Raw genomic sequence first — 72,089 nt, 5'->3', positions numbered from 1 at the left:
TTTACTGACAAGTCTAATGCAATTTTCTGTTGCCTTCAATAATGCCCCTTTTAAGTAGTCCCATTTCTCCTGGACTCCATGTAATCCGTTCCAGTCTGATAAGGACTCATTTATGACTAATTTCATTTTTGAAAAGTCTGTTTTTCTAAAATCTAAAACTTTTGTTTTTGTGTGGTGGGACTCTTTCACAGTTCTTATATTAAACCACACTGACTGGTGATCACTAGATCCCAAGGTTTCGCCTACAATGACATCATATACCGAATCCCCGTTTGTGAATACCAAATCCAAAATGGCCTCCCTCCGGGTTGGCTCCTCAACCACTTGTTGTAGAGATAACCCCAGTAGGGAATTTAGAATATCTGTACTCCTGGTAGAACTTGCTATTTTGGTTTTCCAGTTTATATCTGGAAGATTGAAATCTCCCATAATGATAACTTCTCCTTTCATTGTCATTTTAGCTATTTCTTCAACTAGTAGATCATCTAGTTCTTTAACTTGACCAGGTGGTCTATATATCACACCTACACGAGTTACTGCATGGTTAGCAAACTGCAACGTAACCCAAACTGACTCTATGTTGGCCTCACCAACTTGTATTAGGTTAGATTTAATGCTATCTTTCACATACAGGGCCACTCCTCCTCCTTTCTTGCCTTCTCTGTCTCTTCTGTATAAAGAGTACCCTGGTATGGTTATGTCCCAGTCATTTCTTTCATTAAACCATGTCTCCGTAACAGCCACTAAATCTACATTCTCAGATGCCATTATTGACCCAAGTTCATTGATTTTTTTACCTAAACTGCGAGCATTTGTAGACAGGACTCTGAGCTTATCATTTCTTAACCTCTGTGCTTCTGACCTGTTCTGGCATTGTTTCGGGGGGCAATTGGACTCTTTTATTTTCACTCTTTTGCCCCCCCTTCCTAGTTTAAATACTCTTTCGCAAATTCTTGGAGTTGTTCACTAAGTACATTTGTTCCTTTGAGAGAAAGATGCAAACCATCTTTTTTGTACAGTTCCTTTCTATTCCAAGTAGAGCTATCATGAGAAACAAAGCCAAATCCTTGCTCTTGACACCATTTACCAAGCCATATGTTGAACTCCTTTATGCGCCTCTGCCTATCATTCTGAACATTATGCACAGGCAGAACTTCAGAAAATGAAATGGTGGATGCAAAATCCTGTACGTCATTACCAAGTGTGATAAAAGATTTTTTCACCTCTGACACTTCATTGCAAGCCAGGTCATTTGTCCCTAGATGGACAAGAACATCCACGTCCCCTTCCTGCTTTGCTTGCTTAACAATATTAATAATACGTCTTCTATCTCTTCTAGCAGTAGCCCCAGGGAGACATCTCACAAAACCATTTTCTTTAAGCTCCACACTTCTTATGATTGAATCACCCAGCAACAGCTGCTTCCTTTGAGACTTCACTTTATCTTTTTTGTTGCATACATTAGACATAGGAGTCGATGGTTTCTCACCCTCTGTGCTTGAGTCCATATCCATGTTGTCCTTACATTCTGAGAGTGCTGCAAATGAATTATGGAGAACCACCGACTGTGGGACATGTCTTCTATCCACCACTCTAAGACTTCCAGAACCTACAGTAACCCATCTGCCATTTCTGGGGGTCCTCTGTGGCAGTGGCATTGCAGCAGTCCTAGCTGGAGTTTGTTTAACAGATAATTTAAATATTTCAGCTTTCAAAAATGCAATTTCCTGCTGCAGTAAGGAGAACTGTCTACAGATCTGAATCTCCGAATCTCCAAAGAGTGTAACATGAAATAAATGCACAACAATTCCTGCGCTGAACCAAGTTTGTCATTTTAAAGAGGAGAAAAAAAAATAAAAATAAAAAAAAAATTTGTAACTTTAAATCAAACAAATCAAACAAATCTTACCTTTTTTTTTGTATTGTTTCCACCTTCCAGCCTACCTCCTGACTATCTCCTGCAATATCTCTTTACTAGTACTTAATGTAGCACTTGAAGCTAGTACTTGCAGCTAATGAATTAGGCCAGCTAATGAGTCTGTCTCTATATATACACACGCTGCTTCCCAAACTCCTCCCCCAGCAACAAATGTAACACCTTAGTGAGCTAGGCTCATTAGCAAACGCACAATAGCAAACAGCTGACCGAATTCCTTACCTCTTCTCAAGCTTCTATACCGGCGTCTGCCTTTCTGCCTCTATTTCTTCCGACCTCTTGTCCTCTTCCATGTTAATCCTGGGGGCATAGAGGTTTAAAAGCAAAATTAGGCTGAAGCAGGGAACAGCACCTCTCCTTAGAGAGTTCCACATGTTCCCTGGGAGCCGACTGTGCCAGAAACCATCGCACTTAGGTCCTCACCAGTAGCCGATCCGGAATCTGAGCTCTGCTTGCCTGCGCTGGAAAAGAAGCAATCCGGTCTCCCAGAGTGGTTAAGGGATAGCAGCCAATCTTAACCTAATGCAGCCAATGGTGCCCCCAACTCTGAGAACGCCGACTCTCCCATGTTGCTTTTATTTCCGGTCACCTGACCGGAACTCGGCCGGTGGAACGCACGTCTCACCTGTGACGTCATTCCTGCGACTTCCGTTTTCCGGCGCGCTCCACTGCTCCTGCGGATCAGTATGCAGCCTCCATGTGCACGCCCCGGAACACTGCCCTCTGGCATGTTCCTCCAGCGGCCGCCATCCTGTGTCCTGCGGCCCCCACGCGGTCTCACTCCTCTGAGGGACCCGTGCAATCAGCCCTGAAGATTGAGGAACGGCCCGGACCATCCCCCGATCCTCTTAAAGTTGAAAGACCCGGCACTCGGTCTCTTGGGCTGGTAAGACCACATGACCCTCTAGGCTTTCCTAGGATTTCCTAGTCATGGGTCCCTAGAAGAAAAACTACAAGTCTCCTGCTCCAGGGACAGGAAACCTCACTGAGGTGGGAGAGTGGCTCCACCTTTTTTATGCTACAGGTTTCCTGTCCATGGAGGCGGAGCCATCTCTCAATGGTGCTGTCGTGGGGAGGGGAAAATTTGCCCCTCACAGTAGTTATACTAGATATGTGCCCCCTCACAGTAGTTATGCCCAGATATGTGCCCCTCACAGTAGTTATGCCCAGATATGTGCCCTTCACTGTAGTTATACCAGATATGTGCCCCTCACAGTAGTTATACCAGATATGTGCCCCTCACAGTAGTTATACCAGATATGTGCCCCTCACAGTAGTTATACCAGATATGTGTCCCTCACAGTAGTTATATCAAGATATGTGCCCCCTCACAGTATTTATATCCAGATATGTGCCCCCTCACAGTAGTTATATCCAGATATGTGCCCCTCAGAGTAATTATGGCCAGATATGTGCCCCTCACAGTAGTTATGGCCAGATATGTGCCCCTCACAGTAGTTATGCCCAGATATGTGCCCCCTCACAGTAGTTATACCAGATATGTGCCCCCTCACAGTAGTTATACCAGATATGTGCCCCTCACAGTAGTTATGGCCAGATATGTGCCTCCTCACAGTAGTTATGCCCAGATATGTGCCCCTCACTGTAGTTATACCAGATATGTGCCCCCTCACAGTAGTTATGGCCAGATATGTGCCCCCTCACAGTAGTTATGGCCAGATATGTGCCCCCTCACAGTAGTTATGGCCAGATATGTGCCCCCTCACAGTAGTTATACCAGATATGTGCCCCTCACAGTAGTTATGCCCAGATATGTGCACTTCACAGTAGTTATGGCCAGATATGTGCCCCCTCACAGTAGTTATGTCAGATATGTGCCCCTGACAGTAGTTATACCAGATATGTGCCCCTCACAGTACAAACCGGATTCCAAAAAAGTTGGGACACTAAACTAATTGTGAATAAAAACTGAATGCAATGATGTGGAGATGGCAAATGTCAATATTTTATTTGTAATAGAACGTAGATGACAGATCAAACGTTTAATCCGAGTAAATGTATCATTTTAAAGGAAAAATACGTTGATTCCAATTTTCACGGTGTCAACAAATCCCAAAAAAGTTGGGACAAGTAGCAATAAGAGGCTGGAAAAAGTAAATTTGAGCCTAACGAAGAGCTGGAAGACCAATTAACACTAATTAGGTCAATTGGCAACATGATTGGGTATAAAAAGAGCTTCTCAGAGTGGCAGTGTCTCTCAGAAGCCAAGATGGGTAGAGGATCACCAATTCCCACAATGTTGCGCAGAAAGATAGTGGAGCAATATCAGAAAGGTGTTACCCAGCGACACATTGCAAAGACTTTGCATCTATCATCATCAACTGTGCATAACATCATCCGAAGATTCAGAGAATCTGGAACAATCTCTGTGCGTAAGGGTCAAGGCGGTAAAACCATACTGGATGCCCGTGATCTCCGGGCCCTTAAACGACACTGCACCACAAACAGGAATGCTACTGTAAAGGAGATCACAGAATGGGCTCAGGAATACTTCCAGAAACCATGGTCAGTGAACACAATCCACCGGGCCATCCGCCGTTGCCAGCTGAAACTCTACAGTGCAAAGAAGAAGCCATTTCTAAGCAAGATCCACAAGCTCAGGCGTTTTCACTGGGCCAGGGATCATTTAACATGGAGTGTGGCAAAATGGAAGACTGTTCTGTGGTCAGACGAGAAACGATTCGAAGTTCTTTTTGGAAATCTGGGACGCCATGTCATCCGGACCAAAGAGGAGAAGGACAACCCAAGTTGTTATCAACGCTCAGTTCAGAAGCCTGCATCTCTGATGGTATGGGGTTGCATGAATGCGGGTGGCATGGGCAGCTTGCATGTCTGGAAAGGCACCATGAATGCAGAAAAATATATTCAGGTTCTAGAACAACATCTGCTCCCATCCAGACGTCATCTCTTTCAGGGAAGACCCTGCATTTCTCAACAAGATAATGCCAGACCACATTCTGCATCAATCCCAACATCATGGCTGCGTAGGAGAAGGATCCGGGCACTGAAATGGCCAGTCTGCAGTCCAGATCTTTCACCTATAGAGAACATTTGGCGCATCATAAAGAGGAAGGTTCAACAAAGAAGGCCCAAGACGATGGAACAGTTAGAGGCCTGGATTAGACAAGAATGGGAGAGCATTCCTATTTCTAAACTTGAGAAACTGGTCTTCTCGGTCCCCAGACGTCTGTTGAGTGTTGTAAGAAGAAGGGGAGATGCCACACAGTGGTGAAAATGGCCTTGTCCCAACTTTTTGGGGATTTGTTGACACCATGAAATTCTGATTCAACATATTTTTCCCTTAAAATGGTACATTTTCTCAGTTTAAACTTTTGTTCCGTGATTTATGTTCTATTCTGAATAAAATATAAGAAGTTGGCACCTCCACATCATTGCATTCAGTTTTTATTCACGATTTGTATAGTGTCCCAACTTTTTTGGAATCCGGTTTGTAGTTATACCAGATATGTGCCCCTCACAGTAGTTATACCAGATATGTGCACTGTCACGGATGTAGTAGGGGAGAACACCAAAAGACAACAAGACGGAAGGGAAAAGACACTAGGCCTCACCGCTAGGGAAGGAAAAGGGTCACCACCTATGAAACCCTGCTCCTGGCCCTAACTCCTATCCGTATGGGCACCTCTTGATGGTAGAGATGCCCATACACAGGAACCTAGAAAACCCTGGTGGCCCTCAGATGGCCTAGACTTAATGATACGGAAGAGACAACCCGCTCCTTCCCTGGTGAAGGAACCAGCGTCTCACTGAGGCCTAGTAAACAACAGAGAGGGGGGGGGGATACAAAACACAAGCGGAACACTTAACTTCTAAGGATGAAGCTATCCAGAGCAAGGAGTGATGGGTGAAGTCAAACTAAATAGGGGGAGGTAAGGGTCACATGATCCACACCTGAACAGGAGGTGTGGACATACCAGCAACACACAAAGTGAAACCAAAAGATGCTGTCAGATCCCTAATGAGCAGATAAGCTTTCAGACCTTCTAAGATCTGTCACAGGAGTGACAGTACCCCCCTTCTACGGGTGACCTCCGGGCACCCAGGACCGACCTTATCAGGATGAGCTCTGTGGAATGCTCTCACCAGACGACTAGCATTAACATCGGTCGCTGGAACCCACATCCTCTTCTCTGGTCCGTACCCTCTCCAATGAACGAGATACTGGAGGGATCTCCGGAGAACTCGGGAGTCCACAATCCTGCTGATCTGAAATTCCAAATTGCCGTCCACCATGACAGGAGCGGGAGGCAAGGAGGACGACTCAACATTTCTTTAACAATGATTTATGAAATACGTTATGGATTTTTAATGCCTGAGGAAGTTCAAGACGGAAGGCTACAGGGTTAACAATGGCAGAGATCTTATATGGACCAATAAATCTTGGTCCCAACTTCCAAGAAGGTACCTTAAGTTTAATGTTTCTTGTAGACAGCCACACAGAATCACCCACTCTCAGGTCCAGACCACTCATACGTCTCCTGTCAGCCGCACGCTTATACCTGTTGCCCATCTTTTCCAGGTTATTTTGTATTTTCCGCCAAATAGAAGACAAAGAAGAGGAAAATCGTTCCTCCTCAGGAATGCCGGAATTATGAGCACCAGAAAATGTACCAAACTGTGGATGGAACCCATATGCCCCAAAAAACGGCGACTTATCAGTGGATTCCTGTCTACGGTTATTTATAGCAAACTCAGCCAACGACAAAAATGAAGACCACTCTTCCTGATTCTCTGAAACAAAACATCTCAAGTAAGTCTCCAGATTCTGATTGGTGCGCTCCGTCTGTCCGTTCGACTGAGGATGAAAAGCCGAAGAGAAGGACAATTGTACACCCAGACGAGTATAGAACGCTCTCCAGAATCTGGAAACAAACTGAGTCCCTCTATCGGACACCACATCAGAGGGAATGCCATGTAGTTTCACGATGCTGTCGACAAACACCTGCGCAAGAGTTTTAGCATTGGGTAGACTAGTGTAACGGTCGCGTACACACACACAGAGGGGGGAGGGAAGTGACCACTGCGCTCCACCCTTACCCCTGCCTACTTGCCTCGCGAGTCCTAATGACAGGGGACAACTGGACGGCAATCCCTAGCTTGGAATAAGTGCAGGGATGACAGACAGACAAACAACAGGACGTGAACGGACCGAGTCAATACCAGGAAAGCTACAAAGTACAAATGGAGCAAGCAGAGAATTGTCAGGAGAAGCCGGGGTCATAAATACCAGGAGAGACATGTAGTACCAAAGGAGTCAGCAGCCTGCTGGCCACAGGTTGCCTGTTAATTTAGGTTCCACCTTCGGAACCCCGTTACAGTACCCCCCCCCCCCCCCCCTTTTACGAGGGGCCACCGGACCCAAGACTTCAGGCGATGGCCTTTCAGGGTGTTCTAAATGAAATTTTCGAACAAGTCTAGTAGGGATCGACCGATATTGATTTTTTAGGGCCGATACAGATACAGATAATTTGTGAACTTTAAGGCCGATAGCCGATAATTTATACCGATATTCTGGGAATTTTCATTTTTGAGAAAAAAAAAATTCCTACACAAATCTGCTGAAATTTAATGTTTATTGTTAATGTGTATTTTTTTTGTTTATTGTTAATGTGTATTTATTTTTGTTTTTTTAAATCTTTTTCATTTATACTTAATATTTTTGTGTTTTTTTTTTTTTACTAACTTTTAGCCCCCTTAGGGACTAGAACCCTTGTCCTATTCCCCCTGATAGATCTCTATCAGGGTGAATAGGAGCTCACACTGTCCCTGCTGCTCGGTGCATAGTGCACACAGCAGCATGGAGCTTACCATGGCAGCCAGGGCTTCAATAGCGTCCTGGCTGCCATGGTAACCGATTAGAGCCCCAGGCTTACACAGCTGGGGCTCCGATCGGAGGAGCAGGGGAGAGGGGATCCTGTGGCCACTGCCACCAATGATTAATACTGGGGGGGGGGGCGCACTGCGCCACCAATGTTTTTACTATTGGGATGGGGGTGGGGGGCGCACTGCGCCACCAATGATTAATACTGGGGGGCTTGGGGGGGGGGGGCGCACTGCGCCACCAATGATTAATACTGGGGGGCTTGGGGTGGGGGCGCACTGCGCCACCAATGAAGATAAGTCTCTCAATCATATACAGGAGGCAGGAGCTGGCTGCAGAATCACATAGCCGGCTCCCGACCTCTATGAGCGGTAGCTGCGATCTGCGGCACCTGAGGAGTTAACTACCGCGGACCGCAGCTATTGCTAATAGAGGTCGGGAGCCGGCTATGTGATTCTGCAGCCAGCTCCCGCCTCCTGTATATGAATAAATGAGAGACTTATCTTCATTGGTGGCGCAGCGGCCACAGCCCCTCCCCTCCTCTTATGTTCTATCCCCTCATTGGCGGCAGCAGCAGCAGCACAGGGGGAGGAGACACGGCTTCCTTCTCCCCTGTGCTGCGGAGGGAACACAGAGAGCGCTGAGAGCAGCGCGTTCTGTGTTCCCAATACGTTATCGGAATATCGGCAAAATAGATGCCGATACCGATAACGTTCAAAATCCTGAATATCGGCCGATAATATCGGCCAAACCGATAATCGGTCGATCCCTAAAGTCTAGGAGCATGAACCTCCCTGGCAGGTACCCAAGATCTCTCTTCAGGTCCATACCCCTTCCAGTGAATCAGGTACTGCAAGGAATTACGCACCTTCCTGACATCCACTATTTTAGACACCACATACTCGACAGCATCATTAACAAGAACCGGCGGAGGCGAGGCTTTTGATGGTACTACCGGTTCAAAATATTTTTTAAGTAGAGATTTATGGAACACATTATGAATGTGGAATGACTCAGGCAGCTCTAACCTAAATGATACCGGGTTAATCACCTCCGTGATCTTATATGGTCCAATAAAACGAGGAACAAACTTTTTAGAATCTACCTTAAAGGGGTTGTCCGGGATCAAATATTATTTTTTTTTTTAAGTGTACTCACTATTAGCAGCTCATTCAAGGTCTTCCCATATGTTTTTAGGTATTTTCGCCATTTTTACAGTGCTCCGACGGTCCCCCACGCACTGTTTACTTCTATGTTTATGTTTGCCTAACTTCCTGCCGCACTGCGCATCACATGGTTTCAGATGACTATCATCTCCGCCCCTTCATTAATATTCCGCCTCCTGACGCACATCGCCACCTCCTCCGTGCATCCGCCCCTCCCCCCCGAATCATATCCCGCCTCCTGCCGCACATATTGCCTCCTAAATTGAGAAGAAAACGCCCTGCCTAGAGGGGTGTGGCTTAGCGCAATCTGTTGCCGCCTGGTTACCGACCCTCCGAGCGCTCTGCATAATCACTGTGGCTGATGGTGACGTCACCGGGCTCCCTGCGAAGCGGAAGAAGCTGCTTTGCTCTGCAGAAAGGGACCCGGTACATCACTGAATCTAATAAAAGACTCACTTCCGGCTGAGAATTTGTGCAATGTATATGGGGCATCAGAAAAGTCTGGCAAATGTAGGATAGTCATGTATGTAATATTTATGTGCTTGTTAAACAATTACACAAATGTCCCTAATCCTGGGCAACCCCTTTAAGAGAGAGATTCTTGGAGGACAACCATACCTTATCCCCAACCTGAAAATTCACCCCCCTTGAACGTCTCCTATCGGCCTTGAGTTTCTGAGAACTTTGAGCCTTTTCTAAGTTCGATTGAACCCGGGCCCAAACTGTGCACAGTTCAGAGGAGAGCCTATCCGCCTCAGGGTTAGAGGAGGAGATGGATGACCCAGAATGAAAACGGGGATGAAACCATGGTTACAAAAGAAAGGTGAAACCCCAGCAGAAGAATTGACACGGTTATTCAAAGCAAATTCAGCCAATGGGAGAAATTCCACCCATAATTGCTGGTCATCAGCAACATACAACCTCAAGAATTGTTCCACAGACTGATTAAGGCGTTCAGTCTGCCCATTACTCTCAGGATGGTAGGCAGAGGAAAAAGACAATGAAATTTTACATTTTTGACAGAAGGCCCTTTCAGAATTTGGACACAAACTGCACACCCCTGTCAGAAACAATATTTTCCGGGATACCATGCAATCGAACAATTTCTTTCACAAAAATAGACGCCAGGGTTTTGGCATTCGGGGGTTTAGACAGGGGAATGAAATGGACCATCTTGCTAAACCTATCGACCACTACCCAAACTACAGTCTTACCCTCCGCCAGCGGTAGGTCAGTAATAAAGTCCATCGAGATATGGGACCAGGGTCTACTGGGAATGGGTAGGGGTCGTAGGTTACCAGCTGGGTGAGTCCTAGGTGTCTTGGACCTGGCACAAACTTCACAGGCTGACACGTAGGACTTGACATCCCTAGTTAGAGTGAGCCACCAATAAGATCTAGAAACCAGATCCTTAGTGCCCTCAACACCCGGATGTCCACAAAAGGCAGAATCATGACACTCACCCAACAGCTGTAGACGAAATTGTACGGGAACAAACAACTTATCTGTTGGGGTGAATACCGGTGCCAGATGTTGTTCAGACCTAATGCGAGCCGAGATATCCTGGGTAAGAGGTGCTATGAAGATTTTAGCTGGTAGGATGGATTCAGGTAGTACCTCAGTAGGTTGAAAAGCATGGAAGCTCCGAGATAATGCGTCCGCCTTCACATTTTTACTTCCCGGCCTGAACGTAATGGAAAAATCAAAACGAGTAAAAAACAGAGCCCATCTGGCTTGACGGGGATTCAACCTCTTAGCAGACTCGAGAAACATAAGGTTTTTATGGTCAGTGACAACAGTTACACAATGCCTTGCCCCCTCCAGAAAATGCCTCCACTCCTCAAATGCCCATTTAATGGCCAGCAGCTCCCTATTCCCTATGTCGTAGTTTCTCTCTGTGGGAGAGAATTTCCTGGAGAAGAAGGCACATGGTCTCAGGTTAGTGAGGCTAGCAGGACCTTGTGAAAGGACTGCTCCTGCGCCGTCCTCGGACGCATCCACCTCCACAATAAAAGGTTTCTCCTGATCAGGCTGGATCAGAATGGGAGCGCTACTGAATGCCTTTTTTAATTTTTCAAATGAAGAAATGGCCTCAGTAGACCAATTCTCCAAATCTGCCCCTTTCTTAGTAAGGTCGGTCAACGGTTTAGCAATTACGGAAAAATTCATAATAAATTTGCGATAGTAATTGGCGAAATCTAGGAACCGTTGTAAGGCCTTTAAGGATGAAGGTCTTACCCATTCCTTAATTGCTAGTACCTTACCAGGATCCATCTTGAAGGCGTGAGGAGTCAGAACATGCCCTAGAAACAGAATCTCCTGTACACCAAAGACACATTTCTCTTGCTTAGCGGATAGCTGGTTCTCCCTCAACACCTCTAATACTTGTCTAACATGAGACACATGGGATTCGAAGTCAGGAGAGAATATCAAAATGTCGTCAAGATAGACAATAACAAATTTACCTAAGAACTCCCTAAGAATGTCATTCATGAAGTTTTGGAACACAGCTGGGGCATTGCTGAGTCCAAAAGGCATCACCTGATATTCAAAGTGTCCTACTGGAGTATTGAACGCCGTCTTCCATTTGTCTCCCTCCTTGATTCGGATTAGATTGTATGCCCCTTTCAGGTCAATTTTGGAAAACCAGGTTGCCCCCAGAACCTGGTTAAATAAATCCGGAATCAATGGGAGGGAGTATCTATTCTGGACAGTGATTTTATTTAATCTCCGGTAATCGATACATGGCCTAAGACCACCATCTTTTTTCTTAACGAAGAAAAACCCCGCCCCCATAGGAGAGACGGAAGGTCTAATATGCCCTTTACCAAGGCTCTCCTTAATATAATCTTCCATGGCCTTGCGTTCGGGTTTAGAAAGATTATAAATTCGCCCCTTAGGAAACTTGGCCCCCTCTTCTAGCTCTATAGTACAATCATAAAGTCTATGGGGGGGTAGAACCTCCGGAGTTGGTGACGAGAATACATCAGAATATTCCCTAACAACAGTGGGTAAGGTATCAGACTTTACTGAGACCCCAGCCTGTACCACGGACAAACACGAATCACACTTAGGACCCCATCTCACCAACTCCCCATTGGACCAATCTATAGTGGGGTTATGTAGTCGGAGCCAAGGCAACCCTAGTACCACCTCAGCCGGTAGGTTCTCCAGGACTAAAAGGGAACATCTTTCTGAGTGGCACACACCCACAGTTAGAGAAATTTCCGAGGTACATGAGCTCACCGTACCACCAATAAGAGGAGTAGCATCAATAGCCATGACATGGATAGGAGTTGGTAAGGCAAACATAGGAATACCCAATCTTACAGCATACTCTAAGTCAATAAAGCTAGCCGCTGAGCCAGAATCAATAAAGGCCTTACCCGGCCATTTATCTACTCCCAGAGAAATCGTAATGGGTACCAAAAACTTACATTTAGAAAATTCAGGGTGTACCTGGTCTTTAGGTTGCCTTGCCTTAGGAGACTTGAGAGAGAGGGCCTTCTTGGTCAAGATCTCCACAGTAAAATCATTCTCCACGTCTGCGGCGAAGATTCCCTCGTGTCATGCCAACCTGCATGGGTTCCTCGGTGGAGACCTCAGCATTGTCTCTGGGATAGGCCTCTGGCTGGACCACCATCTGGGAAGAGAACTGTTGTCGTCTCTCTCTAACCCGTCGGTCAAGTCGGACAACAAGGGTCATCATCTCCTCTAAGGTCTCTGGAAGTTGATAACTGACCAGAAGATCCTTTAAATTATCAGACAGACCTGACCTGACTCCTCAGGGCTGGTTCATTCCATCCTGAGGGGACACACCACCTTCTTAATTGGGTGCAATAATCCTCCGCAGGTAGATTGCCCTGAACCAGTGCCTTTAGAGCCGTCTCGGCTACTAGAGCCCTGTCTGGTTCATCATAGAGGGTACCCAGGGCCTGAAAGAACCCCTCCACAGAATATAAACAACTGGCGCCAGCAGGTAAAGAGAACGCCCAGTCCTGGGGATCACCCTGTAGTCGGGAAATGATAATGCCCACGCGTTGACTCTCAGGGCCAGAGGACACGGGGCGTAAACGGAAGTAAAGTTTGCAATTCTCCTTAAAAGAGAGAAACTTCTTCTGGTCTCCAGAAAAGGGTTCTGGGAGCTTAATCTGGGGCTCAAAATGCGGACTGGAGGCCTGAGGAGTGGAAGAACCTTGCCCTAACTCAAAAGAACTGAGTTTTTCCCCTAACTCCTGCACCATCTGCGTCAGATTAGAGACATGGTCAGTCAGGGTCACCAGAGGATTCATTATACAGTGGTTATTGGGCCTGTTAATCTGTAACGGTCGCGTACACACACACACAGGGGGGAGGGAAGTGACCACTGCGCTCCACCCTTACCTCTGGCCCTGCCTACTTGCCTCGCAAGTCCTAATGACAGCGGACAACTGGACGGCAATCCCTAGCTTAGAATAAGTGCAGGGATGACAGACAGATAAACAACAGAACGTGAACGGACCGAGTCAATACCAGGAAAGCTACAAAGTACAAATGGAGCAAGCAGAGAATAGTCAGGAGAAGCCGGGGTCATAAATACCAGGAGAGTCGTGCAGTACCAAAGGAGTCAGCAGAGGATCGTCAGGAGGAGGCCGGGGTCAGAATACCAGGAGAGCAGCAAAGTACACAAGGAGCAGGCAGAGGATCGTCAGGAATTCAGCAGGAGGTAAGTACGCCAGGAAAGACAAAATCACAGGTGGAACCTAAATTAACAGGCAACCTGTGGCCAGCAGGCTGCCTGTATTTATAGTGGGGAGTGAGGGTCACGTGACGTGGCCAGCGTCACATGACCGACAGACCAACCAGTCGAGCACCGAGTGATGAGCTCGGCGCTCAAGGCAGACTTAGGAGCAGGGAGCCACCCAGCTACTAAAGCCGCCCTGGGAACGAGGTCAAACACAGATCCTCGCTCCCAAAGCTAAGCAGCAGGTCTGCGGCTAATGGGGGACCGAGTGCACCTTCGGAACCCCGTTAGAACTAGGTAATGCAATAAAGTGTGCCATTTTACTAAAACGATCTACAACCACCAGAATCACGGTCTTTCCTGAAGAATTCGGTAGATACGTGATAAAATCCATGGACAAATGGGTCCAAGGTCTGGATGGGATGGGCAATGGAAGCAGAGATCCAGAAGGCCGAGTATGTGTCACCTTAGCACGTGCACAGGTACCACAGGCTGACACAAAGTCCTCAATACACTTACGCAACCCCGGCCACCAGAATCTGCGAGAGATGAGATCGACAATCGATCTGCTCCCAGGGTGCCCAGCAAGCACCGTACAGTGATGTTCCTCGAACACCTTGTGAAGTAATTTGGGGGGAACAATTTCCCCTGAGGACAACAGTCCGGAGCATCCTCCTGTGCCTCCAACACCCTGGCCTCGAGATCAGGATAAAGAGCGGAAATAACTGCCCCTTTAGATAAAATGGGACTAGGGTCATTAGACTCACCCCCCCCCCCCCCCCAGGAAAGCTACGTGACAAAGCATCCGCCTTGACGTTCTTAACCCCAGGGCGGTAAGTGACGATGAAGTTAAATCTGGTGAAAAACAATGACCATCTGGCCTGCCTTGGGTTCAGTCGCTTAGCCAACTCCAAGTAGGCCAGATTCTTGTGATCCGTAATTACCGTAATAGGATAAATTGCTCCTTCCAACCAATGCCGCCATTCCTCGAATGCCAACTTAATGGCCAGCAATTCCCTATTCCCCACATCATAATACCTTTCAGCAGTCGAAAGTTTTTTTAGAGAAAAATGCACATGGGCGCCATTTACTGGGTGAAGGACCCTGCGACAATATTACTCCTACCCCAACCTCTGATGCGTCAACCTCAACTATAAATGGCTGAGACACGTCCGGTTGCACCAGAATAGGAGCCGAAGCAAAACATTCTTTCACAGCAGAAAAGGCCTGTAATGCCGCATCAGACCAGACAGAAATATCCGCACCCTTCCTAGTCATGTCTGTTAAAGGTTTAACCACCGATGAATAGTTCAAGATAAATTTACGGTAGTAGTTGGTAAACCCCAAAAACCGCATAAGCGCTTTCAGATTTTTGGGTCGATCCCAGTCCAACACGGCACGGACCTTCTCGGGATCCATACGAAAACCTGAGGATGAGAGCAGGTAACCCAGAAATTGCACTTCCTGTACAGCAAATACACACTTTTCTATCTTAGCATACAACTTATTCTCTCTTAGGATCTGTAACACCTGTCACACATGTTCCTGATAAGTCTCTATTTCAGGCGAATAAATGAGTATGTCATCAAGGTATACAACGACGAACCTCCCCACCAGATGATGAAAGATGTCATTGACAAAGTGTTGAAAAACCGCAGGAGCATTGGTTAACCCAAAGGGCATGACCAGGTTTTCAAAATGACCCTCAGGGGTATTAAATGCGGTCTTCCACTCATCCCCCTCCTTGATCCTTACCAGATTATATTCCCCCCTCAGATCAAATTTAGAGAACACCTTGGCACCAACAATCTGACTAAACAAATCCGGAATCAAAGGAAGAGGGTAAGGATCACGGACGGTAATACGATTGAGCTCACGGAAATCCAGACATGGTCTCAGGGTACCATCTTTTTTCTTTACAAAGAAAAATCCAGCCGCCACTGGGGACTTGGATGGTCTAATATGTCTCTTCGCCAAACTCTCAGTCATACACTCTCGCATAGCCTTTCTTTCGGGTTCCGAAAGATTATATAACCGAGATTTGGGCAATTTAGCTCCGGGAATAAGATTGGCGGGACAGTCATACTCCTGGTGCGGAGGCAACTCCTGATTACCACTCAGAGAAAACATCAGAAAATTCTGAAATTAATGAGGATACAGTTTTAGTGGTCACCATAGAGAACGATGCATTGAGACAGTTGTCCATGCAAAAATCACTCCACTCGAGAATCTGTCTCGCCTGACAATCAATGTTAGGGTTATGTTTGCTTAACCATGGTATACCCAACACCAACGGAGCAGGCAGACCCTCCAACACATAACAGGAGATAGATTCCTGATGCAAATCACCCACTCTTAAATGAATGTCATTCACTACCTGCGACAGGCAATTTTGGGCGAGAGGTGCTGAGTCAATTGCAAAGACAGAAATACTATTCTCTAATGCATTAGTAGTCAACCCGTGAATGCGTACAAACTCTCCATCAATCAAGTTAACTCCTGCCCCACTGTTGATAAATGCTTCGATTTTCACAGTTTTGGACTCTAGCGCCACCTCGGCTGACAGGAGAAAACGGGTACTACCAGTAAAAGACAAAAGCAGGTTTTCTTGCTGCCCACCCACACTACCAATAGTAATTTGGGGATTAAACTTTTTTTTCCTTTGGTTTACACCTTGATGCTGCAAGTACGGACAAATATTCACATGTCCCTTCTTGCCACAACAAAAGCAGACTCCTTTCACATGACCCAGGCTTTTGCCAGTAGTTCCAGGAGTAGCTCCTCCTAACTGCATAGGCTCATCACAAGGCACAACTGTAACATCCCAGAGTATGTCACTAAACTCTTTCGCCCTGCTGCAACATGTCAGGTGCATATGTATTGCATCTTGTGCGATCTAACAATGCATTTTCCATTATGTATATTTTCCCGACCTGCTTGATATGTCATGCTGTAATTCTCCATGTACACCAGCAAGTGGCAGCAATATGTTCAGCAGACCTTAGCCAGTTTAGCATATCTAGACTTGAATAGTTCATTCCAGTCTAGCTCCCCCCTCTTTGAGGAAGAGTGGAATGTTCCCACATCCTACCTCATGGGGAGGAGAGGAAGTTAGTTAGAGTGTGTACCAGCCCCCTGCTTGGGGAAGGCTGTGTTTGTAGGAGCTCCCAGAAACAGGGATCCCAACCTAGGATCCAGCCTCGGCTGAGGCCAAGGATCACTCTTCCCAGCCTGAGTCATCTACTTCAGCTGGTGACAAAGCAAGCAGCTACCTCCAGATCTCCAGATCTCCAGGAAAAAGCCATCCCCTGCGAGCAGTCCTGAGAGTACTTATCCAGAAACCAGGAGAAGCCAAATACCTCCTCAGCTAGTCAAGCCCAAACCAAGCAGAAGACAGAGCAGAAGATAGATACCTGCCAGATTCTTTAGGCATATGAATAGAAGCAGAATACATATTGATTCCTGCCACATATTGCCAATACCTGCTGGGACCCAAGACCTATGCTGTAACTCGGATGGATTAAAGCTGCAACCAGTAAAGACAAGTTGGATTATATTACCAATCTGGATCTCATTTACTGCTACCAAAGTTCCTCAATTACTCCTACTAACAACACTCATTTTATTGCATGTGAGCCAGGATCCAGGAGTCCAGCCGTACCAAGGTAGGAGAGACCGTTGACACAATACCTACTACACAGAGACATTATCCCCCTCTGGCATTCCTCACCTGGTACGTTAGTTATTACATCTTAAAGGGCCCTGTTACAGTACCTGCGCAAGCTGCAATTGCCGTCACGAACTAAAAACTATAAATTTTGTGCCAGTGTGCAATTGTCCCAATCCGGCTTACTGCACAACCACCCGAGTCCCTCCACCATAAGTGTCAAAGGAAGCAGTGCCCTTATTGGACAGTACGTTCTGAAGGTGAGGACCCCTAGATCTCTCCCTCAGGCGTCTATCTAGACGTAGAGCAAGGGACATAGCTGCTTCCAATGACTTCCTTCCAAGGATTTTCATGAAAGGCCAACGCATCCTGCAGTCTCTCAGAGAGACCCTGACAGAATTGGCTGCGGAGAGCAGGATCGTTCCACTCTGTATCCGTAGCCCAACTCCTAAATTCAGAGCAAAAGGTCTCCGCAGAACGTTCTCCCTGCCGCAAACCTCGTAACTTGGTCTCGGCCTGAGAGATCCGATCCGGGTCATCATAGATTAGACCCAAGACTCTAAAGAATTCATCTACCGACCGGAGGGACGGTGATCCGGTCGGCAGAGAAAAAGCCCAAGATTGAATATAATCATACCCACACGTTGACACTCATCCCCAGAAGAGTATGGACGAAACCTAAAGTATAATTTACATGACTCCCTGAACCGGATGAATTTGTAACTACCCCCGGAAAACCTGTCCGGGAGAGCTACCTTCGGTTCAGGACAGGCCTGGAACCCACCACCGGAACCAGCAGCCTGTGGACTCTGAATCTGCAAAACCATCGCACGGAGGTCTGCTACCTCCAAAGTTAGATTCTGCAGCTGTTCGACCAGTGCAGTCATAGCATCCATAGCTGCACAGATCAGAACAAAAAATGGCGGTATTGGCTCTGGATAATGTCACGGATGTAGTAGGGGAGAACACCAAAGGACAACAAGACGGAAGGGAAAAGACACTAGGCCTCACCGTTAGGGAAGGAAAAGGGTCACCACTAGAGTTGAGCGAACACCTGGATGTTCGGGTTCGAGAAGTTCGGCCGAACTTCCCGGAAATGTTCGGGTTCGGGATCCGAACCCGACCCGAACTTCGTCCCGAACCCCATTGAAGTCAATGGGGACCCGAACTTTTCGGCACTAAAAAGGCTGTAAAACAGCCCAGGAACGAGCTAGAGGGCTGCAAAAGGCAGCAACATGTAGGTAAATCCCCTGCAAACAAATGTGGATAGGGAAATGAATTAAAATAAAAATAAAATAAATAAAAATTAACCAATATCAATTGGAGAGAGGTCCCATAGCAGAGAATCTGGCTTCACGTCAGCAGAGAATCAGTCTCTTCATGCCATAGCAGAAAATCATGCTTTACGTCACCCAACACTGGAACAGTCCATTGTCAGATATTTAGGCCCAGGCACCCAGGCAGAGGAGAGAGGTCCCGTAACAGAGAATCTGGCTTCATGTCAGCAGAGAATCAGTCTGCATGTCCTAGCAGAGAATCAGGCTTTACGTCACCCACCACTGGAACAGTCCATTGTCAAATATTTAGGCCCAGGCAGAGGAGAGAGGTCCCATAACAGAGATTCAGGCTTCATGTCACCCACCACTGGAACAGGCCACTGTCACATATTTAGGCCCCGGCACCCAGGCAGAGGAGAGAGGTCCCATAACAGAGATTCAGGCTTCATGTCAGCAGAGAATCAGTCTTCATGTCATAGCAGAGAATCAGGCTTCACGTCACCCACCACTGGAACAGGCCACTGTCACATATTTAGGCCCAGGCACCCAGGCAGAGGAGAGAGGTCCCATAGCAGAGAATCTGGCTTCATTTCAGCACAGAATCTGTATTCATGTCATAGCAGAGAATCAGGCTTCACGTCACCCACCACTGGAACAGGCCACTGTCACATATTTTTAGGCCCCAGCACCCAGACAGAGGAGAGGTTCATTCAACTTTGGGTTGCCCCGCAATATAATGGTAAAATGAAATTAAAAATAGTATTGAATGAGGAAGTGCCCTGGAGTAGAATAATATATTGTTAAGGGGAGGTAGTTAATGTCTAATCTGCACAAGGGATGGACAGGTCCTGTGGGATCCATGCCTGGTTCATTTTTATGAACGTCAGCTTGTCCACATTGGCTGTAGACAGGCGGCTACGTTTGTCTGTAATGACGCCCCCTGCCGTACTGAATACACGTTCAGACAAAACGCTGGCCGCCGGGCAGGCCAGCACCTCCAAGGCATAAAAGGCTAGCTCTGGCCACGTGGACAATTTGGAGACCCAGAAGTTGAATGGGGCCGAACCATCAGTCAGTACGTGGAGGGGTGTGCACAGGTACTGTTCCACCATGTTAGTGAAATGTTGCCTCCTGCTAACACGTTCCGTATCAGGTGGTGGTGCAGTTAGCTGTGGCGTGGTGACAAAGCTTTTCCACATCTCTGCCATGCTAACCCTGCCCTCAGAGGAGCTGGGCGTGACACAGCTGCGTTGGCGACCTCTTGCTCCTCCTCTGCCTTCGCCTTGGGCGTCCACTGGTTCCCCTGTGACATTTGGGAATGCTCTCAGTAGCGCGTCTACCAACGTGCGCTTGTACTCGCGCATCTTCCTATCACGCTCCAGTGTAGGAAGTAAGGTGGGCACATTGTCTTTGTACCGGGGATCCAGCAGGGTGGCAACCCAGTAGTCTTCACACGTTAAAATGTGGGCAACTCTGCTGTCGTTGCGCAGGCACTGCAGCATGTAGTCGCTCATGTGTGCCAGGCTGCCCAGAGGTAAGGACAAGCTGTCCTCTGTGGGAGGCGTATCGTCATCGTCCTGTGTTTCCCCCCAGCCACGCACCAGTGATGGGCCCGAGCTGCTTTGGGTGCCACCCCGCTGTGAACATGCTTCATCCTCATCCTCCTCCACCTCCTCCTCATCCTCCTCGTCCTCCAGTAGTGGGCCCTGTCTGGCCACATTTGTACCTGGCCTCTGCTGTTGCAAAAAACCTCCCTCTGAGTCACTTCGAAGAGACTGGCCTGAAAGTGCTAAAAATGACCCCTCTTCCTCCTCCTCCTCCTGGGCCACCTCCTCTTCCATCATCGCCCTAAGTGTTTTCTCAAGGAGACATAGAAGTGGTATTGTAACGCTGATAACGGCGTCATCGCCACTGGCCATGTTGGTGGAGTACTCGAAACAACGCAACAGGGCACACAGGTCTCGCATGGAGGCCCAGTCATTGGTGGTGAAGTGGGGCTGATCCGCAGTGCGACTGACCCGTGCGTGCTGCAGCTGAAACTCCACTATGGCCTGCTGCTGCTCGCACAGTCTGTCCAGCATGTGCAAGGTGGAGTTCCACCTGGTGGGCACGTCGCATATGAGGCGGTGAGCGGGAAGGCCGAAGTTACGCTGTAGCGTCCCCCAAACATATGAGTTTCAGAATGGCCTGCTGACGTTTACCCCGGGCTGTGCTGAAGTTGGTGGTGAAGGTGTGTGGCTGACTGGATGAGCAGGTGGAAGAAGAGGAGGAGGAAGCTGAGTAGGAGGAGGAGGAGACAGGAGGCAAAGAATGTTGCCCTGCGATCCTTGGCGGTGGAAGGACGTGCGCCAAACAGCTCTCCGCCTGGGGCCCAGCTGCCACTACATTTACCCAGTGTGCAGTTAGGGAGATATAGCGTCCCTGGCCGTGCTTACTGGTCCACGTATCTGTGGTTAGGTTGACCTTGCCACAGATGGCGTTGCGCAGTGCACACTTGATTTTATCGGACACTTGGTTGTGCAGGGAAGGCACGGCTCTCTTGGAGAAGTAGTGCCGGCTGGAAACAACATACTGTGGGACAGCAAGTGACATGAGCTGTTTGAAGCTGTGTGTGTCCACCAGCCTAAATGACAGCATTTCATAGGCCAGTAGTTTAGAAATGCTGGCATTCAGGGCCAGGGATCGAGGGTGGCTAGGTGGGAATTTACGCTTTCTCTCAAATGTTTGTGAGATGGAGAGCTGAACGCTGCCGTGTGACATGGTTGAGATACTTGGTGACGCAGGTGGTGGTGTTGGTGGTACATCCCATGTTTGCTGGGCGGCAGGTGCCAACGTTCCTCCAGAGGCGGAGAAAGAGGCCGAGGCGGCGGCAGCAGCAGAAGAGGCCGAGGCGGCAGCAGCAGAAGAGGTAGCAGGGGGAGCCTGAGTGACTTCCTTGTTTTTAAGGTGTTTACTCCACTGCAGTTCATGCTTTGCATGCAGGTGCCTGGTCATGCAGGTTGTGCTAAGGTTCAGAACGTTAATGCCTCGCTTTAGGCTCTGATGGCACAGCGTGCAAACCACTCGGGTCTTGTCGTCAGCACATTGTTTGAAGAAGGGCCATGCCAGGGAACTCCTTGAAGCTGCCTTTGGGGTGCTCGGTCCCAGATGGCGGCGGTCAGTAGCAGGCGGAGTCTCTTGGCGGCGGGTGTTCTGATTTTGCCCACTGCTCCCTCTTTTGCTACGCTGTTGGCTCGGTCTCACCACTGCCTCTTCCTCCGAACTCTGAAAGTCAGTGGCAAGACCTTCATTCCATGTGGGGTCTAGGACCTCATCGTCCCCTGCATCGTCTTCCACCCAGTCTTGATCCCTGACCTCCTGTTCAGTCTGCACACTGCAGAAAGACGCAGCAGTTGGCACCTGTGTTTCGTCATCATCAGAGACGTGCTGAGGTGGTATTCCCATGTCCTCATCATCAGGAAACATAAGTGGTTGTGCGTTAGTGCATTCTATCTCTTCCACCCCTGGGGAAGGGCTAGGTGGATGCCCTTGGGAAACCCTGCCAGCAGAGTCTTCAAACAGCATAAGAGACTGCTGCATAACTTGAGGCTCAGACAGTTTCCCTGATATGCATGGGGGTGATGTGACAGACTGATGGGCTTGGTTTTCATGTGCCATCTGTGCGCTTTCTGCAGAAGACTGGGTGGGAGATAATGTGAACGTGCTGGATCCACTGTCGGCCACCCAATTGACTAATGCCTGCACCTGCTCAGGCCTTACCATCCTTAGAACGGCATTGGGCCCCACCAAATATCCCTGTAAATTCTGGCGGCTACTGGGACCTGAAGTAGTAGGTTCAGTAGGACGTGTGGCTGTGGCAGAACGGCCACGTCCTCTCCCAGCACCAGAGGGTCCACTAACACCACCACGACCATGTCCACGTCCGCGTCCCTTACTAGATGTTTTCCTCATTGTTACCGTTCACCACAATAAGAAAAATATTATTCGGGCCAATGTATTGAATTAAAATTCAGGTCTTTTTTTTACAGACACCTAACACTGTCTGGCTATCTATTTAGGTACCGTATTACACTAATACAGGCACAGCAGTAATGACAGATTTAGCTGAATATAAATTTGAGGCCTATTATTTAGGCGCTGGGTGACAGGTATACGTTTACGGACAGAATTAGACTTGGATCTGCACAGTAGTGTGTGTGTGAAGTTATTGAGAATGACCCTATCAGCACCTTGAATCTAATATACCCTTTTAGGGATAGATTTAAAGGGCTTCTGTCACCCCACTAAAGTGATTTTTTTTTTTGGGGCTAGTTAAATTAGTTATATTGCGATATATGAAAATATAATTGTGTTCCTTACTTTGATCCAGCAGTTTATTCAAAAAACGAAGTTTTATCATATGCAAATTAGGTCTCTACCAGCAAGTAGGGCGTCTACTTGCTGGTAGCTGCTGCAGAAATCCGCCCCCTCCTCTTGTTGATTGACAGGGCCAGCCGCGATCTCCTCCTCCGGCCAGCCCTGTCGGCGTTTCAAAAATCGTGTGCCTGTGTTGAATTGGCGCAGGCGCTCTGAGATGAGGAGGCTCGTCTCCTCAGAACTCCCTCAGTGCGCCTGCGCCGATGACGTCTTCTATTTCGGTGATGTCATCGGCGCAGGCGCACTGAGGGAGTTCTGAGGAGACGAGCCTCCTCATCTCAAAGCACCTGCGCCGATTCAACACAGGCGCACGATTTTTGAAACGCCGACAGGGCCGGCCGGAGGAGGAGATCCCGGCTGGCCCTGTCAATCAACAAGAGGAGGGGGCGGATTTCTGCAGCTGCTACCAGCAAGTAGACGCCCTACTTGCTGGTAGAGACCGAATTTGCATATGATAAAACTTCGTTTTTTGAATAAACTGCTGGATCAAAGTAAGGAACACAATTATATTTTCATATATCGCTATATAACTAATTTAACTAGCCCCAAAAAAAAAAATCACTTTAGTGGGGTGACAGAAGCCCTTTAAAGTAGGCCTGACACAGCAGAAACTACTAATTTTGAGAATTGCAAAATTGGGAATTGTTTTTCAACCCAGAACAAAAACTGTGCTTTGACGGACACTAAATAACTGGACCAGCTAAAGCAGTACAGATTTGGAGGAATATAAATGTCAGGCCTATTTTTTAGGCGCTGGGTGACAGGCTCAACTTGCCCCTGATGTAGTATATGGCCAAAAAATAACCAGACTGTTGATGGTTAAATACACTTGGTGATAGCTTGTGCTGGCGCACCACAAGACAGAAAATGGCCGCCGATCACCCCAGAAAAAAGTGACTGAAAAACGCTCTGGGCAGCCTAAAAACAGTGAGCAAGTCAATAATAGCAGCAGTTCAATGATCCACAGCTGTAGATCGATCACAGAATGAAGTCTTTTGGAGGAGTTAATCTGCCTAATCTCGCCCTATCGTCGCCGCTGCAACCTCTCCCTACACTGATCATAGCAGAGTGACGTGCGGCGCTACGTGACCCAAGCTTATATAGAGGCGGGGTCACATGGTGCACTGGCCAATCACAGCCATGCCAATAGTAGGCAAGGCTGTGATGGCCTCTTGGGGCAAGTAGTATGACGCTTGTTGATTCGCTGCTTTGCAGCCTTTCAAAAAGCACCAAGAAAGCGCCGAACACCGAACCCGAACTTTTACGAAAATGTTTGGGTTCGGGTCCGTGTCACGGACACCCCAAAATTCGGTACGAACCCGAACTATACAGTTCGGGTTCGCTCATCCCTAGTCACCACCTATGAAATCCTGCTCCTGGCCCTAACTCCTTTCTGTATGGGCACCTCTCGATGGTAGAGATGCCCATACACAGGAACCTAGAAAACCCTGGTGGCCCTCAGATGCCCTAAAGATAATGACAGGGCAGAGACCACCTGTTCCTTCTCGCTGAGGCCTAGTAAACAACCGGGGGAGGGATACAAAACACGACAAGCGGAACACTTAACTTCAGAGGATGAAGGATGATCAGGACTTCACCACGAACCACACTCCAGCTCTTCCAAGACCAAATGAAGCTATCCAGAGCAAGGAGTGATGGGTGGAGTCAGACTAAATGGGGAGAGGTGAAGGTCACATGATCCACACCTGACCAGGAGGCGTGGCCATACCAGCAACACACAGACAAAGGGCAACCAAAAGAGGCCGTCAGATCATTAATGAGCAGATAATCTTCTGAGACCTGTCACCGGTGTGACATGCACCTCACAGTAGTTATGCCCAGATATATGCCCCCTCACAGTAGTTATGCCTAGACATGTGCCCCTCTCAGTAGTTATACCCAGATATGTGCCTCCTCACAGTAGTTATACCCAGATATGTGCCTCCTCACAGTAGTTATGCCCAGATATGTGCCCCCTCACAGCAGTTATGCCCAGACATGTGCCCCTCTCAGTAGTTATACCCAGATATGTGCCTCCTCACAGTAGTTATGCCCAGATATGTACCCCCTCACAGTAGTTATGCCAGATATGTGCCCCCTCACAGTAGTTATTCCAGATATGTGCCCCCTCACAGTAGTTATACCAGATATGTGCCTCCTCACAGTAGTTATGCCCAGATATGTGCCCCCTCACAGTACTTATACCCAGATATGTGCCTCCTCACAGTAGTTATACCAGATATGTGCCCCTCACAGTAGATATACCAGATATGTGCCTCCTCACAGTAGTTATACCCAGATATGTGCCCCCTCACAGTAGTTATGCCAGATATGTGCCCCCTCACAGTAGTTATACCAGATATGTGCCCCCTCAAGGTAGTTATGCCATATATGTGCCCCCTCACAGTAGTTATACCAGATATGTGCCCCCTCACAGTAGTTATACCAGATATGTGCCCCCTCACAGTAGTTATGCCCAGATATGTGCCCCCTCACAGTAGTTATACCCAGATATGTGCCCCCTCACAGTAGTTATACCCAGATATGTGCCTCCTCACAGTAGTTATACCAGATATGTGCCTCCTCACAGTAGTTATACCAGATATGTGCCCCCTCACAGTAGTTATACCCAGATATGTGCCCCCTCACAGTAGTTATACCAGGTATGTGCCCCTCACAGTAGATATACCAGATATGTGCCTCCTCACAGTAGTTATACCAGATATGTGCCTCCTCACCGTAGTTATACCAGATATGTGCCCCCTCACAGTAGTTATACCAGATATGTGCCCCCTCACAGTAGTTATACCCAGATATGTGCCCCCTCACAGTAGTTATACCAGGTATGTGCCCCTCACAGTAGATATACCAGATATGTGCCTCCTCACAGTAGTTATACCAGATATGTGCCTCCTCACAGTAGTTATACCAGATATGTGCCTCCTCACAGTAGTTATACCAGATATGTGCCCCCTCACAGTAGTTATACCCAGATATGTGCCCCCTCACAGTAGTTATACCAGGTATGTGCCCCTCACAGTAGATATACCAGATATGTGCCTCCTCACAGTAGTTATACCCAGATATGTGCCCCCTCACAGTAGTTATACCCAGATATGTGCCTCCTCACAGTAGTTATACCAGATATGTGCCCCCTCACAGTAGTTATACCCAGATATGTGCCCCCTCACAGTAGTTATACCCAGATATGTGCCTCCTCACAGTAGTTATATCCAGATATGTGCCCCTCACAGTAGATATACCAGATATGTGCCTCCTCACAGTAGTTATACCAGATATGTGCCCCCTCACAGTAGTTATACCCAGATATGTGCCCCCTCACAGTAGTTATACCAGATATGTGCCCCTCACAGTAGATATACCAGATATGTGCCCCCTCACAGTAGTTATACCCAGATATGTGCCCCCTCACAGTAGTTATACCAGATATGTGCCCCATCACAGTAGTTATATCAAAATATGTGCCCCCTCACAGTAGATATACCAGATATGTGCCCCTCACAGTAGATATACCAGATATGTGCCCCCTCACAGTAGTTATACCCAGATATGTGCCCCCTCACAGTAGTTATACCAGATATGTGCCACTCACAGTAGATATACCAGATATGTGCCCTCTTACAGTAGTTATACCCAGATATGTGCCCCCTCACAGTAGTTATACCAGATATGCGCCCCTCACAGTAGATATACCAGATATGTGCCCCCTCACAGTAGTTATACCCAGATATGTGCCCCCTCACAGTAGTTATACCAGATATGTGCCCCTCACAGTAGATATACCAGATATGTGCCCCCTCACAGTAGTTATACCAGATATGTGCCCTCTTACAGTAGTTATTGCCAGATATGTGCCCCCTCACAGTAGTTATACCAGATATGTGCCTCCTCACAGTAGTTATACCAGATATGTGCCCCTCACAGTAGTTATACCCAGATATGTGCCTCCTCACAGTAGTTATGCCAGATATGTGCCCCCTCACAGTAGTTATACCAGATATGTGCCCCCTCACAGTAGTTATACCAGATATGTGCCTCCTCACAGTAGTTATGCCCAGATATGTGCCCCCTCACAGTACTTATACCCAGATATGTGCCTCCTCACAGTAGTTATACCCAGATATGTGCCCCCTCACAGTAGTTATACCAGATATGTGCCCCCTCACAGTAGTTATACCCAGATATGTGCCTCCTCACAGTAGTTATACCAGATATGTGCCTCCTCACAGTAGTTATACCAGATATGTACCCCCTCACAGTAGTTATACCCAGATATGTGCCCCCTCACAGTAGTTATACCAGGTATGTGCCCCTCACAGCAGATATACCAGATATGTGCCTCCTCACAGTAGTTATACCAGATATGTGCCTCCTCACAGTAGTTATACCAGATATGTGCCCCCTCACAGTAGTTATACCAGATATGTGCCCCCTCACAGTAGTTATACCCAGATATGTGCCCCCTCACAGTAGTTATACCAGGTATGTGCCTCTCACAGTAAATATACCAGATATGTGCCTCCTCACAGTAGTTATACCAGATATGTGCCCCCTCACAGTAGTTATACCCAGATATGTGCCTCCTCACAGTAGTTATATCCAGATATGTGCCCCTCACAGTAGATATACCAGATATGTGCCTCCTCACAGTAGTTATACCAGATATGTGCCCCCTCACAGTAGTTATACCCAGATATGTGCCCCCTCACAGTAGTTATACCAGATATGTGCCCCTCACAGTAGATATACCAGATATGTGCCCCCTCACAGTAGTTATACCAGATATGTGCCCCATCACAGTAGTTATATCAAAATATGTGCCCCCTCACAGTAGATATACCAGATATGTGCCCCTCACAGTAGATATACCAGATATGTGCCCCCTCACAGTAGTTATACCCAGATATGTGCCCCCTCACAGTAGTTATACCCAGATATGTACCTCCTCACAGTAGTTATACCAGATATGTGCCTCCTCACAGTAGTTATACCAGATATGTGCCCCCTCACAGTAGTTATACCCAGATATGTGCCCCCTCACAGTAGTTATACCAGGTATGTGCCCCTCACAGTAGATATACCAGATATGTGCCTCCTCACAGTAGTTATACCCAGATATGTGCCCCCTCACAGTAGTTATACCCAGATATGTGCCTCCTCACAGTAGTTATACCAGATATGTGCCCCCTCACAGTAGTTATACCCAGATATGTGCCCCCTCACAGTAGTTATACCCAGATATGTGCCCCCTCACAGTAGTTATACCCAGATATGTGCCTCCTCACAGTAGTTATATCCAGATATGTGCCCCTCACAGTAGATATACCAGATATGTGCCTCCTCACAGTAGTTATACCAGATATGTGCCCCCTCACAGTAGTTATACCCAGATATGTGCCCCCTCACAGTAGTTATACCAGATATGTGCCCCTCACAGTAGATATACCAGATATGTGCCCCCTCACAGTAGTTATACCAGATATGTGCCCCATCACAGTAGTTATATCAAAATATGTGCCCCCTCACAGTAGATATACCAGATATGTGCCCCTCACAGTAGATATACCAGATATGTGCCCTCTTACAGTAGTTATACCCAGATATGTGCCCCCTCACAGTAGTTATACCAGATATGTGCCCCCTCACAGTAGTTATACCAGATATGTGCCCTCTTACAGTAGTTATTTCCAGATATGTGCCCCCTCACAGTAGTTATACCAGATATGTGCCTCCTCACAGTAGTTATACCAGATATGTGCCCCTCACAGTAGTTATACCCAGATATGTGCCCCTCACAGTAGTTATACCAGATATGTGCCCTCTTACAGTAGTTATTGCCAGATATGTGCCCCTCACAGTAGTTATACCAGATATGTGCCCCCTCACAGTAGTTATACCAGATATGTGCCTCCTCACAGTAGTTATACCAGATATGTGCCCCCTCACAGTAGTTATACCCAGATATGTGCCCCCTCACAGTAGTTATACCAGGTATGTGCCCCTCACAGTAGATATACCAGATATGTGCCTCCTCACAGTAGTTATACCCAGATATGTACCCCCTCACAGTAGTTATACCCAGATATGTGCCCCCTCACAGTAGTTATACCAGATATGTGCCCCTCACAGTACTTATACCAGATATGTGCCCCCTCACAGTAGTTATACCCAGATATGTGCCCCTCTCAGTAGTTATACCAGATATGCGCCCCTCACAGTAGTTATACCAGATATGTGCCCCTCACAGTAGTTATGCCCAGATATGTGCCCCCTCACAGTAGATATACCAGACATGTGCCCCCTCACAGTAGTTATACCAGATATGTGCCTCCTCACAGTAGTTATATCCAGATATGTGCCCCCTCACAGTAGTTATACCAGATATGTGCCCCCTCACAGTAGTTATACCAGATATGTGCCTCCTCACAGTAGTTATACCCAGATATGTGCCTCCTCACAGTAGTTATACCAGATATGTGCCCCTCACAGTAGTTATGCCCAGATATGTGCCCCCTCACAGTAGATATACCAGACATGTGCCCCCTCACAGTAGTTATACCAGATATGTGCCCCCTCACAGTAGTTATACTAGATATGTGCCTCTTCACAGTAGTTATACCAGATATGTGCCCCTCACAGTAGTTATACCAGATATGTGCCCCCTCACAGTAGTTATGCCCAGATATGTGCCCCCTCACAGTAGTTATGGCCAGATATGTGCCCCTCACAGTAGTTATACCAGATATGTGCCCCTCACAGTAGTTATACCCAGATATGTGCCCTTCACAGTAGTTATGCCCAGATATGTGCCCTTCACAGTAGTTATAGTCAGATATGTGCCCCTCACAGTAGTTATACCAGATATGTGCCCCCTCACAGTAGTTATGCCCAGATATGTGCCCCTCACAGTAGTTATGGCCAGATATGTGCCCCCTCACAGTAGTTATGGCCAGATATGTGCCCCCTCACAGTAGTTATGCCCAGATATGTGCCCCCTCACAGTAGTTATGGCCAGATATGTGCCCCTCACAGAAGTTATACCAGATATGTGCCCCTCACAGTAGTTATACCCAGATATGTGCCCCTCACAGTAGTTATACCCAGATATGTGCCCCTCACAGTAGTTATACCAGATATGTGCCCCTCACAGTAGTTATACCCAGATATGTGCCCTTCACAGTAGTTATGCCCAGATATGTGCCCTTCACAGTAGTTATAGTCAGATATGTGCCCCTCACAGTAGTTATACCAGATATGTGCCCCCTCACAGTAGTTATGGTCAGATATGTGCCCCTCACAGTAGTTATACCAGATATGTGCCCCCTCACAGTAGTTATAGTCAGATATGTGCCCCTCACAGTAGTTATACCAGATATGTGCCCCCTCACAGTAGTTATGGTCAGATAAGTGCCCCCCTCACAGTAGTTATACCAGATATGTGCCCCTCACAGTAGTTATACCAGATATGTGCCCCTCACAGTAGTTATGCCCAGATATGTGCCCTTCACAGTGGTTATTCTTGGTCTCCCCTCTTCCCACAGTCAGCGGCGTCATGTGCGGGGGGCTCCGGAGCTCAGGTGAAGCAGGGCGCGGAGTACCCCCTGAGGAGGGGTGAGGGGCACTGCTGGTATTACCATCACATTATCGCTAAAGAGCTTTGGGCGAACGTTTGATGATTCGCCGGTGTAACGGGGCCGCCGATTACCGGATGAAAGAGCGAAGTCCTCCCTTATGGGGTAATACGAGGGTCGTCTGCCGGCGGCCGCTCAGCTCTGTATGGGGGCAAACCGGGGCGTTGGCCTTCATTCAAGTTATGGAACTTTGTGAGGTAGACACACACATATACATATTACATGCATGACAGACACAACACATATCACACACGTATGCATGATACAGAGTATGTAATACACACATGGCACATAGAACACACCCTGCACATGCGCACTCTCGCCCCTCTCGCCTAGTTATAGAGCTCCCGGCCTGACATGCGCAGTACGGCGCCACCGATTGTCTTTTCGTCCCGCCCACCACTCGCGTCACTGCAGGCCCGGCTCTGAGGGGATGTGAAGGAGGAGCACCAAGCAGTAAACAGAGGGGCGTCTCCTAATCAGCCTCATCTAAAGGGCGTGTCTGTAACAGCGAGAAGGCGGGTTATAAGTGCGCACGTGTCTGAAGAGGGCGTGTCACATGGGGCGAGCTGTAAAAGAGGCGTGTCGTGTGCTGGACCATTGAAGAGGGCGGGTCTGTATGGCTATGGCTCCTCCCACATTTCCCATCATGCTTTACCCACTGATTCATTATCAGCCCTGGGAAGAATCTGAACCGTCCTCTCCGGGGGCTGAGAGAGAAGGATGGCGGGGGGGCCGGAGGTGAGAGCGAAGGGGGTGGGGGAGGCGAAGGGGGGGACAGAGGTGAGAGCTGAGGGACTGAGGAGGAGGGGGGCTGGGGGACTGAGGAGGAGGGGGGCCGGAGGTGAGAGCGAAGGGGGTGGGGGAGGAGAAGGGGGGGACAGAGGTGAGAGCTGGGGGACTGAGGAGGAGGGGGGACAGAGGTGAGAGCTGAGGAGGGGGGACAGAGGTGAGAGCTGAGGAGGGGGGCCGAAGGTGGGGGCTGGAGGTGAGAGCTGAGGAGGGGGGACAGAGGTGAGAGCTGAGGAGGAGGGGGGACAGAGGTGAGAGCTGAGGGACTGAGGAGGAGGGGGGGACTGAGGAGGAGGGGGGGACTGAGGAGGAGGGGGGGACTGAGGAGGAGGGGGGGACTGAGGAGGAGGGGGGGACTGAGGAGGAGGGGGGGACTGAGGAGGAGGGGGGGACTGAGGAGGAGGGGGGGACTGAGGAGGAGAAGGGGGGGGACAGAGGTGAGAGCTGAGGAGGAGGGGGGACAGAGGTGAGAGCTGAGGGACTGAGGAGGAGGGGGGGACTGAGGAGGAGGGGGGGACTGAGGAGGAGGGGGGGACTGAGGAGGAGGGGGGGACTGAGGAGGAGAAGGGGGGGGACAGAGGTGAGAGCTGAGGAGGGGGGCCGAAGGTGGGGGCTGGAGGTGAGAGCTGAGGAGGAGGGGGGGACAGAGGTGAGAGCTGAGGAGGGGGGACAGAGGTGAGAGCTGAGGAGGGGGAGGACTGAGGTGAGAGCTGAGGAGGGGGGACAGAGGTGAGAGCTGAGGAGGGGGAGGACTGAGGAGGAGGGGGGACAGAGGTGAGAGCTGGGGGACTGAGGAGGAGGGGGGCTGGAGGTGAGAGCTGAGGAGGGGGGCCGAAGGTGGGGCTGGAGGTGAGAGCTGAGGAGGGGGGACAGAGTGAGAGGCTGAGAGGGGGAGGACTGAGGAGAGGGGGACAGAGTGAGAGCTGGGGGGACTGAGGAGGAGGGGGGGGCTGGAGGTGAGAGCTGGGGGACTGAGAAGGAGGACTGAGGAGAAGGTGGGGGCTGGAGGTGAGAGCTGAGGAGGGGGGCCGAAGGTGAGAGCTGAGGAGGGGGGGGGGGCTGAGGAGGAGGGGGGACAGAGGTGAGAGCTGAGGAGGGGGAGGACTGAGGAGGAGGGGGGACAGAGGTGAGAGCTGGGGGACTGAGGAGGAGGGGGGGCTGGAGGTGAGAGCTGGGGACTGAAAGGAGGACTGAGGGAGAAGGTGGGGCTGAGTGAGAGCTGAGGAGGGGGGCCGAAGGTGAGAGCTGAGGAGGGGGGGGACTGAGGAGGAGGGGGGACAGAGGTGAGAGCTGGGGGACTGAGGAGGAGGAGGGGGGGGACAGAGGTGAGAGCTGAGGAGGGGGGGGACAGAGGTGAGAGCTGGGGAGGGGGGGGACAGAGGTGAGAGCTGAGGGGGGGGGGGACAGAGGTGAGAGCTGAGGAGGGGGGGGACAGAGGTGAGAGCTGAGGAGGGGGGGGGACAGAGGTGAGAGCTGAGGAGGGGGGGCCGAAGGTGGGGGCTGGAGGTGAGAGCTGAGGAGGGGGGACAGAGGTGAGAGCTGAGGAGGAGGGGGGACAGAGGTGAGAGCTGGGGGACTGAGGAGGAGGGGGGGCTGGAGGTGAGAGCTGGGGGACTGAGGAGGAGGAGGGGGGCTGGAGGTGAGAGCTGGGGGATGGAGGAGGAGGAGGAGGGGGGGGATGGAGGAGGAGGGGGGGGCTGGAGGAGGAGGAGGGGGGGATGGAGGAGGAGGGGGGGGGGAGGAGGAGGAGGGGGGGCTGGAGGAGGAGGAGGGGGGGCTGGAGGAGGAGGAGGGGGGGGGGGGGGGGGAGGAGGAGGGGAGGGGTGGAGGAGGAGGAGGAGGGGGGGGGAGGAGGAGGAGGAGGAGGGGGGGGGGGGTGGAGGAGGAGGAGGGGGGGCTGGAGGTGAGAGCTGGGGGACTGAGGAGGAGGAGGGGGGCTGGAGGTGAGAGCTGGGGGATGGAGGAGGAGGAGGAGGAGGGGGGGACTGAGGAGGAGGAGGGGGGGCTGGAGGTGAGAGCTGGGGGACTGAGGAGGAGGAGGGGGGACTGAGGAGGAGGAGGGACAGAGGTGAGAGCTGAGGAGGGGGGCCGAAGGTGGGGGCTGAGGAGGGGGGCCGAAGGTGAGAGCTGAGGAGGGGGGGGACTGAGGAGGAGGGGGGACAGAGGTGAGAGCTGGGGGACTGAGGAGGAGGGGGGGCTGGAGGTGAGAGCTGAGGAGGGGGGCCGAAGGTGAGAGCTGAGGAGGGGGGGGACTGAGGAGGAGGGGGGAGAGAGGTGAGAGCTGGGGGACTGAGGAGGAGGGGGGACAGAGGTGAGAGCTGGGGGACTGAGGAGGAGGGGGGACAGAGGTGAGAGCTGAGGAGGGGGGCCGAAGGTGAGAGCTGAGGAGGGGGGGGACTGAGGAGGAGGGGGGGCTGGAGGAGAGAGCTGGGGGACTGAGGAGGAGGGGGGACAGAGGTGAGAGCTGGGGGACTGAGGAGGAGGGGGGACAGAGGTGAGAGCTGGGGGACTGAGGAGGAGGGGGGACAGAGGTGAGAGCTGGGGGACTGAGGAGGAGGGGGGGCTGGAGGTGAGAGCTGGGGGATGGAGGAGGAGGAGGGGGGGCTGGAGGTGAGAGCTGGGGGACAGAGGTGAGAGCTGAGGAGGGGGGACAGAGGTGAGAGCTGAGGAGGGGGGACAGAGGTGAGAGCTGAGGAGGGGGGACAGAGGTGAGAGCTGAGGAGGGGGGACAGAGGTGAGAGCTGAGGAGGGGGGCCGAAGGTGGGGGCTGGAGGTGAGAGCTGAGGAGGGGGGACAGAGGTGAGAGCTGAGGAGGGGGGCCGAAGGTGAGGGCTGAGGAGGGGGGGACTGAGGAGGCGGGGGGACTGAGGAGGAGGGGGGACAGAGGTGAGAGCTGGGGGACTGAGGAGGAGGAGGGGGGGCTGGAGGTGAGAGCTGGGGGTCTGAGGAGGAGGGGGGGCTGGAGGTGAGAGCTGGGGGACTGAGGAGGAGGGGGGATGGAGGAGGAGGAGGGGGGGATGGAGGAGGAGGAGGGGGGGATGGAGGAGGAGGAGGGGGGGATGGAGGAGGAGGGGATGGAGGAGGGGGGGGATGGAGGAGGAGGGGGGGGATGGAGGAGGAGGGGGGGATGGAGGAGGAGGGGGGGCTGGAGGTTGAGAGAGGGGGGACAGAGGTGAGAGCTAGGGGACTGAGGAGGAGGGGGGGCTAGGGGACTGAGGAGGAGGGGGGGCTGAGGGACTGAGGAGGAGGGGGGACAGAGGTGAGAGCGGGGGGACTGAGGAGGAGGGGGGACAGAGGTGAGAGCTGGGGGACTGAGGAGGAGGGGGGGGGACTGAGGTGAGAGCTGAGGGGGGGGGGACTGAGGTGAGAGCTGAGGGGGGGGGACTGAGGTGAGAGCTGAGGGGGGGGGGGACTGAGGTGAGAGGGGGGGGGGGGTGGGGGACTGAGGTGAGAGCTGAGGAGGGGGGGGGGACTGAGGTGAGAGCTGAGGAGGGGGGGGGGACTGAGGTGAGAGCTGAGGAGGGGGGGGGACTGAGGTGAGAGCTGAGGAGGGGGGGGGACTGAGGTGAGAGCTGAGGAGGGGGGGACTGAGGTGAGAGCTGAGGAGGAGGGGGGGACTGAGGTGAGAGGGGGGGGGGTGGGGGACTGAGGTGAGAGCTGAGGAGGGGGGGGGGGACTGAGGTGAGAGCTGAGGAGGAGGGGGGGGACTGAGGTGAGAGCGGGGGGGTGGGGGACTGAGGAGGGGGGCTGAAGGTGACAGCGGGGGAGGGAAAGGACTGAGGAGGATGCGGTGTCTGTATTACATGTGTGATATTACACTGTGCGGCCTCTGTATTACATGTGTGATATTACACTGTGCGGCCTCTGTATTACATGTGTGATATTACACTGTGCGGTGTCTGTATTACATGTGTGATATTACACTGTGCGGCCTCTGTATTACCTGTGTGATATTACACTGTGCGGCCTCTGTATTACATGTGTGATATTACACTGTGCGGTGTCTGTATTACATGTGTGATATTACACTGTGCGGCCTCTGTATTACATGTGTGATATTACACTGTGCGGTGTCTGTATTACATGTGTGATATTACACCGTGCGGCCTCTGTATTACATGTGTGATATTACACTGTGCGGTGTCTGTATTACATGTGTGATATTACACTGTGCGGCCTCTGTATTACATGTGTGATATTACACTGTGCGGTCTCTGTATTACATGTGTGATATTACACTGTGCGGCCTCTGTATTACATGTGTGATATTACACTGTGCGGCCTCTGTATTACATGTGTGATATTACACTGTGCGGTGTCTGTATTACATGTGTGATATTACACCGTGCGGCCTCTGTATTACATGTGTGATATTACACTGTGCGGCCTCTGTATTACATGTGTGATATTACACTGTGCGGTGTCTGTATTACATGTGTGATATTACACCGTGCGGCCTCTGTATTACATGTGTGATATTACACTGTGCTGCGTCTGTATTACATGTGTGATATTACACTGTGCGGTGTCTGTATTACATGTGTGATATTACACTGTGCGGCCTCTGTATTACATGTGTGATATTACACTGTGCGGCCTCTGTATTACATGTGTGATATTACACTGTGCGGTCTCTGTATTACATGTGTGATATTACACTGTGCGGCCTCTGTATTACATGTGTGATATTACACTGTGCGGTCTCTGTATTACATGTGTGATATTACACTGTGCGGCCTCTGTATTACATGTGTGATATTACACTGTGCGGCCTCTGTATTACATGTGTGATATTACACTGTGCGGCCTCTGTATTACATGTGTGATATTACACTGTGCGGTCTCTGTATTACATGTGTGATATTACACTGTGCGGTGTCTGTATTACATGTGTGATATTACACTGTGCGGTGTCTGTATTACATGTGTGATATTACACTGTGCGGTCTGTATTACATGTGTGATATTACACCGTGCGGCCTCTGTATTACATGTGTGATATTACACTGTGCGGCCTCTGTATTACACGTGTGATATTACACTGTGCGGCCTCTGTATTACATGTGTGATATTACACTGTGCGGCCTCTGTATTACATGTGTGATATTACACTGTGCGGCCTCTGTATTACATGTGTGATATTACACTGTGCGGCCTCTGTATTACATGTGTGATATTACACTCTGTGGTCTCTGTATTACATGTGTGATATTACACTGTGCGGCCTCTGTATTACATGTGTGATATTACACTGTGCGGTCTCTGTATTACATGTGTGATATTACACTGTGCGGTGTCTGTATTACATGTGTGATATTACACTGTGCGGTCTCTGTATTACATGTGTGATATTACACCGTGCGGCCTCTGTATTACATGTGTGATATTACACTCTGCGGTCTCTGTATTACATGTGTGATATTACACTGTGCGGTCTCTGTATTACATGTGTGATATTACACTGTGCTGCGTCTGTATTACATGTGTGATATTACACTGTGCTGCGTCTGTATTACATGTGTGATATTACACCGTGCGGCCTCTGTATTACATGTGTGATATTACACCGTGCGGCCTCTGTATTACATGTGTGATATTACACTGTGCGGCCTCTGTATTACATGTGTGATATTACACTGTGCGGTCTCTGTATTACATGTGTGATATTACACTGTGCGGCCTCTGTATTACATGTGTGATATTACATCGTCCGGTCTCTGTATTACATGTGTGATATTACACTGTGCGGCCTCTGTATTACATGTGTGATATTACACTGTGCGGTCTCTGTATTACATGTGTGATATTACACTGTGCGGCCTCTGTATTACATGTGTGATATTACACTGTGCGGTCTCTGTATTACATGTGTGATATTACACTGTGCGGCCTCTGTATTACATGTGTGATATTACACTGTGCGGTCTCTGTATTACATGTGTGATATCACACTGTGCGGCCTCTGTATTACATGTGTGATATTACACTGTGCGGTCTCTGTATTACATGTGTGATATTACACCGTGCGGCCTCTGTATTACATGTGTGATATTACACTGTGCGGCCTCTGTATTACATGTGTGATATTACACTGTGCGGTCTCTGTATTACATGTGTGATATTACACTCTGCGGTCTCTGTATTACATGTGTGATATTACACTGTGCGGCCTCTGTATTACATGTGTGATATTACATCGTCCGGTCTCTGTATTACATGTGTGATATTACACTGTGCGGCCTCTGTATTACATGTGTGATATTACACTGTGCGGCCTCTGTATTACATGTGTGATATTACACTGTGCGGTGTCTGTATTACATGTGTGATATTACACTGTGCGGCCTCTGTATTACCTGTGTGATATTACACTGTGCGGCCTCTGTATTACATGTGTGATATCACACTGTGCGGCCTCTGTATTACATGTGTGATATTACACTGTGCGGTCTCTGTATTACATGTGTGATATTACACTGTGCGGCCTCTGTATTACATGTGTGATATTACACTGTGCGGCCTCTGTATTACATGTGTGATATTACACTGTGCGGCGTCTGTATTACATGTGTGATATTACACTGTGCGGGGTCTGTATTACATGTGTGATATTACACTGTGCGGCCTCTGTATTACATGTGTGATATTACACTGTGCGGCCTCTGTATTACACGTGTGATATTACACTGTGCGGCCTCTGTATTACACGTGTGATATTACACTGTGCGGCCTCTGTATTACACGTGTGATATTACACGGTGCGGCCTCTGTATTACATGTGTGATATTACACTGTGCGGTCTCTGTATTACATGTGTGATATTACACTGTGCGGCCTCTGTATTACATGTGTGATATTACACGGTGCGGCGTCTGTATTACATGTGTGATATTACACTGTGCGGTCTCTGTATTACATGTGTGATATTACACTGTGCGGTCTCTGTATTACATGTGTGATATTACACTGTGCGGCCTCTGTATTACATGTGTGATATTACACTGTGCGGCCTCTGTATTACATGTGTGATATCACACTGTGCGGCCTCTGTATTACATGTGTGATATTATGTTGGGGCGGGCCTTCTGTATGACATGTGATATCACACAGTGGGCGGAGTCTCTATTACATGTGTGATATTATGTTGGGGCGGGCCTTCTGTATGACATGTGATATCACACAGTGGGCGGAGCCTCTATTACATGTGTGATATTATGTTGGGGCGGGCCTTCTGTATGACATGTGATATCACACAGTGGGCGGAGCCTCTATTACATGTGTGATATTATGTTGGGGCGGGCCTTCTGTATGACATGTGATATCACACAGTGGGCGGAGCCTCTATTACATGTGTGCACCATCTCAGTCTTCCATGTTGTTCAGGTCGTTGCCCCGGTGACGTTTGAGGAGGTGGCGGTATATTTCACGCAGGAGGAGTGGGATCGGCTGAACGCTCGGCAGCGACGCTTGTATCAGGAAGTCATGATGGAGAACTTTGAGCTGGTGACCTCCGTGGGTGAGACCTCCATCTCCTTATATTGGGGATTAGGTGCCCCCTATATTATAATACAGGGACCCCTGAGTGCCGGGCGTGGCCAGATCGATATCGCACGTGTCCTCGTTACAGGGCAGACATGTGACTCTGGCATGTACGTTAAGGGCGGGGGGTTTGTTGGTGGTCAGGTCGCCTGTCGGCCACATGTTAACGGGGGCTTCACCTGTTGGCCGTGTGTTTGGGACGGGGGGTCGCCTGTCGTCCTTATGTTTGCCGGGAGAGCGCCTGTGGGCCGTGTGTTTGCGGGGGTGTCGCCTGTGGGCCGTGTGTTTGCGGGGGGGGGGGGCCTGTTATTTGTGTGTTTGTGGGGGGAAAGGCGCTTGTGGGCTGTGTATTCGGAGTGGGGTCGTCTGTGGGCCGTGAGTTTGCGAGGGGGCCGCCTGTTAGCACGGCATGGTGTCTCTTGTTAGCGTGGGGTCACCTGGGGGTCGCCTGTCGGACGTGTGTTTGCAGAGGAGGGGGTCGCCTGTGTGCCGTGTGTCTTCGTGGGGGATTGCCTGTGTGTCTTCGTGGGGGATTGCCTGTGTGTCTTCGTGGGGGGTCGCCTGTGTGCCGTGTGTCTTCGTGGGGGGTCGCCTGTGTGCCGTGTGTCTTCGTGGGGGATTGCCTGTGTGCCGTGTGTCTTCGTGGGGGGTCGCCTGTGTGTCTTCGTGGGGGGTCGCCTGTGTGCCGTGTGTCTTCGTGGGGGGTCGCCTGTGTGCCGTGTGTCTTCGTGGGGGATTGCCTGTGTGTCTTCGTGGGGGATTGCCTGTGTGTCTTCGTGGGGGATTGCCTGTGTGTCTTCGTGGGGGATTGCCTGTGTGTCTTCGTGGGGGGTCGCCTGTGTGCCGTGTGTCTTCGTGGGAGGTCGCCTGTGTGCCGTGTGTCTTCGTGGGGGGTCGCCTGTGTGCCGTGTGTCTTCGTGGGGGGTCGCCTGTGTGCCGTGTGTCTTCGTGGGGGGTCGCCTGTGTGTCTTCGTGGGGGGTCGCCTGTGTGCCGTGTGTCTTCGTGGGGGGTCGCCTGTGTGCCGTGTGTCTTCGTGGGGGGTCGCCTGTGTGCCGTGTGTCTTCGTGGGGGGGTCGCCTGTGGGCCGTGTGTCTTCGTGGGGGATTGCCTGTGTGTCTTCGTGGGGGGTCGCCTGTGTGCCGTGTGTCTTCGTGGGGGATTGCCTGTGTGTCTTCGTGGGGGGGTCGCCTGTGGGCCGTGTGTCTTCGTGGGGGATTGCCTGTGTGTCTTCGTGGGGGGTCGCCTGTGGGCCGTGTGTCTTCGTGGGGGATTGCCTGTGTGTCTTCGTGGGGGGTCGCCTGTGTGCCGTGTGTCTTGGTGGGGGATTGCCTGTGGGCCGTGTGTCTTCGTGGGGGATCGCCTGTGTGCCGTGTGTCTTCGTGGGGGGGTCGCCTGTGTGCCGTGTGTCTTCGTGGGGGGTCGCCTGTGTGCCGTGTGTCTTCGTGGGGGATTGCCTGTGGGCCGTGTGTCTTCGTGGGGGATTGCCTGTGTGTCTTCGTGGGGGGTCGCCTGTGTGCCGTGTGTCTTCGTGGGGGATTGCCTGTGTGTCTTCGTGGGGGGTCGCCTGTGTGCCGTGTGTCTTCGTGGGGGATTGCCTGTGTGCCGTGTGTCTTCGTGGGGGATTGCCTGTGTGCCGTGTGTCTTCGTGGGGGGTCGCCTGTGTGCCGTGTGTCTTCGTGGGGGATTGCCTGTGTGTCTTCGTGGGGGATTGCCTGTGTGTCTTCGTGGGGGATTGCCTGTGTGCCGTGTGTCTTGGTGGGGGATTGCCTGTGTGCCGTGTGTCTTCGTGGGGGATTGCCTGTGTGTCTTCGTGGGGGATTGCCTGTGGGCCGTGTGTCTTCGTGGGGGATTGCCTGTGTGTCTTCGTGGGGGATTGCCTGTGTGTCTTCGTGGGGGATTGCCTGTGGGCCGTGTGTCTTGGTGGGGGATTGCCTGTGTGCCGTGTGTCTTCGTGGGGGGGTCGCCTGTGTGCCGTGTGTCTTCGTGGGGGGTCACCTGTTGGCAGTGTGTTTGCGGGGGGGTTCGCCTGTGGGCCGTGTGTCTTCGGAGGGGGTCGCCTGTGGGCCGTGTGTTTTGCGGGGGAGGGGGTCGCCTGTGGGCCGTGTGTTTTGCGGGGAGGGGGTCGCCTGTGGGCCGTGTGTTTTGCGGGGGAGGCGGTCGCCTGTGAGCCGTGTGTTTTGCGGGGGAGGGGGTCGCCTGTGGGCCGTGTGTTTTGCGGGGGAGGGGGTCGCCTGTGGGCCGTGTGTTTTGCGGGGGAGGGGGTCGCCTGTGGGCCGTGTGTTTTGCGGGGGAGGGGGTCGCCTGTGGGCCGTGTGTTTTGCGGGGGAGGGGGTTGCCTGTGGGCCGTGTGTTTTGCGGGGGAGGGGGTCGCCTGTGAGCCGTGTGTTTTGCGGGGGAGGGGGTCGCCTGTGGGCGTGTGTTTTGCGGGGGAGGGGGTCGCCTGTGGGCCGTGTGTTTTGCGGGGGAGGGGGTCGCCTGTGGGCCGTGTGTTTTGCGGGGGAGGGGGTCGCCTGTGGGCCGTGTGTTTTGCGGGGGAGGGGGTCGCCTGTGGGCCGTGTGTTTTGCGGGGGAGGGGGTCGCCTGTGGGCCGTGTGTTTTGCGGGGGAGGGGGTCGCCTGTGGGCCGTGTGTTTTGCGGGGGAGGGGGTCGCCTGTGGGTCGTGTGTTTTGCGGGGGAGGGGGTCGCCTGTGGGCCGTGTGTTTTGCGGGGGAGGGGGTCGCCTGTGGGCCGTGTGTTTTGCAGGGGAGGGGGTCGCCTGTGGGCCGTGTGTTTTGCGGGGGAGGGGGTCGCCTGTGGGCCGTGTGTTTTGCGGAGGGGGGGTCGCCTGTGGGCCGTGTGTTTTGCGGAGGGGGGGTCGCCTGTGGGACGTGTGTATGCGGGGGGCGCCTTTCGGCCGAGTGTTACCTGGGATGGTCATGCGACCCCCCCCCCTCTGTCCCTCAGCGATATCTGCAGACCTGGCGTCCGATGTTCCGCACTGCCCTGAACCCTCCATGTCAGTGGTCACAAGCAGTCAGGGATAAGCGGCGCCTTGTCACGTTCTACATACAGCGGCCTAGACCCGTTGTATGTCTCCCATGCTCAGGGTCTTCGGGGGGCTGCCGCTGCTGCACTTGGTTCTGGGACTGAGCTTCGGTGCCCTGTGGACATAACTGTTTTATTTCGTCAGGTCTCCTCCTTCGTAGGGTTAATCGGCCTCATCTGGAACCGGAAGAGGCAACCAAAGTGTCTAAAAGAAGAGGAAGGCGCCCAAAGTCATATGGGGGTAAGACTAATCGGGGTGATATATGACGGGATGGGGACCGAGGCAGACACTGGAAGGGGGGGGGGGGGGAGATTGTTGCACTGAAGCTGACGGCTAGCTGGGGGGGGGCTTGTCACTGAGGCTGACGGCCGGCTTGAGGAGGGTACGGGGGTCACCGAGGCTGGAGGGGGGTACAGGTGTCACCGAGGCTGAAGGCCGGCTGGAGGGGGTACGGCGGTCACCGAGGCTGACGGCCGGCTTGAGGAGGGTACGGGGGTCACCGAGGCTGGAGGGGGGTACAGGTGTCACCGAGGCTGAAGGCCGGCTGGAGGGGGTACGGGGGTCACCGAGGCTGAAGGCCGGCTGGAGGGGGTACGGGGGTCACCGAGGCTGAAGGCCGGCTGGAGGGGGTACGGCGGTCACCGAGGCTGACGGCCGGCTTGAGGAGGGTACGGGGGTCACCGAGGCTGGAGGGGGGTACAGGTGTCACCGAGGCTGAAGGCCGGCTGGAGGGGGTACGGGGGTCACCGAGGCTGAAGGCCGGCTGGAGGGGGTACGGGGGTCACCGAGGCTGAAGGCCGGCTGGAGGGGGTACGGCGGTCACCGAGGCTGACGGCCGGCTTGAGGAGGGTACGGGGGTCACCGAGGCTGGAGGGGGGTACAGGTGTCACCGAGGCTGAAGGCCGGCTGGAGGGGGTACGGGGGTCACCGAGGCTGAAGGCCGGCTGGAGGGGGTACGGGGGTCACCGAGGCTGAAGGCCGGCTGGAGGGGGTACGGGGGTTACCGAGGCTGAAGGCCGGCTGGAGGGGGTACGGCGGTCACCGAGGCTGAAGGCCGGCTGGAGGGGGGTACGGGGGTCACCGAGGCTGAAGGCTGGCTGGAGGGGGTACGGGGGTCACCGAGGCTGAAGACGATGGATGACTATCCATCTGTTGATAATGAAGCAGCTTGCGAGGCTCCATTCACACAACCCTGTTTTTGGTCTGCATCCAATCTGCGTTTTTTGTCGGTCAGATGTGAACCCATTCATTTTTTAGTAGTTCCTCAAAAAATGCGGACAGCATACCGTGTACTTGTAGAAAAGAAGATGGCTTCGGCAGCATTCCGCAATATCAAAAAAGATCCTTTATTCGTACCTCCAGACACAATTGGCCACGTTTCGACTGTACACCAGTCTTTGTCAAGCCTAATGACATACATTCTGATAGGCATATATATACCCCCCACATAAAAGACACACCCCGTTACATCATCAGTACAAATCACTGCACAATAGAATACACATGTAGATGTTACAACTCACAGTTAATGATATATCTACCGCACTCGTGTTGTCCCCCTCGGCGTTCCAATGTCTGTGGTGCGCAGCCGCGTCTCAATGTATTTGCATACCGGAAGTATCATGCGTTGTCATGGCTCCCGGCGGCGCACGTGTCTCCAGCCAATGTGCTGCCAGAAGCACTCACTGACGTCACAGCCTGTGCGTCTACCCATACCGGAAGTATCATGCGTTGTCATGGCTCCCGGCGGCGCACGTGTCTCCAGCCAATGTGCTGCAGGACGCACTCACTGACGTCACAGCCTGTGCGTCTACCCATACCGGAAGTATCATGCGTTGTCATGGCTCCCGGCGGCGCACGTGTCTCCAGCCAATGTGCTGCAGGACGCACTCACTGACGTCACAGCCTGTGCGTCCGCCCCATGACCCTCACTCAAGTGCGCACAGCAGTGCGTCAATAGCGTTAGTCACATGGGGTACGTAGCCAATGAAGACAAGGCGTAAACATCGGCGCCATGGCAACGATGACGCCGCGGTCACCGCTACTTATTATATGTGTGATCCGTATCTACAGTGAACAGGGCTATATACTACAGGACCCCTGCTCACACCGATCATCACATGACTATAGAGGGAAATCAATCTGGACCCGACATATTCACGTACATCACCGTAAATGGAAAAATACATAACATCATAAGTGTGGTGCACAATAACCACACATAACCACCATCTGGATAGTGTATCCCATATATACATCACATATGGACCATACTCATGGCCCTTTGATATATAGACTGAAGACTGCTCCACCGGAGATGTGCCACATATATATTAAAAACATGATGTCACTATACTGAGAGGACAAAACAGTAACATCTATCAATCGATGGACGCGACATTAAACTCTAGATTCAAGCCAAAAGGTTGAAGGGACCTGAGGGTATGGATCCATTTAAGTTCCTTCCTCCTCAGGATCCCCTTCCTGTCCCCACCCCTTCTCAAGTATCCTACGCTGTCGATAACTCGAAATCTCAATTGATTAATGGAATGTTTACAGTCAATGAAGTGTTTTGCCTCCGGTTTGTCGAGTGCACCTGTTCTAATTGTGCTTTTGTGCTTGTTAATTCTTTCCCTCAATTCCATCATGGTCTCCCCCACATAGATCAAACTGCACGGGCACTGTATCATGTACACCACGTCTGTGGACTTACATGTATAATGACCTTTGATCTTAAACCGTTTACCACTGTAGGGATGTGTAAAACCGTCACCTTTCATGATGCCACCGCAATTGCAACATGAAAGGCAAGGGAAATTACCATTCTTCAGTGGTGCTAGCCTTTTCTGCCTTTCGATGTCCTTCCCCCCTATATCCGCCTTCACCAATCTATCGCGTAGGTTAGGGCTCCGTTTGTATGCCATCATTGGGGGAACTGAAAATTCAGTGACTGCAGGCAATCCTTTCTGCAGGATCCGCCATTCCTGTCGTAGGATGTTGGCTATATTGCCACTATCACCCCCAAAGATGGATACAAATGGAATACGGGGGGTCTCTTGTTTTTGGGGTTTTCTCACCAGAGTGGAACTGCGTTCCATAGATGTAATCCTATGCTTAGTACGGTTGATCAATTTGGTGGGATATCCTCTCCTGCTGAACTTATTACACATCTCATCTACCCTAATACCAAAGAGGGTGTCATCTGATACGATACGACGTACCCTAGGGAGTTGACTCCACGGAAGGGAGCTTACCATGTTCTGAGGGTGACTGCTGTCATACATTAACAAAGTATTCCTGTCTGTAGGTTTTTGGAAGAGATCAGTACAGATCCTTCCATTGTGCACCTGAATTCGGACGTCAAGGAACTGCAGGGGTATATATATGCCTACCAGAATGTATGTCATTAGGCTTGACAAAGACTGGTGTACAGTCGAAACGTGGCCAATTGTGTCTGGAGGTACGAATAAAGGATCTTTTTTGATATTGCGGAATGCTGCCGAAGCCATCTTCTTTTCTACATGTATATTTCATGGCCTGATGGATCAAGGGTCTACGGCTAGGCTGCTGCATTGATATAGACGCATTATCCTGAGACCGTATAGTGCTGCCTCTACACTACTTGCAGCATACCGTGTACTGTCCACATCCGTGTGTCCATTCCGTAGTTCACACAAACATACAACATGTCCTATTGTCTGTTTTGCAGACAAGGATAGGCATTGTTACTATCAATCCGCAAAAAAAAATGGATGTCACGCGGACTTCATCTGTATTTTTTGCAGATGCGTGTTTTGCGGACCACACAATGCATACGGTCATGTGAATGCACCCTATTAGCGAGACAGTAAGGGGGGTGACTGATGGGTAGAGACTGAGGATGAGACTGCCGACCACAGCCACTGGAGACCTGCCGCTGCTCGTGGTGTTGGTTCAGTGATGGAGGGGGTTGTGTGACCGATTCTCTCTCGCAGGGAGGCCTGTATTACGTGCTGTAAAAGAAGAGGAGAAGGAGCTGTCGCCGTCCACGCAGTCTGACATGAAGGGCCACAGCTACATCGGTGAGTGACCACTGTAGGCGCGGAGGTCCTTCGATATGACTTGGCCGTATTTCAGAGGCGTAGCCCCCCGTTCCTCGCCTCGGTGCTTGTTAATGTTGCTGTGTGTTGGTAACATTCCTTATCTTTTCTGTGGCAGGTAGTGATTTTTGGGAGTCTCCCGGCCTCTCATTTGACACCCTGCCGTCCCATCTCCAGGGGTCGGACCTGAATGGCAATACCCTGAAGAGCTCCCGCTTATCTGCGGACAGACCGTACTCCTGCTCAGATTGTCACCGCAGCTTCATTCGAAAGTCCCACTTGACCAGCCATCAGCGGACTCACCGCGGAGAACGCCCCTACCCCTGTGAGATATGTGGCAAGAGCTTCCACTACCGCCACCACCTGGTGGGCCACAAACGCATCCACACGGGGGAGAAGCTGTTCTCCTGCGAATACTGCGGAATCGGGTTTAACCATAAAGGGAACTACCAGACTCACCAGCGGCTGCACACCGGAGAGAGGCCCTTCTCATGTGACCTGTGTGGTAAAAGCTTCAACCGGAAGGCCGACCTGATCACACACTGTCGGATCCACACAGGGGAAAGGCCATTCACGTGTTCTGATTGCGGGAAGAGCTTTAGCCGTAAGCAGCACTTGGTGAACCACAGGCGCAGACACACGGGCGAGACCCCATTCCCCTGTGACCAGTGCCAGAAGAGGTTTGCCCATCGGAAGGCTTTGCTGCGGCACAAGGAAGCGGTTCACTCTACGGAGCGACCGCACAGCTGCCCAGACTGTGGGAAAGGATTTGCCTGCCGTTCGCACCTCCTCACCCACCAGCGTGCTCATCAGAATGGCGCTGGCAGCTGTGGGGGTGAAGAAAAACCATTTTCCTGCGCCCAGTGCCGCAGCAGCTTTGAAGCTCAGCCGCACCTACAGGCGCATAGGAAAACCCGCAAGGGTGTGTCCGGTGATCGACCTTTCATCTGTTCGGACTGTGGGAAAGGATTCAATACCAGAAAATACTTGAGCCGGCATCAGAAGATTCACACCGGCGAGCGGCCATTCCGGTGCAATGTGTGCGGAGACCGCTTTAGTCAGAAGCCTAACCTTGAGCGGCACAAGAACATCCACAGTGGGCAGCGGCCCTTCACCTGCCTGGTATGTGGTGGAAGCTTCTACAAGAAGCACAACCTTGTACGTCACCAGAGGATACACACGGGGGAGAGGCTGCACTCCAGCTGTAAGGTGCCCCAGCCCGTCACCCCCTCTTCAGGGGAGAGCTGCCTGCATGGTGGGGACACCGCAGAAAACCCGTCAAGTAGCGTCTGTAACCACCATCACTCCGAGCACTGAATGCTGCAGGATAGCCGTGTCCGAGCGCTACCAGGCATGGCCAGATGGATAAAATAACAAAGGACGCTAGTCCTACAAGATATGCCGTTTTCCACGAGCTGACCGGAAAGTTGCCGATACGTGGAGACTCAGCCAACGTAGTACAAACGATAGAGAGACACGATCCGCGTAGTACTACCAACACAGGGAGAGACAGGATCCGCGTAGTACTACCAACACAGGGAGAGACAGGATCCGCGTAGTACTACCAACACAGGGAGAGACATGATCCGCGTAGTACCACCAACACAGGGAGAGACACGATCCGCGTAGTACTACCAACACAGGGAGAGACCCGATCAGCGTAGTACTACCAACACAGGGAGAGACAGGATCCGCGTAGTACTACCAACACAGGGAGAGACAGGATCCGCGTAGTACTACCACCACAGGGAGAGACACGATCAGTGTAGTACTACCAACACAGGGAGAGACAGGATCCGCGTAGTACTACCAACACAGGGAGAGACAGGATCCGCGTAGTACTACCAACACAGGGAGAGACAGGATCCGCGTAGTACTACCACCACAGGGAGAGACACGATCCGCGTAGTACTACCAACACAGGGAGAGACACGATCCGCGTAGTACTACCACCACAGGGAGAGACACGATCAGTGTAGTACTACCAACACAGGGAGAGACACGATCCGCGTAGTACTACCAACACAGGGAGAGACAGGATCCGCGTAGTACTACCAACACAGGGAGAGGCACGATCAGTGTAGTACTACCAACACAGGGAGAGACACGATCCGCGTAGTACTACCAACACAGGGAGAGACAGGATCCGCGTAGTACTACCACCACAGGGAGAGACAGGATCCGCGTAGTACCACCAACACAGGGGGAGACATGATCCGCGTAGTACCACCAACACAGGGAGAGACACGATCCGCGTAGTACTACCAACACAGGGGGAGACCCGATCAGCGTAGTACTACCAACACAGGGAGAGACAGGATCCGCGTAGTACCACCAACACAGGGGGAGACATGATCCGCGTAGTACCACCAACACAGGGAGAGACACGATCAGTGTAGTACCACCAACACAGGGAGAGACACGATCAGTGTAGTACTACCAACACAGGGAGAGACAGGATCCGCGTAGTACTACCAACACAGGGAGAGAGACAGGATCCGCGTAGTACTACCAACACAGGGAGAGAGACAGGATCCGCGTAGTACTACCAACACGGGGAGAGACACGATCAGTGTAGTACTACCAACACGGGGAGAGACACGATCAGTGTAGTACTACCAACACAGGGAGAGAGACAGGATCCGCGTAGTACTACCAACACAGGGAGACAGACAGGATCCGCGTAGTACTACCAACACGGGGAGAGACACGATCAGTGTAGTACTACCAACACGGGGAGAGACACGATCAGTGTAGTACTACCAACACAGGGAGAGACACGATCAGTGTAGTACTACCAACACAGGGAGAGACACGATCCGCGTAGTACTACCAACACAGGGAGAGACACGATCCGCGTAGTACTACCAACACAGGGGGAGACCCGATCAGTGTAGTACTACCACCACAGGGAGAGACAGGATCCGCGTAGTACTACCACCACAGGGAGAGACACGATCAGCGTAGTACTACCAACACAGGGAGAGACACGATCCGCGTAGTACCACCAACACAGGGGGAGACATGATCCGCGTAGTACCACCAACACAGGGAGAGACATGATCCGCGTAGTACTACCAACACAGGGAGAGAGACAGGATCCGCGTAGTACTACCAACACGGGGAGAGACACGATCCGCGTAGTACCACCAACACGGGGGGAGACATGATCCGCGTAGTACCACCAACACAGGGGGAGACATGATCAGCGTAGTACTACCAACACAGGGAGAGACACGATCCGCGTAGTACTACCAACACAGGGAGAGACAGGATCCGCGTAGTACTACCAACACAGGGAGAGACAGGATCCGCGTAGTACTACCACCACAGGGAGAGACCCGATCAGCGTAGTACTACCAACACAGGGAGAGACCCGATCAGCGTAGTACTACCAACACAGGGAGAGACAGGATCCGCGTAGTACTACCACCACAGGGAGAGACCCGATCAGTGTAGTACCACCAACACAGGGAGAGACAGGATCCGCGTAGTACTACCACCACAGGGAGAGACCCGATCAGTGTAGTACTACCAACACAGGGAGAGACAGGATCCGCGTAGTACCACCAACACAGGGGGAGACATGATCCGCGTAGTACCACCAACACAGGGAGAGACATGATCCGCGTAGTACTACCAACACAGGGAGAAACATGATCCGCGTAGTACTACCAACACAGGGAGAGACGGGATCCGCGTAGTACTACCAACACAGGGAGAGAGACAGGATCCGCGTAGTACTACCAACACGGGGAGAGACACGATCCGCGTAGTACTACCAACACAGGGAGAGACATGATCAGTGTAGTACTACCAACACAGGGGGAGACCCGATCAGCGTAGTACTACCAACACAGGGGGAGACATGATCCGCGTAGTACTGCCACCACAGGGGGAGACATGATCAGTGTAGTACTACCAACACAGGGGGAGACCCGATCAGCGTAGTACTACCACCACAGGGAGAGGGAGAGACCTGATCAGCGTAGTACTGCCACCACAGGGGGAGACATGATCAGTGTAGTACTACCACCACAGGGGGAGACACGATCAGTGTAGTACTACCACCACAGGGAGAGAGACACGATCAGTGTAGTACTACCACCACAGTGTGACCTTACACGTTGTGAGACACGGGTCGGCTCAGTGTGACCTTACACGTTGTGAGACACGGGTCGGCTCAGTGTGACCTTACACGTTGTGAGACACGGGTCGGCTCAGTGTGACCTTACACGTTGTGAGACACGGGTCGGCTCAGTGTGACCTTACACGTTGTGAGACACGGGTTTGGCTCAGTGTGACCTTACACGTTGTGAGACACGGGTCGGCTCAGTGTGACCTTACACGTTGTGAGACACGGATCAGCACATTGTGACCTTACACGTGAGACACGGGTCGGCTCAGTGTGACCTTACACGTTGTGAGACACGGGTCGGCTCAGCGTGACCTTACACGTTGTGAGACACGGGTCGACTCAGTGTGACCTTACACGTTGTGAGACACAGTTTGATGCACTGCCAGACCATATGCAAAGACTGACCACAGTATGGGAGGGGGGTTCACACTGAGGCTTGTGATGGTCGTGGTGGCTAGAACATATGTGCAGGGTTATTCTTATGGGACTCAAGTGTATTTTTTTTCGGAGGTTGAACTTTTCTAGTAGCACATCATCCTGATCTTCTGGAGCACCTTCAGTGCACCCAATGTAAGAGCTTCCAGGATCATAGGAGGTGATGCTAGGTAAAGTGGAACTTCTAACCCCCTGATCACCAGTGCCGCCTGATTACAGCATCCGGAGTAGAGTGCCCTGTGTATATCATGGTGGGTGTATATATAATGTATATCCTGTGCACTATGGTCATTGTTTATAGTGTTTATGCAGGACACTGCGGTGGCTGTATATATAATATACACTGAAAGACCACGTTATTAGAGACGCCATCTCTTAGCAGGGTGTTGGACCTCCTTTGGCCTTCAGAATCGCAGCCATTTGTAGTGGCGTCTTACTGCAGGGATATCGGCCTCTATGAACAGAATGTAAGATGGAGGTCCTGACATGCTCTGAACAGCCCCTTCTACCTCCCTTCAGAGATGCTTTATAGGATAAGATCTGAGGTGAAGATTGGGGAAGAAGGAAAGCTTGCTGCCATGTTCCTGGAGCTAGTCCATGACTATACTACCCTTGTGGCATGGGGCATTGTCCTTCTGCCATAGTGTACACATGATGGGAAGAACATGGTTGCTTAGGTCACCTTACTGTCCACAGGTATCAGAGGACCTCGGATGTGCCAAGAAAAACTTCCCCAAGTGTTACTCCACCACCTGAAAGGAAGGGTTCAGCTGTTTATGGTGCCTGTCCTCCAGCAGCATAGTGCAGCCAAAATCTGTATACCTCTGACCAGGCCATGTCCTCCACTGCTCAGTGATCCTCATTCTCCACTCAGTTCTTGTTCTGAACTGCTCAGTGATCCTCATTCTCCACTGGTTCTTGTTCTGAACTGCTCAGTGATCCTCATTCGCCACTCTGTTCTTGTTCTGAACTGCTCAGTGATCCTCATTCGCCACTCTGTTCTTGTTCTGAACTGCTCAGTGATCCTCATTCGCTACTCAGTCCTCCATGTTCTCAACTGCTCAGTGATCCTCATTATTCACTCAGTTCTCCATGTTCTTAACTGCTCAGTGATCCTCATTCTTTACTTAGTTCTCCAAGTTCTCAACTGCTCAGTGATCCTCATTCTCCACTCAGTTCTCCACTGCTCAGTGATCCTTATTCTCCACCCAGTTCTCCACTGCTCAGTGATCTTCATTCTTTACTCAGTTCTCCATGTTCTCAACTGCTCAGTGATCCTCATTCTCCTCAGTCCTCCATGTTCTCAACTGCTCAGTAATCCTCATTCTCCACTCAGTTCTCCACTGCTCAGTGATCCTTATTCTCCACCCAGTTCTCCACTGCTCAGTGATCCTCATTCTCCACTGCTCAGTGATCCTCATTCTCCACTGCTCAGTGATCCTCATTCTCCACTGCTCAGTGATCCTCATTCTCCACTGCTCAGTGATCCTCATTCTCCACCCAGTTCTCCATGTTCTCCACTGCTCAGTGATCCTCATTCTCCACCCAGTTCTCCACTACTCAGTGATCCTCATTCTCCACCCAGTTCTCCACTACTCAGTGATCCTCGTTCTTCACTGAGTTTTCCATGTTCTCCACTGCTCAGTGATCCTCATTCTCCACTCAGTTCTCCACTGCCCAGTGATCCTCATTCTTCACCCAGTTCTCCACTGTTCAGTGATCCTCATTCTTCACCCAGTTCTTCACTGTTCAGTGATCCTCATTCTCCACTCAGTTCTCCATGTTCTCCACTGCTCAGTGATCCTCATTCTCCACTCAGTTCTCCACTGCCCAGTGATCCTCATTCTTCACCCAGTTCTCCACTGTTCAGTGATCCTCATTCTTCACCCAGTTCTCCACTGTTCAGTGATCCTCATTCTTCACCCAGTTCTCCACTGTTCAGTGATCCTCATTCTCCACTCAGTTCTCCATGTTCCTCACTACTCAGTGATCCTCGTTCTTCACTCAGTTCTCCATGTTCTCCACTGCTCAGTGATCCTCGTTCTTCACTGAGTTTTCCATGTTCTCCACTGCTCAGTGATCCTCATTCTCCACTCAGTTCTCCACTGCTCAGTGATCCTCATTCTTCACCCAGTTTTCCACTGCTCAGTGATCCTCATTCTCCATTCAGTTCTCCATGTTCTCCACTGCTCAGTGATCCTCATTCTCCACTCAGTTCTCCATGTTCCTCACTACTCAGTGATCCTCGTTCTTCACTCAGTTCTCCATGTTCTCCACTGCTCAGTGATCCTCGTTCTTCACTGAGTTTTCCATGTTCTCCACTGCTCAGTGATCCTCATTCTCCACTCAGTTCTCCACTGCTCAGTGATCCTCATTCTTCACCCAGTTTTCCACTGCTCTGTGATCCTCATTCTCCATTCAGTTCTCCATGTTCTCCACTGCTCAGTGATCCTCATTCTCCATTCAGTTCTCCATGTTCTCCACTGCTCAGTGATCCTCATTATTCACTCAGTTCTCCATGTTCTCCACTGCTCAGTGATACTCATTCTCCTCAGTGATCCTTTGTGCTATGTTGCTCTCTAGTTTTGTCTGTCCGTTTCCCTTAGAACAGTAATGACCCTGGAGCTGTCGTGTGCCAATCCATATTAAGGACCCGGACATGTTGGTTGGGGTAGCAGTGCTGTATTCAGCTTCTCAGAATGATTCCTGACCTCCTTCTCGGACCCCTTTCGTCCAGATGACCCCTGTCGCTTGATGTTCTTCCTTGATCTCACTGTTATCAGTATGCTCTCCTCAAATAGTCTGCAGTGTGCAAAGCCCCAGCCCAAATTTCCATGCTTCGTTCCAAGTCGCTCTGATTGCTGTATTTTCCCATTTATAATGTGGATTCACACATAGACCGATCATCGGAAAACTTGTCACTGGGTTTAATTCTGCACTCCAGGGTCATGGGTCTAATCTCCATACAGGGACGTGCCAGTCACGAAGGGTCTGGGCTCTAATAAAGTGGTCAGTCTGTGTATATTTGGTTCACTACAGTGGTTGTGTATATACAGGGCTTGTATACAATATGTACGTCCGGGGCACCATGACGGCTGTATATGATGTATATCTGGGGCACCGTGACGGCTGTATATAATGTGTATATCCGGGGCTCCATGATGGCTGTATATAATGTGTATTTTCGGAGCTCCATGACTGTTGTATGTAATGTGTATATCTGGGGCACTATGACTGTTATATATGTATAATCTGCAGATAAAGCCTATGCTCTATGTTCAGTCTGGTTATGCTGTTGATCATTTGTCCGGACGTCCCCGTGGACGTGGCCATGCACTGACCGGCTGCGGACGTCCCCGTGGCCATGCACTGACCGGCTGCGGACGTCCCCGTGGCCATGCACTGACCGGCTGCGGACGTCCCCGGGGCCACGCGCAGACCATGCACTGAGGCTTAAACTCCAGAAGGCCATTAACCTGAAATGGCGGCATATACTGGAGGATATTTATGGAACACATTAGTTATCATGAAGGTGGTATCCAGGTGGGTAATGAGATCAATGAACTGGTATGGGCCAATACATTTAGCTCCCAATTGGGACTTAAAGGGAGCCTGTCATCAACTTTATGCTGACCTCACTGAGGGCAGCATAAAATAGTGACAGAAATACTGATTTCAGCGGGGTGTCACTCATGAGTAGTGTTGAGTGAACTTTGTGTTTTAAGTTCGGCGTCTAAAGTTCGGGTTATCGAAGAATCGCGTTATGGATTCCGTTACCACGGACTATAACTTTTGTCTGTGGTAGCGGAATCCATAACGAGATTCTTTGATAACCCGAACCATAGACGCCGAACTTAAAACACAAGTTCGCTCAACACTACTCATGAGCTAAAAGTAAGTGGTTGCCGAGAGCCAGCATCATAATCATTGCAGCCCAGGCCTTGAAAAGTCCCATCTACCTGAGAAGAGTCCTGGATATTATAATCTCCTGCTCTCCTCGACCATCTGCTGATGATTGGCAGTTCTCTCCTAGAGAGAAAGGGAAAAAACTAGGCAGAAGCCTGTCAGTCATCAGCAGGTGGGCGGGAGAGCAGGAATAACCAGGACTCTTCTCAGGTGGCCAGGACTCTTTTTTCCAGGCCCAGACTGCAATGATTGTGATGTTGGTTCTCGGGTAACCACTTACTGTTAACTTTTAAATAAAAGACCGCTGAAATCAACTCGCCTGTCTCCACTTTATGCTGCCGTTAGTATGGGCAGCATAACGTTGATGACAGGTTCCCTTTAAGTTTCGTATTTTTGAAGACTGCTATGTTTTATCCTCCTTGGAAAGAAGGGCCTATTCCACGCCCCGTGTCTGCTGCTTTTTTTTTTTTCCTATCAGTGGATAGTCTAAGATTAAGCGTTGTCCAAACTTCTCTCAGATGACTAGTTAATGCTGCTGCTTCAGAAATGTCTTTAGATGAAAAAGAACCAAAATTAGAAAATTAAATGAGAGTTTTTTTTAGTGCACAAAAAGCCCTCCAAACTAGGTCTCCTGAGCAGGAAAAATATTTGCAGCTACACCATGCAATCGAACAAGCTGCTTAATGAATAACTTGGAGTTGGTCAGATCAGTCGGAGGCACACGATGCCATAGTTTACTGAACCAATGACTACCCAAATCATCGGTTTACGGTCATCGACCCGTGTTGAAATCCATGGCCAGTTGTGTCCATGGCCTTTTCGGTATTGGAATTGATTTGAAGTTTCCCAGCTGGTAAGAGGTGAGTATGGGATCAAACACAGAGTAAGACATATTCTTTAGTGTCATGTAAATAAGGAGGACACCAAGAGTTACAAGAAAGCAGTCTAAAGTACCTAAGATACGTGGAGAACCTGCCAGAACTGACCCATGTTCTCCTTGAAGAGCTCTGAGCCTCAGCTAATGAGTAGAATTGAGCAAATCGAAGTAGAATTGGGAGTTTAGGAAAAATTTGATCCGCCACTAATCCAAATTTCCACGTCCTTAGCGGTAACTAATTATTATTTTTTACTATAATGGCTGCTACACGTGTTACAAAGTGAAAGTAAAGAGCCCGGCAAAGCGAAATCACACATACTGCCATGGAGCCAGCCAAGCCACAGATAGCCATCCCTGTGTCATAGCCCACAGGTTTAACCCTCATCCCACGCGGTCTCTGCCATTTCACTGTGAGCTGAGCTTAAGGAGAGCCGTTACAAGCGCAAATGTGCAAGGGCCAGTGTTGTGGAGTTCAAGGAGATCGTAGGGAGACTGCAGGGACAGTGCATCCTGTTCACCTGCTGCGAAATTCATACTTAATATGTTTATATATATATATATATATATATATATTTGTGGTCATGGCTGCGGATGAGAGAGCCTGTGTGGAAGAAGTGGTGAGGATCAGACCTGACCTGTTTACCTACCATTGACCTGGACTGGATGGCTGATGGTGTGCCCTTAGCCATGAACGAGGGTAGGCCTATAAGGGGGCAAAAAGCAAGCCAGGTAGCGTAGAAAGGAGTTTATTGGAAACGCAGCAAATCATAAAACCAAACTACGGAAGGCCTCAGACATCTCCACGTGGGGGTTTGGAATGTACCGACCGTAACATGAAGAGTGCCAGTGACCCATATTTTGAATGATGTGACCCGGAACATTGTGCTTTGAAGCTGCAGATGCAGCCCCAATACGGAAAGAATGCCCCGAAATGGTTTTCGGGTCATACCCTAAACCGGCCGCTAGTAAGCGGATGTACGAAATAAACTGGGATGAAGTAATGGACCTAACCTTGAACGGGAGCAAAGGGCTGTCTTGGGCCGAATCGCCCAAAGCCACCAGTAGCTTCTGGAAAACCTGAACCGGGCACCATTCATTGAAAGTCTGGAAGTACCTGACTTCTACCGGTGGCCCGACTTGGGACGTTTTGGAAGAAGCGAGGTACAGTACGAATTGGTCGTTGCACCGGACTAGTTGACCCCTGGTTAAACCCTTAACTCTGGCAGGGGTGCTGGTGAACTCCCCTGGCCTTAAGAAACCGTAAAAGCTAAGATACATGGCCGCTTTGATGACCGTGCTGGAAAGGAGCCCAAAAGGATTGCCATCTAGCGAGGTGGATAATTTCCTAAAAAGCTCTCCTGATGCCGGCTGTCTGCGAGTGCCAGTCCCCCCGCTGCTCTTTTGTATGCCCCTGAGGGTGGCTTTTATCACCTGTGACGAGAAAACCGACCTGTTGTCTGGATCTTCTAATGTGAGAAAATGCTGTACCCCGGGCAGATATAATTTTATGGAGTTGTAGGAAAGTTTGAGTTCCGAGTGGCAGTATGCCAAAAAGGCCATGATGTATGCGGTCTTGCCAGTACTATGGCTTGGGTGAAGGAGTGTGAATCTGTTGAAAACCGGTTTTGTAATTTCTAGACGTATTGATAGACAAAGACTTTTGCAGCAGATTTTTTGCTGAATCAATGTAAGATTTTAATCCATGACCAACGTTTGGAAAGCTGGAGGGGATAAACCCGCTCGATCCGCCTCCGGCATTGCCTGTAAAAAATTGCGAAAATTAAATCGTTATAGGGCATCTGCGGCGAAATTTTTAGTGCCCTGGATGTGCCTGCATGTTATATGAAAATTGTGGCGCAGGGAAAGCCAGACCAACTGGCGGACAAAAGACATGATGAAAGGTGACTTGGATCTGCCTTTGGTGATGATGTCTACCACCGCCTGGTTGTCGGTGACAAAAACTACTGCAGAGTTGGCCCATTGACTGCCCCAAACTTGGGTGCTGTTACAATTGGGTACACCTCTAGCAATGGGGAAGACTGCAAAGCACGCTGAGCTGAAGATCCTTTGGGCCAGGAACCAACAAACCATTGATTCCCGCTGATTGCTGCGTAAACTGCAGAGGTGGCGGTGTCCGTAAAGATCGTTGCCGATGCGGGACCCCATTGAGGAACGAACATGGAGACCCCTTTCCAATTGGAGAGGAACGTATTCCAAATTGCCAAATCGGCGAACGCTTGGCTGTCTAAGCAGATGGGGCTATCCTGCTCGGGGGCTGAGGGAAGTAACTACAACACCGGGAGGTGAAGGCCCTGCCTTGGGGCATGATTCTGGTGGCAAAATTCAACATGCCCAGCAAAGATTGTGATTCTACTTTAGTAAAAACTCTGGAACCTACTGATTTGAATATCTCTTCTCTGATTTTTTGAGAGCTTCTCCTCTGGTAGCCTAGCCTCCATTTTGATGGTATCTAAAACTATGCCTAGGAAGGTGATTACCGTCGAGGGGCCTTCTACCTTTGAAGATGCAACGGGGACGTTAAGTGCAGAGAAGATCTGGAGAAGGGACCTGAGTTTGCTGGGTCTGCAGTCTGGTGGCTCTACCAACAGGAAATCATCCAGGTAATGAATGACCAGCGGGCAGTTGACTAAAACCCAATGCAGAGCCTGCGCAAATTGATCGAACAGCCAGGGACTGCTATTGGACCCGAAGGTCAAACGGCTTGCAAAATAGTACAGGTCTTGCCATTTGATGCCGTAAAACTCCCAGAGCTGCGGGTGGATAGGCAGCAGCTTGAAAGCGTCCGCGATGTCTGCTTTGGATAGCCAAGCCCCTCTGCCTACCTGGAGGATGAGACTGAGGAGTACCGCATGGAGAATTCCTCGGAGGGAATTAGAGAGTTGAGGCTCGGAATGCTGGAACCATGAGGCGCAGAGAGATCATAAATCAGATGTTTTTTATTGGAGATTTTTTTTTGCCACAATGCCAATGGGGCTGACCCTCCAACAATTAAAGGGAACAGTGGAAAATGGCCCGATAAGGAACCCCTTCTCTAATTCGGACTGTATTAAGACTCCAACCGAGTCGGGATCCCTTGCGGCTGAGAGGAGATTAGGACCTCCCAAGTGGACTGGGGAAGAGCGACTAGACCCGTGTGGAACCCCTCGGAAAACCCGGATATTAAGAACTGGACAAATCGGGAATTGGGATGGTCTTGGAGGAGTGCTGCCAAGAGGACTAGGTTAACCCCGGCTAGTCATGAGCTCCTGGATGAACGCTGTGGGCAGGCTGTCAGGGGGTGGGCTCTGAAACAATTTGAGCAAATGTGCAGGGCTCTACATTTGTTGTAGTCACAGATGGCCATGTTATAATTGTTGCAAATTTGGCTGTTGCCTAGGAAAACTATGGGGCGGCCCAATTTATCAGTGGATGGGGCAGGTCTCTGCGGAAGACCAGAGGTACTGGGAACGAATCTGCCCTGAGGGACGGGAGGAACTGCGTTAGGGCTGAAGAGTGGAGGATGGAGTGGCAAGAGGCACATGCAGCGAAATGGCGACAAAAGAGCTCCATATCCATGGAAGTCCAGTTGGTGGTATGCTGAAATTGAGCAAGAGTGGCGGCCACCTTGGCGGAAAACGAGCGGTGGTAGTCGTAGAAGGCGTGGCCACCATACTTGTGACCTAGATCCTTGACCCTGTACAGATAGGTGTCCAATTCCTCTCGTTTCTCAGGGTGGGCAGAACAGATGATGTCTCTGTATAAACGAAAGGCCAGAACAAATTCAGGGATGGACAGTTTTTCATTGAGGCGGAAGTCCCTAGCTTTTCAGATGATAGAAACGTCGCCACAAGCGATTGTCCTGTTATCTAGTGTGTCGTGTCGTGTCGTGGGTGGCTATGAGGGTGGAAGCTAGATTGTCTTTCCCCTCTAGGATATCCTTCCTGATGTTATCAGGGACAAAATGTGCTGGAGCTACCTCAGGCGTGTATGAGGCCCTACCTGGGTAATGAGAACAGGAAGCAGAGGCCACTGGAACAGGAGGGGCAGAGGGACTAGGTGTCAGTCCCCTGGACTTTACAGCAATCAGCCTAGCCTGCATGTCTGACACAGAGGTGGCAATGTTGTTGATGGTAGAATGCAACTGTGCCAATGACAGTTGGATGGTTGACATGGGGACTTGTTCCGCCGGTGGAGCTGGCTCAGACACCAAGAGTCTGAATAGCTCTGCCTTCCGGGCCGACGCTGGATAACGAATCCCTCGCTTGTTGAGTTCTGTAATCAGTTTGTGTACTGTCCAACTTCTTAGCGACATGGTGCTGCCATGGCCGGAAGCTTCTGGGATTGATAGGGATTCCTCCACGTCTGATAAGTGAGACATGCTGCGAGTGTGAGATAATAATGACAGCATTAACGGACAGATGGACGGCCCTGGTGTAAAGAGAGAGACCCGAGACCGTGCAGTCAAAAAATAACGAAGTGATGGTGCTGGTGAAGAACGGACTGTGGGCGTTTACCTGTGTGGAACCTGGGAGAGAAAGTTACAAACTGGCAATGACGTGACTTGAACAGAGAAGGGGGTGGACTGTGGAAAAGGTGTGCACCAAAGTGATAATGACTAGATGGTACCTGAAGAAAGAATCAGGAACAAACAAAGATGAAAACAATTGGCCCCAGACCTGAATTGTACAGGATGATGAGGCAAGTTCTCAAGGAGTGGCGGACCGAGAGATCATGTAAGTGAGTATGTTTATAAAATATATGTGTATATGATTTTTTATTATATATTTTTTTTTGGACCTGAGTGTAGTGACCAAAACAATGACCTTTGTAGATGTAAACCTGAAAAATGTACCAGGCAATGGATATGAATGAATTAAAACGCAAGCCTGAATAAACGTAAAAGGCAACATACATTGAAGAATTAACAGCGGAAGCCTGAATAAACGTACCAGGCAACAGAAATTTAAGAATTAAAAACGTAAGCCCAAATAACGTACCAGGCCACAGACATTAATGAATTAGAACGTAAGCCTGAATAAACATGGCGGGCAACATGTATTGAAGAATTAAAAACGTAGGCCTGAATAACGTACCAGGCAACAGAAATTAATGAATTAAAACGTAAACCTGGATAATGTACCAGGTAACATACAATAATGATAATAATGATTTCCTCATCAGAACTAGTGGGGGGCAGGCATACCTGCTCTGCGGTGATACCTGTGGCGACACCAGTTTCCACAGGTTGTTCCCCCATGTCCGACTCTTCCTCCTCACTAGAGGAGTCCTCTTCTTGCTGTTCTCGGCTTCCAGCCATTTCATTGAACTTTTCGTCGTTCTTGAGCTTTTCTTTAAAGGGACCACTGTTTTCCAGAATGGCCGCCCTTCTTTCTTGCAGCTCTTTAATAATTTCTTTTAAGCCTTTTATTTTATTTGATATTTATGGCCTGTTTTTTCTTGTCGCTTTGTCAACCTTCCCCCTCTCAAGCTTTAAGTTCTCCCTAACCTTCTTGAGGGTCCTATTTGCTTCCTCATACTCCCGGAGGTAGGCCGTGATCCGGGAGCTGTAAACGGCGATTAGTTCCTGGGACTTCATGCTGCCCTAGGAACCGGCCCACCCCCAGGAGCACTCTGCGTACCTCTTGGAGGGCTACTGTCCGCCCTCCTGGACCTGCCGGCGATGGACACGGCTTCACCTCCGGGGGCTGCACCACGACTCCTGCTGGATCTTCTGACCCTCGGGGCGGAAGATGGAACTGAGGCCGGTAGCTCACCTCCCCGGCCTACCCCGGGAAGTAGGATCCTGGGTCTTCAGTCGCTTCATGGCCCAGGACCCTACCAACTCCCTGGGGAGAGGCAGGGCCTGGGCTGGGAAACGTGGAAAAAAATCCATGGTAGCTTGTCAGCAATTAGCAGGAGCTCCTCCACACGCAACCACACCCGTCGACTGGCTCCAGCACACTGAGGATTACACCCCATATACAGGACAGGAGAAGTGGTACTGTGCAGTGTGTATATATATATATATATATATATATATATATATATACACAGAATAAGAGCAGACACTGAGGATTACACCCAGTATGCAGGACAGAAGTGGTACTGTGCAGTGTGTATGTGTGTATATATACACTGCTCAAAAAAATAAAGGGAACACAAAAATAACACATCCTAGATCTGAGTTAATTAAATATTCTTCTGAAATACTTTGTTCTTTACATAGTTGAATGTGCTGACAACAAAATCACACAAAAATTAAAAAAATGGAAATCAAATTTTTCAACCCATGGAGGTCTGGATTTGGAGTCACACTCAAAATTAAAGTGGAAAAACACACTACAGGCTGATCAAACTTTGATGTAATGTCCTTAAAACAAGTCAAAATGAGGCTCAGTAGTGTGTGGCCTCCACGTGCCTGTATGACCTCCCTACTACGCCTGTGCATGCTCCTGATGAGGTGGCGGACGGTCTCCTGAGGGATCTCCTCCCAGACCTGGACTAAAGCATCTGCCAACTCCTGGACAGTCTGTGGTGCAACGTGACGTTGGTGGTAGAGCGAGACATGATGTCCCAGATGTGCTCAATTGGATTCAGGTCTTGGATACAGGCGGGCCAGTCCATAGCATCAATGCCTTCGTCTTGCAGGAACTGCTGACACACTCCAGCCACATGAGGTCTAGCATTGTCTTGCATTAGGCGGAACCCAGGGCCAACCGCACCAGCATATGGTCTCACAAGGGGTCTGAGGATCTCATCTCGGTACCTAATGGCAGTCAGGCTACCTCTGGCGAGCACATGGAGGGCTGTGCGGCCCTCCAAAGAAATGCCACCCCACACCATTACTGACCCAATGCCAAACCGGTCATGCTGGAGGATGTTGCAGGCAGCACGGCGTCTCCAGACTCTGTCACGTCTGTCACATGTGCTCAGTGTAAACCTGCTTTCATCTGTGAAGAGCACAGGACGCCAGTGGCGAATTTGCCAATCTTGGTGTTCTCTGGCAAATGCCAAACGTCCTGCACGGTGTTGGGCTGTAAGCACAACCCCCACCTGTGGACGTCGGGCCCTCATATCGCCCTCATGGAGTCTGTTTCTGACCGTTTGAGCAGACACATGCACATTTGTGGCCTGCTGGAGGTCATTTTGCAGGGCTCTGGCAGTGCTCCTCCTGTTCCTCCTTGCACAAAGGCGGAGGTAGCGGTCCTGCTGCTGGGTTGTTGCCCTCCTACGGCCTCCTCCACATCTCCTGATGTACTGGCCTGTCTCCTGGTAGCGCCTCCATGCTCTGGACACTACGCTGACAGACACAGCAAACCTTCTTGCCACAGCTCGCATTGATGTGCCATCCTGGATAAGCTGCACTACCTGAGCCACTTGTGTGGGTTGTAGACTCCATCTCATGCTACCACTAGAGTGAAAGCACCGCCAGCATTCAAAAGTGACCAAAACATCAGCCAGGAAGCATAGGAACTGAGAAGTGGTCACCACCTGCAGAACCACTCCTTTATTGGGGGTGTCTTGCTAATTGCCTATAATTTCCACCTGTTGCCTATCCCATTTGCACAACAGCATGTGAAATTGATTGTCACTCAGTGTTGCTTCCTAAGTGGACAGTTTGATGTCACAGAAGTGCGATTGACTTGGAGTTACATTGTGTTGTTTAAGTGTTCCCTTTATTTTTTGAGCAGTGTATATATATAATATATACAGAATAAGAGCAGATACTGAGGATTACACCCAGTATACAGGACAGGAGAAGTGGTACTGTGCAGTGTATATATACACAGAATAATAGCAGATACTGAGGATTACACCCAGTATACAGGACAGGAGAAGTGGTACTGTGCAGTGTCTATATATACAGAATAATAGCAGATACTGAGGAACTCTTTTTTAAATTTTATACAAAAATACAAAAACGTTGCCATAAAATTTTCCAAACAAGGTATAAAGTATATACACTTACCCTACTGGCCCAGCTACATGCATACTATCTCATTCATACCTACTAAAAAAAAGGAGAAAAATGAAACCTAGCCTAACGTAAACATCCAATCCGGCTGAGCCCCGACTATATACAAATTTATACAAATTGATCAGAACAGAAACTAAATTACAACTTCCAACAATAAAAAATAATAAACATAAAATAATCATAACAGAAATAACTAATAATTATATATATTTTTTTAATATTACACACATATATGAGAAAAAACAAACCTATACTAACCCTACCAATCTATCTATCCCATCACCTTCACCCAGGGCCAACCTCCGCCTCTTGTCCCTCCATGAGGCCAGCCCTTCAACCACCACCCACACCCAGCCCCTCGCCTCATGTCCTCCTATGTCTGCATAGTCCAGGGCTGGATGCAGGCCTCCCCACACAAAAATATGAACCCCACCCACCCAACCTAACTACACCCCACTTACCCTATCATACGATATATACATCTTATAACAACCATATCAATCTATACAAACCAATATTAAAATCCACCCGAAGGCCCAAGTTCAGTCATTTGCAAACCTTTCTTCAAAAACTCATCTTAAATACAAAACAAAAACCTAATGTGAAAGCCTCAGCCCAACACCAGGAAAAGTGCTACTGAGGCTAAGGCACATCAAAGGTGAAGCCTCTCCAGAGGTAAGAGACCCCATCCATACCCACCTTCTCGCACTCAAGAGAGCGAACCTTCGCCAGGTCACCTAGAATGTTCCTACACACCTCTTCCACAGGGAGGACTTTCTGCTGGGTTGAAACTAAACACCGTGTGTTCCATGTGAAGTACCTGATCACTATGCTAACTATAAAAGCTGTGCATGGGTCCTGAAGAGGGGATTTTTGTCTCTTGGAAAATGGAGATTTATGTATATCTCCGTTTTCCATCCCTTCTATTCTATTCCTAGCAAATTGCCTTTGTTTCCCATACAACCCGATTATCCTGTGTAAAATTACACCTCTTCCAGTCCTTCATATATCTCAGGAACAACACACAACCCTCGCAGATACTTATATATAAAAATAGTTTACTGATAACATAGAGATGACAAAGCAATGGACATTATACATGGAGATACAGATAACACAATACATAGAGGACACCACCACACACAGCCACCTCAGTTCCTGTCCACCCTGGATGCTAAGCAAATGTGGCTAATAATGTGTATGTATATACAGTATATCCAGAGTCCACCAATATACAGTACTCACATCCAGTACCTGACCATTAGTACATGTACATATAGAGACTCATGCATAAACAGCATATAATCTACTGGTAATACAATTGCAGACTGCTAATATCTAAATGTACACATATAAAGTCTACTGGGATATTATACTTATATACATACCCACATACGCACACATATAACTTAGCTTGCTCCTGCATCCATCGGTGTCCAGGAAGAGAACACCTATATCTTGCTGTGTCCCAGCCCCCCACCATAGACTCCACCCTGTGACCACCCAAATATCTTCCCCCATCTCTTGGTCAAGAGGATGTTGTTCAACTGCCTAGGATATGCTAACAAGGGACACAATGCTACTGGCCATACTGAATGGGTGAATACCACTGGGTCCAATTATTAGGCATATTTGTGTGGTCATCAGGATGAGGTTCTGGCTGAAAGCCATATTTCCCTTAACAGGTCCCTTCTTCCCAAACCTTTGAATGCTCCATAAGCCCATTCCGCATAGGAGAGGTTGGCTAGCCTAGGCCAGCCAATGGATGCACCCACCCGTTTGTATACCTCTGTATTAAAGGGACACTGAAGCAGAAAGTGCTCCATACTTTCCAGTATGTCGCCACACTCCTCCCGGGGACAACCCCTTTCATCAGAGTTCCTGTACTTCAAGTTGTCCCTTACATACAGCTTCCCGTGAAAGCAGCGCCAAGCCAAGTCCCAAAACTTCAAGGGGATCCTTGCCGAATTTAACAACTGTAACCCCTTGTCTAGATCCCGGCTTGGGCAATCCTTAAGGGCCAGGGGCTTCCAGAAGTGGGTCAACAAGACCCTCTCGTCAAGGGATCTCCTTGACTGGGTCTTGATTTCCCTCGCTCCCAAACCCCACTGGCGGATCACCTTCAGAATCGGGGTGACATAAGCCGGAAGATATCCGTGAGGTGTACGTAAATCCTTCACTTGCCCTCCTGTCTCCCACTCCTGGAAGAAAGGCCGAAACCAACCCCTGCAAGAGACTACCCACGGAGGAGCCCTCTCTTTCCAGAGGTTTGCCAGGTTGATCTTAACAAAGGTGTTCACAAGGAACACCACTGGGTTGACCATACCCAACCCCCCTAATCTCCTCGTACGGTATGTCACCTCTCTCTTGACTAGGTTCAGCCTATTCCCCCATAACAGTTGAAAGAACAGACTGTAAACCCGAGTCCAGAGAGGTTCTGGCGAGACACATACACTGGCCAAATAGATAAGCAAAGGGAGAAGGTAAGTCTTGATGAGGTTCACCCTGAGGGTCAAAGACCAACCCTTCCACTGGTCAACCTTCTGAGCGGCGATCGTGAGCCTGCTGTCCCAATTTTGGGTGGGATAATCCCCATGGCCGAATTGAACGCCTAGGACTTTGGCTGACGACTGGGGCTCTGGGAGGGTGTCCGGGAGACCGAAAGATGGATCACCCCCTCCCAGCCAGAGACTCTCACACTTATCCCGGTTAATCATGGACCCGGAGACTTCCGAGTAGCGTTCTACCTCCGACATCACATATTCCGCCTCCCCTCCCGAGGACACGAAAACAGTGATGTCATCGGCATACGCCACCACCCGGCTCGGATCTTTACCCTTTAATATAAGGATCAGAGCTGACCTCCTCATTGACTTCGGCAGAGCACCCGAGGAAAGGCACTCATTGAATACCTTAGTCAAGAGGGGAACCAAGGAGTCCTTAAAGGTCTTATAAAACTCGGATGTTAAGCCATCCGGGCCTGGCGACTTCTTTAGGGCAAGCCCTTCGATCGCCAGGCTGACTTCCTCTTCTCTGATTTCTTCTATCAAAACGCCAAGAGAGAGGTCTACTCTTGACTCAGGGAAGGTTTCAGCCAGGAAAGCCGAAATCCTGTCCCGATTCAGATCCTTCTTCCTCAAGAGGCACGAGTAGAAGGACTTGACGATTTCCAAGATCCCTGATCTGGACCTATCCAGAGATCCCGTACCATCGACCAGTCCCGTCACCAACTTACTTTTCACTGACATCTTACAGTTTCTGTAAGGGTCGGGCGAGCGGTACTTCCCGAAATCCCTCTCAAAAACCAAAGATATGTGCCTATCGTACTGGCACCTCTTAAGCAAAGATTTCACCCTGGAGATATCCTCTCGGCTACCTCCAGTCGAGACCAGTTGTTCGAGTTTCCTCCTCAGACCCTGATACAAGCGGTACTTGTTCAGGGACCTGAGGCTCGAGAGCTGGCGGAAGAATTTTGCCACCCGATCTTTGAATATTTCCCACCACTCAGACTTAGTGTCACAAAGATCCAGCAACTCTACCTGACTCTGAAGGAAGTCCTTAAAGGATTGTCTCACCTCTGCTTCCTCCAGGAGGGCTGAATTTAGCTTCCAATAGCCTCTTCCCATTTGGGGGGATTCTGCAACATTCAAAGAGAACATAATCATACAGTGATCGGAGAATTCCACCTCTACCACCTCTAAAGGTGAAAAAGTAGTCTCCTCCTTTAAATAAAACCTGTCTATTTTAGACCTAATCTGACTACCTCTATAATAAGTGAAACCACCGTGGCCTGAGGTGTGCCTAATGTGGACATCCACCAGGCGAGCCTTGCTAGCTATGCTATTCAGGGATACACTATCATAAGCCAGCCGGTTTCTGGCGCATCCCCGGTCTTGGGACCTTGTGACTGTATTAAAGTCCCCGCCAAAGACCACCTGCCGACTCGTAAAAAGGAAAGGTTTGATCCTCATAAAGAGACGCTTCCGATCCCACCTGGTTTGGGGACCATAGATGTTTATCAGGCGAAGCTCTTGACCCTTCATGAGGACATCTAAAATCAAACACCTCCCCATTTCTAACTCAATCACTCGTCGGCTTTCTACTGGTGCGGTAAAAAGAACCGCCACTCCGCTATACGGCTCAGCCGCAAGAGACCAATATGATGGACCACACCTCCACTCCTTTTTTGCTTTATACACAGCCGCCAAATCTGGCAACCTGGTCTCTTGCAAAAATAAAATGTCAGCTTCAACCCGGCTGAGAAAATCAAAGGCTGCAAACCTAGCCGCATCCGATTTAATACTGGCGACATTAATGGTCGCCAGCGTCAACGGAGTGAGTGCCGCCATATAGAGTGATTAAGTTAGACGGCCTTCTTCCTTCCCTTCCCCTTCTTGTTCTTCTTCTTACCCCTCTTGGGGCTACCCCCTAAGGTGGCACGATCTCTTTTGAGAGAGACAGTGGTGTCCATCTCATTAGTCACCACCGCCTCCCCCTTCGCACCACCCTTGTCATTCCCATTCCCAGTGTCTGGACCTGCCCCACCTCCCGAGGACCTTGCATCCTCACCGGATGGAGGCGCGGGCCCTTCCAGAGGCTCCTTCTCTTGCCCCTCCGGCTCCCCACCTTGAACCTCCTCCCCGGAAGAAGAGGAGGCGGAGATCTCATCCAAGGTGAGGTACCGGTTGGAAAGATCCAGGGGAAGAGAGTCAGGATTAGAGAGGTCCAGGGGAGAGCTGGCTTTGCCTTCCACAGGCACTCTAGTCGGGCTAGATCTTTTTTTGGTCAGACGTTTCCTTCTTATTCTTTTAGACTCTGTCTCACTCCCCTCTGTTGCACTCTCGTAGCAAGAGGACAGAGTCACCTCGGAACGGTCTAGTCTCCTGAGTTCCTCATTCCCCTCGATATCCCCCAGGGTCTCAGCTCTAGGAGAGGCATTCTCTTGGGAGGGCTCAGGCATCACCCCAGGACGGGGTTCCACCTGCCCCCTCTCCATTTGACGCCTCTCCCTCCGTCTCTGCTGGGACGGGCCGTCTTTTCTCTTCATCGACCCCACTGCCCTGTCGCCTTCGCCAGCACTCGCCTCGGCGGTGGGGGCCTCACAGCTCGCCTCCGCGCGTGCACGAGCCACGTTGGCGACAGAGCGAGGGCAACGACTGAACGGGTGCCCTAGCTCACCACACAGGTTGCATCTAATCTGCCCACAAGATGCAGCTAGATGGCCTTCACCCCCGCACAACGCGCACCTCTGCACTTGGCAGCTGGCGCTGAAGTGCGAAGGGCTGCCGCACTTGTAACACAGCTTAGGCTGCCCCCTGTAGAACACCATGATCCTATCCCGACCAAGGAAAGCAGATGATGGTATGTGGGAAACCGACCCCCCTGAATGTTTCAACTTAATCTGAAACGTCCAGGCACCCGACCAAATGCCAAACTCATCCAGGTTCTTGCTAGGAAGACCCTGGACGTCCCCGTACCTGCTCAACCAGGTCAAGATGTCAACACAAGAAAGTGACTCGTTACGGGTGAGAACGGTCACCTTCTTGACCTCATTCTGGCGGGTTATCGCTTGCACAAAAAAACCCTGCCAGTCCGGCTGGTCTTTTGCCAGTTCATACCCAGACCAGAAAAGTTCAAGACCCTCTGGCCGGGCAAAACTGACATCAAACTCCCGGGTGCCATACGGATGTATCATGGCAAAGATGTCACATGCCCTGATGCCCATCCGAAAGAGAAGCTCTGCCACCCTCTTCCTGGTAGGGCACGCTTCATTGCCTCTCCATTTCAGACAGACAACATTCCGCCTGGTTGACCCGGGGCCTTGCTCTCGGAAGGCACGCAGGCCATGCCTGTCTATCCAGAAGGATAGATCCACCTGCTGCCCCCCTACTGTAATGGAATTCTCCCCTCTCCTAAGAGCCTCTAGAAGTTGCCGCTGCAAGTTACCGTCACCAGACATTGGCAATGGGGAGGACAATGGGGACCGCCCCTCCCCCCCTGCGCCGGCGACCACACCAGCATAACTTCTGCCAGGCGTAACCGACGCAGGAGGGGCAGCCGGACCGGGCCCACCCCCACCCCCCCCCAGACCTATCTACAGCAGGTGCCACTCCAGACCCCTCTGAAGGGGCTACATGAGGCGCACCGGCCACTTGTACAGTGGGCGGCCGACCTCCAACATTCACCCCTCCATCAGGGCCCAGGGCAACACCACTAACAAAAACTGTATTTACACTACTAGAAGTGACCACTTCTTCAGTGGCCACTACCGCACTCTCCCCTCCCCCCACACACACTGCTGGGCCAGAGGGGACCGAGGTCACATTATTCATTTTCTCCAGCATTTCCTTGCTAGACACATTTTTACCAGTCTTTCCTGATTTTTCGGGCCGGCGGGCTGTAGAACCACTGGTCCCAGCCACGCCGGCCTTATCCACTTGACGGACAGTGCAGGAGGGAGGGGCGGTGCGCACCACACTCTCATCAGGACCGCCCCCTCGCTCTCTGCCTACAGACATACTGCTCTGAGCTCCTTTGTGGATATCCGAAGCCCCACCCCCTCCACCCCTGACCACTCCCATTGCGCCTCCACTCCCCGCCGCCACGACAATACCAGCGGAAGGGACTGAAACGGAGCAGAGGAGACCGGAACCCCGGCAAGGACTTGGGCATACAAATTGGGAGGGGCGGAGGCAGCCACCTTGCACCCTCCCCCTGCAACTCCGGATTGGGACACCGCTGTACCCGCGGCCGCACTCCCCCCACCCACAGCCATCCCCACCACTTCCCCCCGTCCCCCATCTCCATGCCGAAACCAGGAGGGGGGACTGCAGGGCGCACGGGAGCGGCGATGCAGACCGGGGCAGAGGATGCAGACCCCAGGACAGGGATCCCGGCAACGACCTCTGCAAGGGGGGCAGTGGCAGCCACACCGCCCCGCCGCACCTCCACCCGGCACTTGTCCAGTGCCCCAGCAGAGGCGGGCGGAGCCATCCGACCACCAACCATGTCCCCCTCGCCGCCCGCCCCGGGAGCCTTCCTGTCTGGCCCCTCCTGCTTCTCCTCACCGCCCCCGTTACCGCAAACAGGGACGGCGTCCTGCGCCATCTTTGCCACGTCTTTCTCCCCACTCCTATGCACCGATCCCACAGCAGAGACCGGGCCAGGGAGGATGGTGGGGTTCGTGCCCTGAGCTGGCTTTGCAGCTGGCCCAGGGCACGCAGGGTGGGTCACATAGACATACCTCACCTCTGGCTTTAATGTCTTTGTCTTTCTCTTCTTTCCCATCGGCTCATCTTCAGGTAATTCATTACCAAAGCAAATGTCCTCACGAATTTTGGGGGACTCCAGGTGGCGTATCTCGGCCATAAGCTGCCCCCCAACTCCGCTGTTCTCACTGTACTCGCCTTCCTCGTCAGAACTAGTGGGGGGCAGGCATACCTGCTCTGCGGTGATACCTGTGGTGATGCCAGTTTCCGCAGGCTGCCCCCCCATGTCCGACTCTTCCTCCTCACTAGAGGAGTCATCTTCTTGCTGCTTTTGGTTTCCAGCCATTTCATTGAACCTTTCATCGTTCATGAGTTTTTCCTTAAAGGGACCACTGTTATCCAGAATGGCCCCCATTCTTTCCTGCAGCTCTTTAATCGCTTCTTTTAAGACTTTTATTTTTCTTGATATTTCTGGCCTGTTTTTTCTGGCTGCTTTGTCCACCTTCCCCCTCTCAAGCTTTAGGTTCTCCCTCACCTTCTTGAGGGTCCTATTCGCTTCCTCGTACTTCCGGAGGTAGGCCGTGATCCGGGAGCTGTAAACGGCGATTAGTTCCTGGGGCTTCATGTTGCCCCAGTCAGCCTCAACCGGAACCAGCCCATCCCCAGGAGCACTCCGCGTACCTCTTGGAGGGCTACTGTCCGCCCTCCTGGAACTGCCGGCGATGGACACGGCTTCACCTCCGGGGGCTGCAGGGGCCGCTGCACCACGACTCCTGCTGGATCTTCTAACCCCCGGGGCGGAAGATGGAACTGAGGCCGGTAGCTCACCTCCCCTACCTCCCGCCGGCCTACCCCGGGAAGTAGGATCCTGGGTCTTCAGTCGCTTCATGGCCCAGGACCCTACCACCTCCCTGGGGAGAGAGAGGCAGGGCCTGGGCTGGGATAGATGGAAAAATCCCTGGAAGTGGCTGGACAATCAGCAGGAGCTCCTCCAAACAAGACCACACCCGTCCACTGGGTACTGTGCAGTGTATATATATACAGAATAAGGGGAGATACTGAGGATTACACCCAGTATACAGGAGAAGTGGTACTGTGCAGTGTATATATATACAGAATAAGATCAGATACTGAGGATTACACCCAGTATACAGGAGAAGTGGTACTGTGCAGTGTATATATATACAGAATTAGAGCAGATACTGAGGATTACACCCAGTATACATGAGAAGTGGTACTGTGCAGTGTGTGTGTATATATATATATATATATATATATATATATATATATATACAGAATAAGAGCAGATACTGAGGATTACACCCAGTATACAGGAGCAGTGGTACTGTGCAGTGTATATATATACAGAATAAGAGCAGATACTGAGGATTACACCCAGTATACAGGAGCA

General features: G+C 50.6%; 2 protein-coding genes across 2 annotated transcripts; both read left to right on the top strand.

The window, feature by feature from the left end:
* Positions 1 to 31,344: 31,344 nt before the first annotated feature.
* LOC121000952 (zinc finger protein 436-like) lies at positions 31,345 to 50,415 on the top strand. The gene is made up of 5 exons (XM_040431781.1): positions 31,345 to 31,441; positions 38,876 to 39,008; positions 42,202 to 42,297; positions 46,032 to 46,118; positions 46,255 to 50,415. The coding sequence occupies exons 1-5, from the start codon at positions 31,424 to 31,426 to the stop codon at positions 47,451 to 47,453; spliced, it is 1,533 nt and encodes a 510-aa protein (XP_040287715.1). The 5' UTR covers positions 31,345 to 31,423; the 3' UTR covers positions 47,454 to 50,415.
* LOC121002664 (sialidase-like) lies at positions 47,498 to 54,154 on the top strand. Its single transcript, XM_040434097.1, has 3 exons — positions 47,498 to 47,590; positions 51,958 to 51,980; positions 52,193 to 54,154. Exons 1-3 carry the CDS (start codon positions 47,498 to 47,500, stop codon positions 53,265 to 53,267), a joined length of 1,191 nt encoding a protein of 396 aa, XP_040290031.1. The 3' UTR covers positions 53,268 to 54,154.
* The last annotated feature ends 17,935 nt before the right edge of the window (positions 54,155 to 72,089 follow it).

The sequence above is a fragment of the Bufo bufo genome, chromosome 5 (assembly GCF_905171765.1).
Source record: "Bufo bufo chromosome 5, aBufBuf1.1, whole genome shotgun sequence".
NCBI lineage: Eukaryota > Metazoa > Chordata > Amphibia > Anura > Bufonidae > Bufo > Bufo bufo.
Note: the sequence above shows the minus strand (reverse complement) of the source record. Positions and strands in the feature narration are given on the sequence as shown.

Bases quoted from the DNA above. Each gene is read 5' to 3' on its own strand.
- LOC121002664 (XM_040434097.1), top strand. From the start codon at position 47,498: ATGGATAAAATAACAAAGGACGCTAGTCCTACAAGATATGCCGTTTTC. The intron at 47,591-51,957 runs GTAGTACAAACG...TTCTTTACTCAG, and splicing joins TACGTGGAGACTCAGCCAAC to TTCTCCATGTTCTCAACTGC. The intron at 51,981-52,192 runs GTGATCCTCATT...TCCACTGCTCAG, and splicing joins TCCATGTTCTCAACTGCTCA to TGATCCTCATTCTCCACCCA.
- LOC121000952 (XM_040431781.1), top strand. The intron at 39,009-42,201 runs GTGAGACCTCCA...TTATTTCGTCAG, and splicing joins TGAGCTGGTGACCTCCGTGG to GTCTCCTCCTTCGTAGGGTT. The intron at 42,298-46,031 runs GTAAGACTAATC...TCTCTCTCGCAG, and splicing joins GCGCCCAAAGTCATATGGGG to GGAGGCCTGTATTACGTGCT.